The sequence below is a fragment of the Stegastes partitus genome, unplaced genomic scaffold, assembly GCF_000690725.1.
Source record: "Stegastes partitus isolate 25-593 unplaced genomic scaffold, Stegastes_partitus-1.0.2 Scaffold578, whole genome shotgun sequence".
In the NCBI taxonomy this organism is placed as follows: Eukaryota; Metazoa; Chordata; class Actinopteri; family Pomacentridae; genus Stegastes; species Stegastes partitus.
Genome location: NW_007578309.1, coordinates 108,826 through 159,901, shown reverse-complemented (window position 1 = coordinate 159,901; position 51,076 = coordinate 108,826). Strand labels below are relative to the sequence as shown.

The following is a 51,076-nucleotide window of genomic DNA, read 5'->3' as shown; positions in this document are numbered from 1 at the left end:
ACTTTTGAAGGCTCTCTGCAGCTCAAACATCGCTCATTCCTCACCAGCTTGGTCTCATTCTGTCCGGACACAACCAGCGAACATAATCCCGTAAAATAATTCGGTCCGTAAAACGTATTAGATCCTCAAAGGCACAAACTCTGCAGTAATGTCTTCCCAGCTTGAGATCAGCTCCGGCTGTTTTATCCATTTCTTCTGGCATCAGCCTGAACCTATTTCAGATCGCGCTGAAAGCGCTACAGTCAGCTAGACGGACGTCTCAGCTTTTGATTGACACCTAGTTTGGCCAATAGGAGGGCTTTGGGGGTGAGTGACAGCCTGAAGGGCCAATGGAGTGTCTCAGACAGTCAACCCGGTCTGCACAAGTCCCACCCTTGTAGATTCGACCAGTCGGGTTGCAGACACTCTCTGACGCGATACACTTGTAGCCAATGAGCAGACGAACACGTGGGTATGTTGGAAGGCAGGACTGTGTGTGTGTGTGTGTGGTGGTATCGGATCGGCCAGTTACCACTGTGAAAGAAATCATCCGATACCGGAATTTCGTCCAGTATCGGACCGATACCGATACCCAGTATCGGATCTGCGCATCTCTAGTTTTGAGGTCTAACCGACATCTCAGTTCCTTCTGAAGCTTAACACTCAACTGACACGTCAAGTCTGACTTCTTTATCAGTGAGCAGCACAAAAATATCAATTCTACTCTTCATCAAAGACCAACAAATTCTACCGTTCATACACATATTTATGTATACAATACCAATATATTCACTATGTGCTTACACCTCACTATCCCTGAGTTCATACACTGAAAGTTCATCCAGGGCTTTCACTTCAACTTCATGCATTAGTTTGAGACGTCAAGTGACACTGATCAGCTCCAACACTAAGACCACCTGCCTAATGTCTTCTAGGTCCCTCTTATGCAACCAAAGCGGTTCTTACCTGTCGGCCTGAACTCCATAGACCTCTGATCGTGTCCCGTGGTATCAGGCATCGAGATGTAAGCAGCAGATTCTTTTAGTTCTGTAAGCTGTGATCAGATTTGATGTGCAGCAAATCCACAGATGGTTGATCAGATTAAAAGTCAAGTCAACTATTTGAGCTCTTTGTCGCGTTCCTCAAGCACTTCCTGAACTCCTTCTGAGGGTTATCCTGCTGAAAGAGACCACTGCCATTGGGGAATACCGCCATGAAGGAGTCTACATGGTCTGCTGCTATGTTTAGGGAGGTGTAACATGTCAAAGTAACATCCATATGAATGTAGGACCCAAGATTTCCAGCAGAACATTGTCCACTCTGCCTCTGCTGGTCGGCCTTCTTTCCATCTGGCTGCCATCCTTTCCCCAGGTAAGCCACACACACATACCGGCATCAATATGATGTTAAAGAAAGCATGATTCATCAGACCAGACCTCCTTCTCCCATTGTTCCATGGTCCAGTTCTGACACGCATGTACACACTGTAGGTGTTTTCAATGGTGGAAGAGGCTAGCATGGGCACTTTAACTGGTCTGCAGCCATGAAGGCACCAACAAGACAAGAAGCAACACTCTTTCTTTTTTGTCACCTTTCTATCATGGCAGTATTAAGGTTCACAGGTATCATGGTGCAGTAGCTCTTCTGTAATTTCCTACCACACAGGCCAGACTTCACTCCACATAAACCTCACTGAACTCGCTCTTGGAAGGTACCAACCACTGCACACCAGGAACACCCCAAAACACCTGTCGTTTTGGTCTGACCCAGTCCCCTAAACACAACAATACAGGTGTTGTTATACTTATTAAGATCCAACCTCAACATCAAGAACTGATTGTTCATTTGCTGCCTAATATACAGCAGGTGCCCTTGTAACAAGATAATCAGTGTTATTCACGTCACCTGTCAGTGGTTTTAATGTTGTGGCTCACTGTCTCATCCACTACAGCAATTATATTTTGACCATCATTGAATTGTCTTTCAGTATTTCAGCTACTGCAAGTTTCCATTGCAAATTTTTCAAAGAAGATGCAGCACGTTCTAGTTTTGGTTGATGTTGTCTTTTGGTCCATTACTAACATATAATTATGTCTACAGTCTCTTCTATGGGAAGTGTTGTAGTTTTAAAGCCCAACTGACATCTCTTCTCCATTCAGTTCCTAAACTTCAACTTAAGACCTTCTCTCAGGTCTTTAACTTAACATTTACCAACCAAATGCAGCTCATCTAAAGCCACCAGTGTCCAAACAACTAGCTAACTGCCTTGTCAGCTTGTTTCTGAAGCTGTTTTATCAACTGTTTTGGAAAATTTTGCCGTTTCTAGCTTTTATTGTGTTTTATTATGCTGCGTTACAGACGTGTAATTATATCTTCTTATGTGGAGGTTGTTTTGGTTTTTCCTCACCAAGGTTTCTGAAAATAATTCACTGCAGCCTTTTCTTGGCACGAACAAACCAAGATGCCTACAGATGGACCTCTGGGTGGAATGTGTGTGGAGAGTGTCAGTGCCAAAATTTTCATTTCATTCAGATTAGAATTTGAGTAATTTTACTCCAGTTCTGGTTAATTCTAAAAAAAAAAAAAAAAAAAGTTAATTCTAAAAAAAAAAAAGCCTGCATATGTCAGGATAAATCAGAGGTACATCCAGTGGAGCATCTCCATCTATAGGCCAGTGGCTGCCATTAAAGTCCACAGCATGTGTGTGTGTGTGTTTTGGCCCGTGTTTCCATGTAAAGACAGCTATTTTACGCCACTGGAACGGCTTCAGCAGACTGTGCATCCACAGCGTCCAGCCCTCTCGCCCCCTCATGTTGAGAGATAATCGACATATTTTCACTATCTGCTGCTCATTATGGCCGGTACGCGCTGATTACAGGCTGGATTTATGGAGCTCTGAGGCCACACTCCCCCTCTGCTTTGGCCGGACCTCTGCTGGAACTGAGTGGAAGTCCAGGGAGAGGATGACGAGGAGGAGGAGGAGGAGGACGACGACTGGAAAGAAGGATGAAGGGGAAGAAGGGAGGGAGGAGGAGGAGGAGGAGAGCTGAGAAACAAAATAAATATACAGAGAATAAAGGACGATGGGAGGAGCAAATAGTAACACAGTGAGGCGAAGCTGATGCTGAAAAATGATTCATTTGTTTATTCTGACTGCTGCTGAAGCACATTTGATTAGTCTGAGATAAGTTTGAACTGGTTTGCATGTTCTCCCTGTGCAGTGTGGGTTCTCTCCAGGTTCTCCGGCTTCCTCCCACACAGTCCAAAAACATGTTGAGGTTAATTGGTGATTCTAAATTGTCTATAGGTGTGAATGTGAGTGTGCTTGGTCGTCTGTCTCTAAGTGTAGCCCTGTGATACACTGGTGACCTGTCCAGGGTGTCCCCTGCCTTTGCCCTAAGTCGGCTGGGATAGACTCCAGCCCCCCACGACCCTAGTGAGGACTAAGCGGTGTATAGATAATGGATGGATATTACTATTATTATTGTTATTTTTATTATGCACAGCCTTACCTGTATAATGAGGTCTGAGCACAAACTCAGGACAAGTCCAGACACCTTCAGGGCCTCTGTTAAATATTGGTGTCAAACAGTCCATGTGATATCTGGAAAGTTCGACCACAGTTGTGGGATGAAATACCTTCAACTTGGATACATGACCAGCAACCAGCAGCTATAACGCGTACTGAACATGGTACGTACAGACAATGAAAGAGCTTCAGAGGGAAAACATCTGCTCAGACAACAACAACCACGACATTCAACATTTGCTGCACTGTAAACTCATACCCTGAATCACAGCACATGCACACCAGCATCTGAGTCCTCCGGTCGCTGCGTCCACTTTCCTCACAGAAAACAGTAAGGGTCTCTTCCTCTTTGTTACAGGTTAGATTACGCCCTAAGTCGGCTGGGATGGGCTCCAGCCCCCCCGTGACCCTAATGAGGATTGAGCGGTGTATAGATAATGGATGGAATGGAAAAGTGAACTAGTGATATTTTCTGAACAATATCTAGTTGCTTGTCACAATAATAGAAAACATATACTTTATACTATTATATACTTGATCACAAAAATGGAAAAAAAGTTATTTTCATTGAACTTTTGTAACTAATTGAGCAGTATATTGCCAGAAAATCCAAAATGGTTCTCCGAATATAACAAAAAATCTTTTTTAAAATATGCACATTTCCTTTTCTTTTTTCCATATTTCAGCTCAACAATAACTGGAGATTGTTTTTAACTATGTGTCCAATACTGCATATTCTGAATTAATGACAATTTGAAAAATACCTGCAAAAATGTCAGGCTTTTATCTTTAATAGTTTGAGACACTGTTCAAAAAAAAAAAAAAAAAAAAAAAAAAAAAAAAAAAAAAAGTGCTTAAAGTGGGTTGATGGGCAATTTAAAAAAATAAAATCTCAAACTATTTCATATAGCAGGTTAAAATTTTACAGAAATCTTTATATATATATATTCATATTTTATGCTATAAAAAGTTCAGGCAAATCAGAGATAGTTCATCAGAAATAGTTGATTTCAGATGCAGTGACCCAAACAGTCTTAACGAGGAGGAATCTAAACAAATCCTCCACTAGGTGGCACCAACACACAGATGACAGTTTCCATTTCTTCCCGCAACAACAGAACAGTAAACATCTTTATTTTCCGTGATCATTTTTAATCTTGTCTCAATTCAAGTACATCAAACTTAGAAATCTAATATTCATACATCCAAACAGTGAAACGTGACAACAGATTCGAACGTAGTCAGCTTTGCCTTCCGCTCAATTAAAGGAGCATGCACCGGTATCAGCATCACACTCCATCATCAGCATCCGGCGTTTACATCCGTAGACTTTATTTATTCATTCAGAAATGTGGGTTTGGTCCAGTTCTGGACAGATGTTTGAGCTCATATTGCAACACGGCAATATCCCGGAATAAATATGAAAAGTACGTCAGGATCAAGAGGAGTTAAAAAACAAAAAAACAAAAAAAACATTATCACAAAATGAAGGCACAGCCAAAGCAGAGGAGTCATCTTGACTTCAGTGCTTATGGGTTTTGTTTTGCTTTTTTGGAATGCATATTAGGTAGAATTCTTGTAGATGGGACAACAAACATAATAAATATTGTTTAAAACAATATTTATTGTTGCTGGAAATTACTAAGTGCCATGCTGGGTCACCAATTCACTATAAAAAGGCCACTGATCAGCAGAGTGAGCACTGATTACACCTGTTGAGACATTTTACCATGAAAATGAACTCAAATAGAGGATCTAAGCTGCTTTAACCCCCTGATGGCTTCAGTCAGATTCTTTCAATACAGAACTACTGAATACTGACCTTATTGTGCTTTATTCTGTGTTAGTGTTCATTATGATCACAGTGCTCCACCCAGTCTGGGATTCTAAAGGACACATTTAACAGCCGTAACGTTAGCAGTCGTGTGTCAGCTCTTGAATTATGTTCCCTAAACGTAGTGAAGAGGGTTTAATCTGCGTATCATCAACATTACAGGCACACACTTCAAGTAATTTCAGGTATGAAGGAGAAGGATTCAATGCTGTGTAATCATAAATAAAGTACACATCGACACATGTAATTAAAAAAGTAGCTCAACAACTTAAGGAACCATTAAAGGATTTTGAATACGTGGGAATTTGACAGAATTTGGGATGTAGCACTAGAAAAAAGAAAAAAAAGACGAGCTGTGACTGACAAACATTTGTTTGAAATGCCATCAACAGCAAAATGTGTTAGTGTTATGACAAAATAAATAATAATCAAAGCATTAACTGTATGTTCTAGTTGTTTCCATGAGCTGCTACATTTCCAATTCTGCCTCATGTTCCACATTCACTCAACTTTTCATGGTTCTTGCATATAGAAAGACACATTTCACTTCCTGAAATGTGTACAGGCTTTGTGTGAAATTACAAAAATATACAAATATGACCTCAAATATACGTTTCTATTGGATTTAAAAAAAAAAGAAAAAAAAAAAGCAAAAGATAATATGAAATAGATTCATATTCTATATGCTTTGGATAAAAATCGAGGTATTCGAGTGTCGGGGCGATGGTACGAGCATGCTGGTTCTGTAACGGACTGCGCTTCGTTCCGTCAAACAGAGGACACAGTGGTCTGGAGAGTCTGTCATCTGAAATGTGCTGCTTCTTTTCTGCTGAGCCTTGATCGTCTGGCCTCGACGCAAAATAGAACTCTAGCAAACAAACTCAAAAATCCATTGTAAGGCAACCGAGACGTGAAGTTATCGGCATGTGTCGACTACAGACTATGGAAGTAAACATCTGTGTGCCTCATCTTGACTCTCCATAAACCGCCGCGAACTCTTTGGAAACGTGACGGACTGGTTTGGTCGTTACAGGCTGAGCAAACGTAGTAAGTCACATGACAAAACATGGACACGGGGTCCATTAGCAAGAGCACAGACGGCACCAAACACTAGACACACCACGGCATCGAACACGATGAATGGATGAACTGTTTTTTTAAAAAAATGGTGATGAATCAAGAATTCTGTGATTCCAAAAGTCATGACGACGATGTTCAGAATATTCAGACCACACACTGTTAATCACATACTGGCACTGACAACAACCTGAATTCAATTTTTAAAAAAAGAAAAAGATGGGCACTTAAAAGAAGATTAAAACTACCAGAGATGACTGAATTATCTTTTTATCAAGTAACTGCCTTGTGGAGTTAAAGTAGGTCCTTCTCAAAGGTTCAAGATGGCTTCTGGATGCAATTCAGAGCTGTGTTGTGTTCAGATGGTAGCAGAGATAATGTCTCGTCGATCTCAGGGACTCATTTGTGCTTAACCCATGTGAAGCTGATGAAAAACTGCCGTACGGAGCGATGGTGTGCTGCAAACACATTCCATGTTAATACAAACTCCACAAATGAACATTCGGTCAGTGAGGCACTTTTAAACTTTCATGGATTCTCGTGTGACCAACATATCCAGACAGATTTAACGGCTTTGGGTACGTTCACAGAGACGGAACATAAAGGACGACTACGCAAAGTGTATTTCTGAATAAAATATAACACAAACACTGTATACTCCATGGATGACATGGGCGTCCTAGTTAATGTATCGAGCAGCTTGTTGTACTCTGTTGATCAATTAAGCTAGAAGTCGGGCGCTGCTACAGCTCACCTGGTTGAGCTGGCCTCCCATGTACAGGGCTACAGTCCTGATGTGGAGGTCATGAGTTCGAATCCCGCTCATGGCCCTTTCCCCCCGTTCTTCTCCCCTACTTTCCTGTCTCTCTCTCACTGCACTATCCAATAAAGAAAAGAAAAAAAGTCAGCGAGCTCGAATTCCCGACTCATAGAGCCAATCTGCTTGTTCCAATTCACCTTTTAAAAGATCGTTAGCTTCATCAAAAAGGTAACTAATCGATTCTAATCTGTCTTAAAACAACACTCACATGCCTGCATGCACGTTTTCACAGTTTTTCGGTTTAATACCGGCAGAGAAGAAACGCCTTCCCAACATGACTACAGCCATGCTGAGGAACCGCTGGTATGATTCCTTCACCGCATCTCATCAAACACAAAAGGATTTGTGTTCTGAAACACAGGAACTTGGAAGACGCTTGGTTCGACCGATTATTGAACTGGCACATTATTAGATGTGATTCATCATTTATCCGATTTTTTTTTTTCTTAGACCAATTTTTGATCAAATAAATTCATTTAAAAATGTGCTAATTTGGCTCTGATGGTGCAGATTTCCTTCATCTGTAACCACCACTCGAGTAATGTCCCGCTTCTTTAATTGGTTACATGTAATGGTAGTAATAGATACTGATGGGTTTATGTTGGAAAGTTCTCTTTAAAATGAACATGTAAAACTCAAATAAAGGCATTTCAATGAAGTTTTGAGTTTGTATTATTCTAAATTTTAACACCATTATTTGCATTTTGGCAAATGTATAAGCGGCAAGTATCGATCATCAGGCTCTTTGATTACTAATAAATAAGTATTGGCCTTGAAAAGCCCATAATAGGTCGACCCCCTAGAAGACACCTATGTATTCTATCCAACTCATAACCCTCGTTATCTTCACCTGAAGTTTAGAAGCCTGGAAACTGGAATTTGTTCACCATTATTGATGAGAATAATCGCTTTAGTATTAAATCAATTTTTGTCTTAGCAAAGACAAAAAAACGTGAATCTATCCTTTTATATATTACTTGGAAGACAAGTACAATAGAGTTATTAGTTGCTGTAATCTTAATCTTTAGAGAAGAGAAACTGAGCTATTGGTTTGATATTTCTGACATAAGCATCTCACTGGTATTTGGTTTCTTTGCTTACTTTACAGTGCAGCAGCACTTCATTTATACGTCCAATTGGAAATATGTAGATTAATCCTTGAAAGTTTCTGATCGACAGAATAAAGCCCACAGACTAGCTTAAGGGAAAACATTCACCTTTTGGTTACACTGACGGGTAGTTTTCTCTTCATGTTGTTTGTAGCAACAACGTAGTGGCAGATGAGGATTTACTGCCACCACGAGACGCCATCTCTGCCCTCATCCGAACACACAGCTTTGCTTTAGTGGACTCATACTTATACGTTTATGTAAGCAGCTAGAAGGCGACGATTAGTGTTGAACCAAGGCCATGTAAAGACACTACACTATCACAGTAGCACATGCCCTCCGTTAAAGTCTCTTCGTACATTTCTACTCTTTTTCTATAGTATGTTCTCTTCATATTCTGGGATTTGGTGGTTCCATCTTCTCTACAAAAATAACACATTTTACATTTTGCATCTATTAACTACCTGATTCTTTTGTTTCTGTCAAACAGAGCAGCTCACTGTGCACGAGAGCTGTCTGAACGTCTGACTGCACACATCTGGACAGATGCAAAAAGCCTGCGCGTGCACCCCAAGTGTAGTCAGCGTCGCTAACAGCAACTGACTAATTTCTTCTCGCTGCTGCCATTAGGGCTTCAAATGCACAGTTCCAGCCTGGCAGAAGTTGATTTCCAGTTGCTGTTTTTTGTTTTTTTTTTTTGATTGAGAAGAAACAAATGATCAGGTACCGATTAAACACCTTTCCCCCGCACAGACTCTGCAGTCCATGAGTCTGCTCTGTAATCCGATTAAACTGGTGCTGTAGCAACACCCACACTCTGCTGCAGATCTTCAGGAACCTTTACTTAGCGATGAACTTCATATCTTGTCTCCTGTTGCACTTCCCACCCAGGGACCGGGTGGTGCTGCAGCTGGGGCGAAAGTGTATGTGTGCATCTTGTGCGTTTTCGAAGCAGAAGCAAGAAGAATCACAAGGCCGTCTCCTGAACCGTGTGAGCCGCCAGCTGGCACGAGGGCAGACTGACCCTCGTTTCCAAGTCTTCATCTTCCGTTTGTGCTTTGTCGCTTTCTGCCTCCTTGTCCTCTGTGACTGTGTCCTCTTTGCAATAAGCTGCTCCGTTGCTGTCTTTCTTGGCCATTTGATAAGGCTGTGAGTTGGCTTCTTTGGGCTGGTCGACAAAGGTAGAGAGACTGTTCAAAGCACGTGTTATGATAGCCAATGGTGGAGAAAACAGAGTGGAAATACGAGGTTACCTTCTGACCAAGAGGAGTGATGCAGCAGAGCTTCTCTCTGTAGCGCTCAGGCAGGAAGAAGAGCAGCGTGCCGAGGACGGGGAAGACTGTGCCCGGTGTCAACTCCTTCTCCTTCATAGGACCTAACGTGTGAACGAGACACATGGACAGAACGGTGGTTTATGAGCTCAGTAGGAAATACGGGAGAAATGAATGAAATGAAATGAATGAAAAATACTTTATTCATCCCAGAAGGGAAATTCAATATATAGAGGCTACATAAATAGATTATTTATAAAAAAAAAAGAAAAGCTTCTCCAATAAACTGCTTTAAAATAAGAGTTTACAGACAAGGTGGTAGGTCTCAGAGGGTGTACTTGAGTTAACATGTAAACAATAATAATTCTAACCTGTTGATGTTTAACTGGTGTGACGTTTGCTGTATTCCTGACATTAGCTTAGCATATTAGCTTGCTGCCATTTGCTAAACAGCACCAAACCAAAACTGCTAAAAATCTCCAAGAACCTCAGTCACAAGTAGAAGCATTTAAGTTCAATTGTATCACATAACTTGATGATCTGGCCTTAGCGTTTCACAGAACTGTACATAATCCACGTAGTCAAAGTAAATGTTTCATTCAAAGACTCTTAATGTGACTACAGAGACACTACATGGTGAAGGACATGAAAGTAAACCGTTTCAAACTCCATGTGTTTACCTGTCAGCAGGCTGACTATCAGTCCCACCACCACCACGGTGGTTGAGTTGTGAGCGCTGTACCACATGTAGGACAGTGAGTAAAGCGCCTCCACACCCGTTGGCCTGAGAGAGAGAGGAGAGAGCAAAGATAAGCCCATATAAACATATTAGTTTTACTATATTTTAGTATTTGCACTTTTTTACACTGTTGCCGATCCTGTGAAAGCACTGACACCAGGATCGCTGCTTAATTTCGTTCTACGCTGTGCAGTGGCAATTAAGCAATTCTGTTCTTTTCAATATCAGTAGAATAAATGAGATTATCCGACTGCTCATGATTGTCAGAGAAACGTATTTCTTGACATGTCGTGTTACCTCGGCTTGGCTGTGGTGGCGCTGAGCAGTGTGGTCATGACAGTGGTAGTCATGTTATCGAACAGCGGCAGGTCAGTGGTGTTGAGTGGAGGGACTGGCGTGGGACCAGACATGCGCATCACAAAGCTGCCGATGCCGATCCAGAAGGCCATGGCGAGGCCCACTACCAGCCCAACCACCGCACCCTGAGAGGAGGGAGGTGGGAAAAACAGAGGAAAAGCAAAACTGATTGTGCTACCTTCTTCCTTATTCTCAGATTACAATGTATCAGTGAGTACAATAAGAAGAAAAAACAGGAGCCGGTAAACACTGAATGAATTCCTTTAGCTGAAGCAGCACTCACAATGGGGTTTGCCCAGGGGAAGAACATTCCCAGGCAGAAGAGTCCCAGCAGGGGACCACCCACCATCCCGAAGATACTGAAGGCCGCCTGAGGGAGCAAGAACACACAGCAGAGCGATGTAATTAGAAACTCTGTCTTTGAGCTGCTGATGTTTATTGTTCAGATGCAAACTAACACAAAAATAAGGTTAGGATTTTTTTTTTCGTCTTGAATCTATGAATTTAATTACACATGAGCAGAGATGTTTCTTTTCATAAGATGTTTTAAAGCGCTTTTCTTTCTGATACAAATGTTTACTGGTCAAGAATTCTGCACACAATAGGAGCACATCTGCATCATTTCTCTGTGTGTCATGAAACTATCACCACAAATCACAGCAACTACTACTAACGCAGTCTCTGACTAACTCTATATCCCTGTGCTGTTGCTGTTGGTAATCAGTTGATTATGCCTCAAGTTGTTGTTCTAAAGTGTCCGTGTGAATATTAAGTTACCTGCAGCACAGATCCCATGATGGAGGCGATGTAGGCCATAGCCAGACACACCAGCCCATAGGCCAAAGCTGTGGAGCACATAACCATAAAAGACATCGTGGTCAAATCTGCTGCTTTACTGCCAATAAACAGAGCAGGAACACAAACGCAATGCAAAGTACAAATCGCACAGTCAACTTCATCGCATCTGTAAATGCTAGAAAAGTCAAAAAAGCATACTGGTATGAATGTAAACTATTGCTTAACTTTACAACCACACCGAAAACAAATACACAAACTAGTCGTGTACAATAGTGCCATTTCCTTTTGTGTTGTTAATGTAATGACCCTGTAGGACTTTATATTGTAGTTAGAAATGAGCCCACAGTAGGTTAAAATGCTTAAAAAAATAAAAAATAACTGCTTGGTGCTCACTAAAAAAAGCCAAAAAACAAAATCTGACATCATCATTACACTCTCTAACACACCAGACATCCATATGTTACGGAAAAACACCCACAGCATGCGTCAGGAAAACAAGTAGAATTAAACCACTTGTCTTACCGAGTCCTTTGGACAGTAGCGTGGCCCTGGCTTCAGTCATATTTGGAAAATGAGGTTTAATCAGGTCCTCCATAGTTACAGTTGCTAAGGAGTTAAAAGCTGATGAGATGGTGCTGGAGGGAGAAAAACAGGGATTGAGCTAATAACAGGGATTTTTAACCACATGACATGGCAGCCTGAACAACACGTCTTCATGACAATGCACAGATGTGGCAGTTATGAAGAATTTTTCAAAGGCGATAACTGGCATTATTTTATGCTCAGCTGACAGGACAGAGTGATTTAGTTTTAAATGTTAATGAGGAGAGTAAAGACAAACTTACTAATCAACGTACAAATAATTCACATCTTAAATATCACTGGCAATGTCTACGTGCATGTAAGTGATTTAAAAAAAAAAAAAAAAGCCGACATTTAGTGCAAGACAAACACTGTCAAATTAATGATTCACAGAATGACGGGAATGATTTGGCAGACTGTTCCGATTTTGTGCTAAAATGGACTTTCAAAGAATAAAAAAAAAACACAGTATGTAAAATTAATGGATAACAGCTGCTTGATTTTTTAAAAATACTCTGCACATAAAATAATGTAGCCTTGGCCAGTCAGGTCTGTTATCGCCAGGGTTCATAATTAAAAGATTCTTGGGTTTATGCCAGGGATTATAAATAATGCAGATCAGCTAAACAACATGCTGCGATATTCGGGTGGAAGTTCAACAACTGTAGTTTCAACCTGGGCAGCAAACAAGCTTTTATTATCCTTTACTTCCAACTCTGAAGCCTTGGTTCATACCTGAGTGCTCCACTGAAGAGACAGGCCACAAACAGGCCTGGGAGCCCCGGCAGGTCCCTGAACACATCCATCACAAAGTACAGCACCATCTGCACAAAGAAACTCAACATTATGATATAGACAAAAACACAAATGAGGAAGAAAATCCACAATGTAAGATCGTCAGATCACCCTCTCCAAAATAATATGCAAACATTAAGACAAATGAGTGTTCACCTGGTCGTTAGTTTTGACGTAGCCCTTGTCCAGCGGGCTGTCCTCTCCATAGCGAGCAAACATGACCAGACCCATCAAACAGCCCATGCACAGGACAATCTGCTGGCAGGGGAAAACTACATAGCAGGACCTGGAAGGACACAATGGGTGAGTGTTTTTTTTTATAGTATAGTATGTCATTTTTTAACAGCAGGGGTTAGACAAACCCGTTCTGAGAAATTGGTGACACTTACATTACAGCTTCTTTCTCTGTGCGGGAACTGAGGTATCTCTGGACCTGGGCCTGGTTGACTCCGTACAGAGCCAACATGAGGAAGACTCCCCCGACACCCAGCGTCCAGAAGGTGTGGCGCTCCAGAGGGTCTGGGTTCAGGCTGCACAGACAGAGAGCAAGTACAATATAAAGACTGTAGTCTTTATTCCAGAGAGGAAACCGTCTCTCCTTCTAGTTGTATGCACTACAACAAGTAAAAGAAACGAGTAGCAGTTAATTCAATTGTGCTCAACTCACTCTAGTCCAGCGATGCGACTGCCATTGGTGGCCTTCCTCCAGACCTCTGCTATGCCTCCTGCCTGACCGGCCCCCACCACAATGACGGCCAGTTGGCCTGCAAACATCACCACTGTCTGGAATACATCGGTCCAGATCACTGCCTTTAGGCCTCCCTGGGAGACAGAAACATGTTAACTCGTAGTTACGTTCACTCATCAGTACAAGTTATCAGCAAAAGTGTGCAGCAAACAAGTAACATCAGAGCTCCTGGAAAAAATAACTGAAGAATTTTCAGTCACGTACAGGATGGATTATAGTTAACTCCTAAAGAAACTCACAACATTTAGATTTAATTTATTGTTAGTAAATATATACACGACCATCTTTTCAAAAAGGTATTACTGTTTAGCTTTTGTTAAAAAAATAATCAAGAAATATATTTGACACATTAATCACTGATGAAATCAGCATTAGTGCAGTGACTTACCAGAGCAGTATACAAAGTGCAGACCAAGCCCATGGCCAACACTGCTCCCCACAGGTCAAACCCCGTCACTACAAGTGAACACAGTGAAACTATCACCAAAGTTATTCAACCATTTAAGTGAACATTTTTGTCCTAGAAAGCGACACAATGTGCTTTATCCACCAAATGTTGGCTCTCCTGGGTATGAAAATATCAGATTAATGAAGTGTGACATACGTTGTAAAGAAATAAATTGTGATTACCTGCATTCAGTGCCAGTGCTGGAGCGTACAGGACGACCCCCATATAAATGACCTGCAGAGGCAGAAAACAACACTGCAGGACTGAAGATTCACCAAAACAGAGCAAAGTTCTGAGATCATTTTTGAAGCTAACGGACTCACATGAAAATGCACTTAAATGTTAAAAAAAAACAAAAAAAACCCCCATCAAAACTAAACAAAAAGCATTTGACTTTAAAGAGATGATAAACACCTATTTAAATGAGTAAGCCACTACCTGGCTGAGCTGACATTTGCTTTTGAGGAGGACCTGGAGTAGTCTAATAACTTAAGTGTTCATTATTTTCTGAACAAAATACAAAGCAGTCCTTGAGCAACCCACTACTAATCAATATTTATACCCATTTCACAATTAGGTTTAAGCAATTATCTGTTCATTACCTTTAGGAATAACAATTAACAACGTGTCTGGAAAAGTGCAAGACACAACTGAACCCTGTTCATGATCTAACTGACGAAGACGCTGTTAACGTCGTAAAAAGAGGATTCAAACCATAACAGAAGCTTTACAACAGTCAGGGTGACATTTCCAAGGCCAAACTTTCCGCCTGACTGATAAATAAACTACCCGTGAGGGCATTCTTTGGTCTGTTATTTCTTTATAATCAACGGTTGTTTGACACATATCCATTATAGTACACACACATTTCTTATCCAGATACCTAATCATTCCTCCAATCAAAAAGTTAATATGGATAAAGGTCAAGTTAACAAAGGCTAAACTTTATTTAAATAATCAAGCATAAAGTTTTATTGTTATTTAGATGGTAAATGTCTTTCTTAATGACTTTCTGTCTCTACTGAAGAACAATTTGCAATAAACAAGTATTACATTACTATCCGTCTCAGCAGATTTAAGTATAAACTATGTAGCTGTGAAGGTAAAATCACTTTGACACAACAAAGACTCTACATCAATATGCACATAAAATATGAAGCAGACAAGATACCATCTGAAAGATGAAGGTCACAGTCCCACATATGCGAACCGTCTTGTTAAAACGCAGCTCCAGATACTGTTAAGGAAATAATGTAAAAAAACAAACAAACAAAAAAAAGAGCAAAAATCAAAAGTCTGATTACATATCATCTCAGAGACATCCTGTAATATATATAGTCAGCATGGTAGATGATTAATCTCAGGATCAGAACCGTCAGTTTAGGTTCTGATCATCAAAGTCAGATGTTTTTTGGTTCACGTGATGTTACTGCAGCAGTTCTCGAGAGAATGACTGATCAGTGTCCTTGAGATTCACGTGACGAACAATAAGTCTGACTAAAGATAAAGACCCCTGACAGATGTTTAGTCTTGAGACAAGGGCACCACTTGCTCCTCTTGGACGTAAACACGTCAAGGCTAAGACAGATAAGAAGATAGATAAGAATGTTAAGCTCTGAGATCATACTTGAGAAAGCCAAAGACAGGAGAAGCAGGAGAAAAGTGTGTAGAGTGTAATAAAAAAAAATAAATGTTGACAGAGAAAAGAGTACATTACAATTAAAAATTACTTAAAGAAACACACAACAGGTCATAAATCCACCGGTGGTACAGTCGAGTTGAACTATCCGTGCTTGTTGTGCATTAACCCTCTGAACCCACTCAAAAATATATTAAAAATAATCGAAGTTACTCAATTTGTCACAGCCAGAAACTGTAAAGACAGAAAAAATCTTTGACTGGTCAACTGCCTAGCAAGCCGCAAACTAATCATGTGTGACTTTTGGTTTCGTCAAGAAAAACAACCAAATCCAAACAAAAATTTGGGATATTTAATTAACTTTATCCTACTGGCACCAACAGTTGTGACAAAAATTCAGGTAATCCTCAGCTGAACTGCAGGCGGTGTAAGGAGACAGAAGGGAAACACATTCAAATTACAAGTAGAAAAATCTGAATTGTATGTAGAGCCGTCATTTCTACAGTATTGGTTACATGTGTGGGCTCTTGGAAAATAGTTGTCAATGTTGATTGCAGGTATTTTACATTTTTGTACTCAATTTAACTTCTAGTATTTTTTTAAAAAATAATTCACGGCATTGTAACATTAGTTGTAGACATGGTTGTGCTGTTTCCATAGACGTGCAGGACTTTATATTGCAATGAAAAATGAGACTACAGGGGGTAAAAACAAACTAAATCTCGTTGGGGTTCAGATGGTTAATCCTCTCCTTTTTTGTGCATGCAAGAAAAGTGCTGAACAAAAAGATACATATGAGACATGACAAAGTCAAAACAATAACCACAGAGAATACAGACGGGCTTAAGTTGCTGACCAAAGTAAAACATTTGAATTTTGTTTATGTAGTATGCATGCAAGTTAATGTCTATAGAGATAAAGGGGGACAAAAAAAAAAGAGTTGTGTGTTAACTCTGTGAATACCTCATAGGCGCTGGAAAGCCGCAGCCTGTAGAAGACTGGTATGAATACATGAGCTGGGATGAGCAGCCCCAAGAAATAGGAGCAGCCCAGGAACCAGTACTGCGTCCCAAACGTGTACACCTCAGACGGAGCGCCCAGGATGGCCACCGCTGACTGGAAAGTGGCCAGCAGAGACAGAGACACAGGCAGGCAGCTCATGGAGCGGTCGGCCATCAGGAACTCCTGTCACAAACAAAATGTTGGCTTCAGACATCATGGCTACGAACACGGCTGAAGTTGACCCAGCACTCTTCAATCTTTATTTCCGTGTAGCACCAAAGTCTACCTGTGTCGTGCGCTGACGCCCACCAGAGAAGGCATAAAAGAGGCCAATGCCAGCTGAGGCCACCAGCAGCAAAACGAAGATGACGTAGTCCACCGTGGTGAAGTGCATCTGGACCACCTCCCCCATGTTGATGTTGGATGTGGAGGGAGGATCTCGGGACTGAAGGCCTTTTAAATCACGACCTCTGGGGCTGATTACAATGTCAATGAATGCACTTCACCCATAGGGAGACTTGCTGATAGCTGGAGAGAAAGATAAACAAGAGAAAGTAAGTTAAGAGGTCACATTTCTTTCACTAAAACCTGGAGGAAGAGGAGGACCCAAAAACAGACCCTGGATGTAGCAGGAAATAATTGAAAGGATTACTTTTGTCAGTTCTGTAACAAAGAGTGAGAGAACACCATTTTCAGGATGCTTTTGACATCATCTGGCCAGAGACTACAGATGAAAATTAGTCCATGGCTTGTGTAGATTTACAGAAATGTTTTATTAATGTACACTGTCCCCGTTTAAAATAAATAGACAAGACCTTAGTGTATATAGATTTTATCATTATCATCAAACCTATTTGAAGACCATAGTTTCACTTAGAGGTTGCACAGTGATGATACACTGTTCACAATCTCTTGCCTTTAGAGTTTGGAAATCAACTACGAGATGAGTCACATGTCACAAGTCTCACACTGCATTCCAGGACACTCAAAACGTGAACATTTTGAATACTTTCTGTGATAGAACAACTGCTCTGACGTCTCAGCACGGCAGCATCCACATGATAAGTTTGGGCTCCTGGGCTTTATCAGCAAAGAAAATGATACAGGCTACCACATAACATTCGTGGTACATGGTAAGGCATTTGGTGGAATATTCTGACTAACTGATGTACAACACAACGTGTGACAGCTTCTTTTATCTACTGTTTCTTCTTTGGTTCTGATGATGCATGAAGCTAAGCTCTGCTGTTGTTGCAAACATTCATGTGCTGCCTGCTATTAGGAGACAAATTGCTTGTGAGCAGCCATTTTGACCTTGGAAATCTAAATTCTCGACAAGAAAGGAGAGCAGAATGTAAATAGAAACAGGAGGACAGAGTACATATAAAGCGGTAAGGACAAGCTGACTTAAAAAAAATAATTATTTACCAATCGATATTGCTACTATTACACAATTATTACTATTCAGCAGAAGCTGTAAGTGTTAATCATTTCATCACTTTAACCTCTTATTTTGCTGCTTGGCTTACTTACAAACTGGTTTTCTTTCACTCTCCATCATAACAGATGGTGTTCAGGTGAAGGTATATTTCTAAATGTAATTACTGCACAATACATGAAATCAAGGATGAGTATGGTCAACCTTAATATGAGCCACAGAAAAATCTGAGAAAATGTCAGACAAGTTAGATTGTGACTTCTTTTTTTTTTTTTTACCCTCTGTTCTACTCTCAACCCAGCAGGTTGAGGCAGATGCCCACCCTCCCTAAACCTGGTTCTGCCAGAGGTTTATTTGTGTTAAAAGTGAGCTTTTTTTCCTTCCACAATGTTGCTCAAAGGGAATTAATAGATGTGTTGGGTTTCTATCTGGAATATCACATAGTGAGGTCTTGTCGTGAGATGACTTATGATGCGATTTGGATAAAAAGCTGTAATGAACTGAAAGAGAGAGTGAGAGCATTCAAAGGGGACAGAGATTAGACACCATGTGAATATGTAACAGAATGGTTGCACAAAAGGAATCAAGAATGTGAGGAATTTAAGACTAACTTAAAAACGTATGTCTGGTCTAAAACAAGACTTTGATGGTACTATAACAAAAGAAGCACGAGAATTTGACAAAAAAATGTTTTACAAATACTATTTTTTCTTCATTTTCTGTTAAAGCAGCTACATCACGTTTAATGCATAACTTCGTTTTTTCAAGAAAAACAGAAGCTTAACAGGTTTAGAAGCACCTTTCCTTCTGTTTTATTACACCCTGTCATGTGTGCATTTTCACTAAACACACTTTACCGCCCCATCTCGTCAATAACAATTAGGACAGCATTAGGTTTGCATCTGAATTACAGCTGGACAAATCATCACCATGTTACTAAATGCATAACCAAAGTTGGAAAACAATTGCAATCGTCTAGATATGACAGAAAAAGCTACAAAGAAAAACAGTGAAGGACTTACTGAGACGGAGCTGCTGCTGCTGGCTGACGCACACTGGCCGCTCAGACTTAAGGCTTAACGGAGGGGAGAGTCCTACCAGGTCACAACCTCCCAACATGAGCACTGTGGAGACAAGAGGTAGAAATTCAGCAAAACAACAACACACCTACGAAGCACATGAGAAAAATGACCTGTCACAATGTTGTTAAAAACTATTCAATACATACACAATCTTTTCCAAACATGGCACCCTTATTCTTTTAGATACTGATCCTTTGAAGCAAACAAAAGCCAATCTCTTGTTATGTTTTAACAAAAGACATACAACCGTATTCTTTTACAGTTTTTTGGACAACATGCTGTGCTCAGCTGAAAACAACTCCAATATACCGGTACACATTAAACCATCCTCTCTTTCACAACCTGCTTTTTCACAGTGTGTTGTGGAGTATCCCGCACACTTTATTACAAGGAAGAGCCAAAGGGCAGCCGACTGCAGAGAGGTGAGGGTACAATGTCAGACCAAAGAGTGGCGAGAAGGGAGGTGGAGGAGTAGATACAGTCATGTGTATTGCCACAACAACAACGTATGTGTAAAGTATCAAAACACTGGTTCAAGAAAAAAATTACTGTGCCACATTTCTAGCTAAACATTTTTATTCGTCACAACATTCCTTGCTGGAATGCCAATGTAAAGAAGTCTGGGCAGGATCATGCTCTGCTCTCACACAAGCATTGCTTTCACATGGACAACTGTTGAGCTACTCTTCAGAGAGGCCACTTGAGCCATCCTCATATGCTGGCAACTTTAAATGGCAACTGAAGGGCAACTGCTTCAAATGACAAGAAGCACAAGATCTAGGCACTGACTTTGTTTTTTATAGCTGGAGCCCTTGGTTGTTGCCATTTTGGCAACTTATACCAGTTAGAAAACTTTGTCTCTGTGGTGACCAAAGAAAAACACTGCAAAGATTTGCATGTGTGTGATGGTGAGCGTGAGATTACGTTTGTGTTCGTCAAACATCAGCGGTGTTTTGTACCGACGGGCCTGTCCGTGTGATACTCTGTGTGGGGTTTGATCAAACGCGAGCCATTTGGACATATGACCCTGTTAAATCCCACTTTTATCACGAAGGCTCATTGCTTCTAATCTATGCGACCATGACAGGTTGAGAACAGAAGCAACTGCCAGTGAAAATGGTTCCATTCAAAAGCACTGATCACACAGGTCCTACAACAGCTGTGATGAAGCTCTTTAATGGTAAAGTCGGTACACAGAATGCCTTCAGTGGCAATGTCTTTCATGATATACATCCACTGTTAGCTCATCTTTCTTCTGCAGATACACTGCAGCTCATGACATGCTACAAAAAAAACATTTTGCACTGTTTAAGACAACTAAACATTTGCTACAGTTCATGTTAATTTAGCCTTTCAGAAGTGAGCATGTTGGTCTGCTGCCTCATGGAAGTCTTTGTTCCTGTTGAGAGTTACATGATTGGACCTGTCAGCCCTTTGCTGCACTGCTGGGCTGAGCTAATAAAACCCTTTTTGGTAACATACCATGCAAAAAGTATTATTGGGGGGAAAAAATAGACCAACAAGTTACAAAGGGCACTTGATTGAAACCAAAAGCCTGGCAGCTTTGTGGTTTGGGGCCTGTGGAAATCAGTCAAATAAAGCTTCTTAAAATGACAAATTCAAGATGTGCCAGAATGCTTTCCATTTTAGGACAGTTTGAGCAATTACAGAACACCTTGAGTAGGCAGCAGCAATCTGAAAACGTAAAGCCAAATTTACTGATAGTGTAAAATGAGTATGTAGTATGAATACACTATGAAACAAATCAACTGCAAATACAAAAATTTTGAATAAAATAAAAGTTTTCCAGAAAATGACAACAACACCTTCCTTAACTGCCATCTCTGCTTGTTCCTCAATGACTCAGTTGAGTGTATTTTACAGAATACATGTGATTGTTTCACTGTTCCTGCACTGGCTGGTTTGGGCAGTTAGGTACTTTTGTAGGTTTTTTTTGTTTTTTTAATCTATCTCCCAGCTTGCAAAGCTGACAGAGCCGTTAGAATTTCAGGAAATGCAATTTTCCCTCACAAGCATGGACAGTCTTTCTCACAGACCTCACAGCAACTCAACAAAAGCAAAGTGACCTTTTCAGCACAGACACTAAAATGGTGCAGATTTACAACACACACTAATCCTCCAGTCTGCTAAAGGACAGGCTATTCCCATACTACAGTAGTAGTAGTACAGCTTGGATCTGTCCGTTATGATACTGCGTGGGCCTCAGAGCATTCACTTTATGTTGCCTGTAACAGGATACTTAACATCAACCCCACAGGCTACTCCAAGCTGAGTCGTGTACAGTTAATGGCTTGCTGCAATAGGCAATACTTTGGAATGTTCATTATAAAGGAACATGGCTCACAGCAAGCAATTTGCTTCTGCACTAGTTGGCAGAAGCCTGTTTCACTAGAGGTGCTGTTTCTTTCAACGACACAACACAGACACAATACAGGGTGGTCTTGGCACATATATGGTTAAGTTGAAATATCACTAATTACTGCAGGTCATAACTCTCTATCCACTTATGCTGATTACTCATTAGGGATTGACTGATTATCAGCCTGGCTGATTGTCGGGGCCAAAATCGTCATTTTTATTTTTATTAGAAGATTACTGATAAAAAATAATTTAATGTACTACTTTGGCTCTGATGAAGCTTGCTTTTTTTCTCTCTGTAATCACTCAGTTTAAAATCAGCGCCATCTGATTGGTTGCACGCCACAAGTACGAGTCAATCAACACCGAAAGCTACTGTTTACAGACAGGGACAGAATAGCACATTTGCAAAGGAGCAGCTCCAGCAAATTTATGGAGCAATGTTTCAAAGAAGAGGCAGCAAATGTTGCTGAAGCTGTAATAAACACTTCAATCTTTCACAAGCATGTTCAGTTTCCCCCCTTACACTGAATATAACGTCTTGCTGACAGTACTAGGCTAAAGCTACCACTAAGAGGCTTGCAGCCAAGACTATCTGGAGTACCTGTAGCATCTTTCCAAATTAAGATAACTTTAACGCTCTGCTCTAACTGACAGACTCGTCTGTCTAGCAGAGAAATGCTGCAAAAACTCAGAAGCATAGCCATTTTCACAAATCAGGACACTAGCTACTTTCACAGAGGCTAAGGTTACCTTAATGGCTAGCGGCTAAGTTAGAAGGAAGCCGCGAATTACCTTGAAACAGTGTCTGAAAAACAAAACAAAATAATGCTTAAAGATTAGGGCCTTCAGGAACAAAAGTGATTAAATAGAGAAAGACATAAGTGTAGAAGACTTCAATTTGACTGTTCATATTTAGTTAAAATATTAATTAATAATGAAGTAATCTTGTTATGAATGACAGGTTTTGTGCTATCACATTCTGTTAATATCATTTAATGTACATCGGTTGCAACTTTTAGTTATCCGTTGTACCATTGATTGGTATCGGTATGAGCTCCAAAAAAAAAAAAAAAAAAAAAGCTGTATTGGTTGATCCCCATTACTTATTTTGATTGATAACTAATCTTCCTGATTTCTTTCTCAAACTTTTCAACTTCCACTTAACTACATCTCTCTGAAATAAACAACAACAAACACACAATTAATTACAAAGTGCAGCACTATGTGTGTACAAAGTCAACTGTATTGTCAATCCTACCATAATCATACAACAGACAGAGGATCAAAGTGCAGTTTCTCCCAGATGTCGGTGTACAAATATACAAGTATTTTAAACAAAAACGCACAAAAAAGTTAACACTGCTTGTATTTTATATTTAGCTACGCTCTGTTTATGTGTATGTGTGCTTTAGGCGGCAGCGGTGTCATCACGAGCATCACAAAACATCACACAAGGAGGTCAGGGAGGCCGTGGTTGCCTGGCAACACAGGGACAATGACTGCACATGACATGACGTAGTCTGAGCTTTGCTGGTTTCATCGGTGCCGTTATCCCCACACCCCCGTCTTATGTGTAAATGGTGGGGAGGGGGGAAGCAAACATGCTGCTACATGGTGAACCTGGGAAGGTTTGCAGCTGCACAGGATGGACTCCTGAATGAGGCTGTTAAAAATAGCATCAAGGTAGTTCAAAGCAATGCACACATTTCCCCATCGGACAATCAGAGGCCAGCACCCAGGACAAACACTGCAGTTAATGCACTCAGTGTGTGGGCACTCAAACTGAATATTAACCGGAATCAAAAAAGGGACAAACCAGGGAAATACAAGCAATGTCTGCTTGTAGTCCTTGACAGCTAAATGAGGGATTTCCACAGAGATACGAGAAGCCAGCCAGAGCCAGAGGAGGGTTTGGAGTTATCTAGCCTATGTGGTGATTTTAAATTGAACCATTTATAAAATAAACCTATACTACAAATAACTAAATGAACAAAAGATGTAAATCATCTGACTCATATCATGTGAATCTGCTTAATCAACTCAACTCCTAGTCATTGTTTATTGTAAAAAGTGCAGTTTCAGTAATACTTTGTGAAGCCCATAGTTGTCTGTGTGACATATATGGCAACGGCAGTGTTAACTTATAGATATTTAGCAGACATAGTGTTGACCACGCTCAACAATATGTCTTGAAAAAAAGTAAGTTAGCAAAAATGAGTACTACACGCTTTCAAAATGTAGTCATGCACCAGAGTAATGGACAAACTGAAATTTGGACTTTGTGATGGCGGCAGAGGAAAACACCAGGGAACATCAAAGTAATTCTAATTTATCTATCACTTATTTCATCCTGAGGAGGACAAGAGTAAGTGTATCATATTTTATAACAATCCATTGTGACAATCAGTCAGTAGATGTTAAAATAGACTAAAATGGTGGTAAAAAAAATTATAATAAATACTTACTTGAACAAGTAACACAAAGGTGATGCTTGTACTTTAAACAATACTTTTTAGTTTCATAAGAGAAAATGGGATGAAGACTAACTGGTTGTTTTGGTACAGCTTCCCTTAGCTTTTCTACTGAACCAGGTCTTTGTCTAATCCATATGGTGGAACACACAGCCATGAGGGGGAACAGTAGGGGGTTGAAATTGCCTTGAATATCACTTTGATTGAGGAGGTTATTACAGAATGCAAAAATGTGCCCTGACATGATCTCTCTATTTTATGGAATGAAAGGCATCATTTTACATGCCAGTGAAACAAACAATAGTTCAAGATAACCGCAACACGCAGTAGCCTGTGGGGTGTGCCTCATGCATGCTACAGAGTAAATAAAACACGTGTATATTAGCTGCACGCTCACACGCTTGTGCAGCTGGTCGACTGTCATCGTCTTTGGAATTTGTGCGACCAAAGGCTCAGTATCTCAGCCGCTCTAAAAAGGCCAATAATTTGAGTAATCATTAAGCCTTCAGCTGAAACCTGGCCTGTTTAGTAAACCAGTTACCGTCAGCATAGACAGTAAGGCAATAGGTACAACAAAAACTGGAGGCATCACAGTTTGTTTTTGTACGCAACAAAAGATAAAGAGCTACTCGTACATAATAGAAAACTATCATCACTGATTAACGTGCTGTCGTAGCTTTGAAAAAGACTTAAACAAGTGTTGTTGCATTAATGACCCATAAAATTGTACAAAACATGACCCGAGCGTTGTGTTCGTCTTCTGTGATAAATGGTAACATATCAGACAATGCTGGATGAGAATGTCATTTGGTTGAAACTTTCTGTTTAATGATTAGTCGGTAGAATATACGATCATTACTATTGAGAGCTTGCCTCACTTTAAACAATAAAAGGAAGATTTATAAACTTTAGAGTGGGAAGATTGAAATGTGTTTACCAGGGTCAGCCAGATAAACTGCATTTACATCTATTCAAAATCTATAAGCCACAAATGGGATCACATACCCTGAAATTGATTTCCTGTGTACAATACTATATATCTCGATTCATGATGGGGAAAAGCAGTCACTGATGTCCGAGGGTTTTTTTTTTGTGTGCGACACTGATCAGAGTGCAATAAAATCAAATGTCATCCAACTTTCAAGTCAACACAGCCTTTACAATGAGGCGCTGTGAGAGACTTTGAGCCGAGCCTTCTGTTTGCTCAATGTTTTACCCCATCCAAAGCAATGAATACAAATGTCTTCACTTTTCCATCTATTTATGTTAATCCCTAAACAGACAGGAAGCCAGTAAATAGCAAACATGCTTCAGACATCACCACATATATTAGAGGTACAACGGTAAAGGAAAATCTTTCAAACTGGCCAAATTTCCATCATCTAATGAAATCTCTCGCAATCACCGAGGCATACTTTGAATACTAGTGCTCTTTATGCTGCAGCAACATGATATGACAAGGCTTAATTATACAATTTTAGTTCAATTAGAACTAACTTTCATACAAATAAAATGAAACACAGTGCTTTACAGAACAAAAGAAAATATAATTTTTAAAAATCCCTCCATTCCCCCCAAAAACATGAGGTTTTAAATGAAGGACTCATAAAAACAGAGGAACTGAGGAAAGACCTTTATAAATAAATGCAATGAGGAAACACTCGAGGCAGGACACGTTACAAAATCCAAAATTAGGAAATAACAGAAAACGCAAGTGCTTAGGAGATAGAAGAAATTAACCAATATGTACAATAGATAAATGCATAATAAGTTAAATAAATAAAACCAACTTAAACGGTACATCTTGAATTTGCTTATAAAAATATCAGTATTCTTTGCTGCCCTCGGTGTATATTAAGGCTGTGAGTTGGACAATTTACACTTATAAGCAGCAGCAATGCAAATATTTTATACTCAAATTAGAACAATTTTATTTGAATAATAAAAGACTGCTTTAATAGACACCCAGCCAGCGTTTAGTCCATATAGTTGTCAGTCAGGCTCGTCCTAACGGTTAAGTGCAGTCTGACAGTTTGAAAAAGAGGTAAATATTGGCTTTAGCGTAACAGGATAAGAATGTAATGCTTGTAGTTAACGCTTTGAAATGTATGTTTTAGCTAAAATGTCACGTGATTTCCCCTCTAATTACGGTCACTACCATTAATTTATGCATAGATGTAGATTTCAAGGAGGATGCAGGGGACATATTTCCCTCAATATCAGGAACAACTGCATTTTTCCCCCTGTACTGTGTTTTTTTTTCTATCTGCTGCTGTAACACTGAAAACTTCCCCGTTGTGGGATCAATAAAGGTTTAATCTAATCTAATCCCCTGAGCAGCACTGTACATGCTGAAAATTTTGGTGAAGGGTTTGAATAGTGCAGTAAGGCTGCCCTGTTAGGTGTCCTTGGTGAATTAGTCATTTTAATAACAGTTCCCACCTCCCTGCAAGCGAATGTTCCACTGAAACAATTCCCCACATCCCTATTTTGAGCAACCACTGCCACAGCATCCTGTTCCTAGCAACTCCAGGACGATTATGATTGGCTTAAGGATATTAATGATTTGTTAGTCACTTAATTGCAGTTCATAACCTAATTAAAAATACACTAACATACTGCACATTAGCTATAGCACCTTGTTATTACTAACTAAATTGTAATACCAACGCACCAGAGGCTTCCCCCCCATACTGCAGAATACTAATGAGGTGCAGTCCGATCATTCTACACAGCGCCCGAGAAAGGTCGGACTATCTGAGACCACTGTCATAAAGGAGGAAAATCGCCTTGAAAATGTTGACATTTAAGTAGCCGAAATCAAATAATTTTTCCTTTTTTTTCGATTATAAAAATACACAAACTGATTAGGTGATTATTAAAAAGTTGGCGCTTGACTTGGAAGTTGACAATAAATGAATTAATTGTTGCAGCACTACTATCAAAGAAAGACCCCCAACTTAATGGGGTCAATGTTGAAATGAGATCTATGCCCTTGACTTTGTGACTCATGAGTTTTTTTTAAAAGAACTCCGATATATTTAGCTAATTTTCAACACTAATTCTGGTGTATGAGCTAACTAAACCAGCTTACCTTTGCTAACTTGGTGCAATACATGGCAAAGCTGTTCCATTATCAGTTTGACTATTAGTTATGGAAAATTGTTTGATATCTGCATGCCTAATTAAACTTGAAATATGAAATACATGCCAGAGCCTTTCCTCACCTTATCATAATAAACGGTGGTGCAGTCAGACCATTCTATACACCACTACATGTCAGGTTCTATGAGAATACTGTTATAGTGGAGAAAAAACAGAAAATATTCACATTTAAGACACAGTTATCAGAGAATTTAGACTTTTTTCCTTCAAAATTAGTTGACAAGTAATTTCACAGCTGACAATTGATAATTTGCTACAACACCATCATAAACTGATGCAGAAATGGCAAAAAAAAAAAAATGTACCTGAATGCAGGAAATAAATTTCCACTACAGAAACCCCCAGCTTAAGCAGCTTCAGTAATTTCCCAGACTGGTATAAATAAAGTATTTTTCTATTCTATTCTATTAATGAGAGGGTCAGTCTTCAAACAAAATGTATGCCCCTGATTATTTGACAGTTTAGTTTTGCTTAAAAACAATGTGATTGCTGACTTATCTGGCTAATTACCCAGGCGCTGTCATTCATTGCTGTGTATTAGCTGGCCAATCAGGCTTACATCTGCCAACTTGTTGTTAGTTCAACAAGACGAGACAGCGCAGAGCTGTTCTGGTATAAGTTTGACTACCACTTCCGAAAACTGTTGAAAACGTGCATGCCTAATTTAAAAATAATAATAATCAGAGGATCCGAGAATTTAGACTTTTTTCCCTCCAAAATTAGTTGGGAAGTAATTTCACAGCTGACAACTAATCGATTATATGCTGCAGCACCACCATAGACTGATGCAGGAATGCCAAAAAAAATGCACCTGAATGCACAAAATGTAGAGTTTGACGGCCCCAGCTTAATATGAAGATCAATATTGAAGAGAAATGTATGCCTCTGATTATGTGACAGTTTAGTTTTGCCAAAAACTAATGATTGCTGCCATATCTGGCTAATTGCCCACGCGCTGTCATTCATTTCGGCGCGTGAGCTAGCCAAACCGGCTTACCTTTGCTAACTTGGTGTTAGCGTAACAAGACGCGACATTGCCCAGTTGCTCTCTTGCCAACACAGCCGTAATAAATGTTGCCACAACCTCAAGGAACAGCAACTAGACAGACCACACGCACTCCGACTAATGTGATATTGAACTCTTCGTCCACATGGTCCCGTTGCCCAATCATACCAACTTTCTGCTGCCGCCGCGTGCACCAACTAATCTGATACCCGGCAACCTCCAAGCCCGCCGCGGCGACGGAACATTTTCAGCCTTTGGTTTTTTTTTCTTTCTTTCTCGTAGCAATACAGTTTTTATTCAGTCACTGGCACCACATGCCTACCTTTAACTGCTGCTCTTCGCTGCCAAAAACACCGCCGCTCCGGTGGATAACTCGCATCTGTTTGTAGCTTCAGTCGTTACGGACCGCCCATTCTCCTTGACACCAGATGCCTTCAGGTGCAGCTCGTAAATTACACATTCACTCCAATCACCGGTGAATACGTAACGTATTCTACTGCGTTCAGGTGCTATAAAATCACCATAACGATGCGTTTGCTTTGTCGTGTTGGTAGAAAGCACTTAGATAGCCCTTTAAATTTGATTTATTTAATTGAAAGATCGTTAGGAGAAGTAGATTTGATTAGATTTAGGTAGAAAAGACAAGTCGCATTAATTCAAAACGCTAATCACTGCATAGTAGCTTTTAGTGGTAATTCCAGCGTGAAAGGTTTGCTTTTATGTGACACTTGCTTCTAAGCGCAATGTCATTCATTCGTTACCCTTCCCCAAGCTTTATCACAAGTGCAATCATCCCGACATCCCTGAAGGCAACACACCACGTGCTTTGGCGGCCTGAAATAAATTTAATAGGTTTATTGATTTGTGATCGCAGGATTTCCATTGGGAACGACTGAATTTTAAAGTGACACGGAAGCTGTATACGTGTCAACATCATTTCAGTTGTTATTATTATTGTATGTATGTATATATATATGTATATTGTGTGTGTTTTGTACAACACCCGGTTCAGTGTGTATCATGACGCAAGGCTGCAGGAAAAATCGTCATCGTGGTAATTAATCACCATGGCAATGCCCGCTGATTGATTTTTATCATCTATTTTGACAGATGTGGAGACATTAAACCTCGCTCACCCCCGCATGCACAACAACTGTCTGCATCTTACCTGTTCGTCTCTACGTCGACAGCAGGTGTGTGAGTACATGTTGTCTCCTCCGCTGCATCCATCGGCCCAATGACACACATTTACCTCCAGTTTGGAGAAAAAAAAACAAAAACCCATCAGTGGTGTTCATGCAGCGGTCACGACACCATCCTCCATTTCTCCCAGTGCGCATTGGTGAGAGCGCAGCTGCACATCCAGCCACATCTCTTTCCCCCTCCTCCGGCTGGTGACTCATGTGTCTTGTTGAATTAATAGTGGCACCAGTGTAACACCACAGGGATGGGAAGAGGCAGGAGGAAACACGTACTACATACAGTATCATTCCTGCAGACCTATTTAATCCCATGGCATCAAATTTTAAAAATAATCTTTAAACTAGTAACTGGGGCTGCTTCTGTGCAACCTGCTAGAAATAGAGCAAGAACAAAATCTAACACTTCAGAGGCAAGTTCTTTCTAAAGAACAAAACAAAACAAATACTGGCCAATATTGTAATCCTAAGTGCTTCTTTTGAAGGCAACCGCACTTCTCATTTTGTTCTTGAAAAGGCGTCATCTCTCAACTAGAAAGTTTTTTCAATTCTAAATGACTGATGGGGAATCCAGGGTATTTATTCTCACCCCCACATCACTTGGCTCATTACTGGTTACGGGCAAAAGTTTCATATTCCTCAAATGGTGGTAAAACTGACAGGTGAGGGACATCAAGACTTCATTCAAAGTACCCGACACGTGGTTAGAGACGGCTTCCTTTACTCCTTTCTCAAACCATCTGTGTTCTATGTTCAGAATCTGTGCATTGCGGGATTGCCAATATTGTTGTGTAAACTGAAACTATTCAACCAGTTTAGAGTTAAATTATCAACACCAGGGCAGAGTTTTTGGCACCCCGCAAAGAGGTTTTACATTCCCTCCAAAGGGATTTTAACCAGTGCCAAAGGAAAATCACCGGCAACAAAACGATAAAAACCAAGAATGAAAGTACACTGCACTTCAGCATCATGATCTCTAAATCATTGTTTGAGTGACTTTTTCTATTTTTCAGTTTAAGAATGTTCTTGTCTTGTTATTGCTCAGCCTTGAGTCACATGTGACAAATAGAAACTCTTGAACCTTGAATGTTGTCAATTGAAGTTTCATTTACCAAAGCCTAAAATACAATTTTGTTCATACGGTGACAAGAATGACCAGGAAAATACACAGATTCATGTCACATGAGGTAACAGACTACTGTCTTTACCGCACACAGATCTGTCACTGTCATGGGCAGTCATCCCCCTCAAATGCCAACGCAGAACCAGGAAAAACCCTGAATGTGTCCAGTGGAATGACATCTTCAGCACAGTGCCTTCATCCTCTGCAGGTTCTATCAACAGACAGGCTCTCATTGTCATTATGATAGTTTTTTTTTTAATTGTAAAACAAACTGTATAAACAGTGAATCATTAATCAGTGTGGAGCACATTTCACAGACTTCACACCTTTTCACACTGAAAACTACCAAATGCAGTAAATAAAAATATTGTAGGCGGGCTGCCCTCTATATTTAATTACTGTCCTAGCAAGTATTAATTCCTCTGACAATCTGAGGAATGTTGCCGTATGTGTAGTAAGTACAATATTTTACATTTCATAAAAATTTTATTACATTTCCACCGAAGAGCACCGCTGCTTCAATCCATCCGTGTTCAGGGGCACTATGTGATGTTATTCATACATGAGTGTAGAACTCAAACATGGCGAAGGCAAGAGCCTCCATCTGTGTCGTCTCCCAGCGAGGTGCAAGTGTAACCAAAAAACGGGTGTATAGATAAATGTAATATAATCACAACTGGGTGAAACCGATGAGCTTCTCTGCCCAAAAGAAAATTGGCATTTGCACCTCAACAAATACAGCATCCTTGAAGCTGGTGCCGAGTGTCCATCTTGTACGGGTTTCCCCTCAGTTCAGTTTTCTGATGATAGAGTTAATGTCTGTACCGCGGAAGCCGGGGTTTCCCAGGTCCTTCAGGAGCCCAGCTTTGTCCCTGGCAGCGTGACGAGCCACCGACAGCTTGAAAGGCAGCAGGAAGTTGTTGGCGGCCCGGAAGTTCTTACCAACCGAGTAGATCTCGTGGATCAAGTCCTCCAAACAGATGATGCCGTGTTTACCTGAGGAACAAGAGGAGGGAGGTGAGTGATGGGAAGGAGGCAGACAGCATAGAAAGATTTTGTGCACGACAATAGATGGTAGAAAATTTGAAGAAAAGGAGCAACACAGGAGAAATAAGCTGTAAATGTACATCTTTAGGTGTTAATGAAGATGTGGCTACGAAGAGGCTAAGTTGACTCCAGGAGAATCTGGACTCATATTTATGCTAAATGCACAGACAGCCCACTCATTTTCATTTACAAAAGTAAGAACTATTTGCTCATGCTCTACTGTGCTGGGGAAACTTTGATACTGTTTTAGGGGATGTGTCAAAATGACATTCGTCATTTTTCAGCATTTTCACCTGCATCAGTCTTGAATAAAACAGAACCTGTTTTTTTTTTGTTTTTTTTTAAAGTCAGTCATGGCTATTTAATATATTTTCCCACTTTGCAGTCTCTATAAAGATAAAAGTCACGATGCAGTAAACTGTGTATTAATCACTAAGGCCCAAATTGAATAAATTTGCATTCACAGTTCATTTTTAGATTTATATAAATCTATAGCAGGGGAGAGGTTTCGGGCACTGATCCCATCACTATGCTACTATCTGTCTTCAAAATGTCTAAAAAACAGACTGAAGGTGTTGAAGTTCAAACTATCCAGAGCTACAAATGTAAGCTGTTAAAGCCAAGTTTCACAAATGTTAAAGTGAGAGAACACTTTGCATCATCTTTATTATGTATGCCATCTCCACTCAGTGGGTGTCACAGCTGAACACAAGCAACATTTATTTCATTCATTGCCAAAGTGTGTTTAACCTCAATTTACTTGCTAGTTTACATGCCTTAAGTGAAAAGAGGGAACTGACTGTAAGCTGAAAAGTCGGAAATACAGATCCCCATAATGACAATCTTTTTAATTAACAACCCCAAATATATTCTTAACAAGGACAGGATGATGTTCTTGCCTTAAATAAACCTTCATCTGTCATGATTAATACCACTGAAGGGACCTTTGTCAACACTTAAGCCTGACACTAGTGCTGGTGGTTTGTCCTGCTATCATTCCGTGCTGGTTGAACCAACAGTGGACGTGACTTACCCATGTGCTGCTCAATGAAGGTGTTGTCTGTCAGAGGAACACCTCTCTTCCCTACCCTGGCCTGGCCTCTCTTCAGGATGAGCTCACGTACAGACTTCAAGTTGGGAAAGCTGTTGAGAAGATTACCAAGCGTTTTAATATGCAACACCAAAAATGAAAACCAAGATTAAGTTTTACAGCAAAACAGTCCGGATGACTCACCCCCAGGCCACGTAGGGCTCCACCATCTTCATCATGGCGGTCGAGGTCTTGTTAATCTTGACAAAGGAGCCGCTGAAGATCTTCCTCAGTCTAAACATCTGGATTACCTTCATCACCTTAAGGCTGACACCTTTAATCCTAACAGGAGAGGAATGTTGAATTTTAACAAAGTAGAATGGTATTCATCTACCAACAGTGTACTTAGAGCCAAAACACAAAGCCAAACAGGGTGGGCAGCTCAGTCTTTAATGATCTGCCAACATTTGAGTCAGCGCAGAGAGACTGAAAATGTGAAGAGGGAAACAGGTATGATGTGTAACAAGGGCCTCGTCTGTCTCATGCGTGCCTGATAGAATAGATACACTCTTATTTCAATCAGCCCTCTTGTCTACAAAGGCAGCAATAGTCTGTGTAATACACCTGTAAATGTGAGTGTAGTCTAATACATCTGTTTTTCTAAGTGTTCAACTACAGTGATTGTTCTGACCGCGTCTAAACACAGGGGACCTACAGCTCACTGGGCACCTTCTCTGTAGACAGTAGCTATGTTTTTGTATCACTGTCAAGCAAATCTAAAACTAACTTATGAAAAGCCACCAAAAAACAAAACAAAACAAAGAAGTAAATTAGTCTTGTTTTTATTAACTACATTGGAGTGAATAACATGGCTGTTGTCAGACACAGTAGACGGAGCCAAAAACCAAAACCAGTTGTTTGAAAAAGAAACAAACACAACTTCAGTCATCTTTAACAGAAAAGTAAATAGAAGTCTTCAGGAATTTTCTGAAAAAGGTTCCAATTGTTCTTTAGTGTTTCACTCTGTTCAGAGATAAAAACAACAAAAGAAACTAAAAACCGCTGATCACTTATGTGAGTTCAATTTTCGCTATGTCAGAACTTTAAACGGCCGTTTCCACCACCCATGAAGCGCCATGAGTGTTCTTTGAAAAAGACGAAAACCCCTTCAAGCAAGCGTAAAACCTTGTTTGTAATATAGAGGAAGTTCCCATTATTTTTTCCTATGCAGCATTCATGATGCATACAAAAAAATACATCATGAAAACATGGCTGGTGGTGTAAGACACCAAGAGGATAGAGTGGGCTTGTGACTTATGACAGATTGCTTTTCACAAGTCACTATTAAACATGCTTCACTTTCAAGTATCTAAGCTAATATTCAGGATTCGTACATTCAACTACTAAAAAAAACATACAACAGTACTCACTCCCTGATGCGGACGACGAAGGCCAGTCTGTGCTTTTCAGGAGGCATGGGGGCAGGGGGTCTGAGATCAGCTCTGCGGATGCGAATATCATCACGATGCTTCCTGTGACTGTCTTTCAAAAAATCTTCCAAGCGCTTGAATTGTATTGGTTTGCCTTTTGATACCTGCAATAATACAGAGATATACATGTAAATAAAGAGCAGTACAAAAAAATATCGATAGTGTATTAACTTCTCATCAAGTCTACATCTAAGGTTAAGCTTAAGGTTAATTCCAGATGGATGCACTGTGGAGCAAGTTGAACGTAGTCAGGCTGTCTGCGTGTTCACTAAAACTTAAATGAGAGATAAAATAAGTGTCACAATGGTGTTATCAGCTTTTTTGTTAAACAAGTTTTTCCCCATAAGGCTCTTTGTGCACTTCTGTGTGACGGAAAATTCTACTCTTCTTATGTTATTTATTTATTTTATTTCATTTGTTTATTTGGACGGGACAGTGTGTATTAATGAACGTACAATCTCAGGTTGCAGTAAATACGCCGGATTTAGCACAAGGCTAATGTCTATCCGGTATTCTTCCACACAAAGTAAACTAATGGTGCTCTGCCTACTTCTGTCAAGAGGAACAAGTTGTAACAAAAGAGGGCTATGAAGAATTTTAAAAAATGCATTATGGTAAAAATCGCTGCTACTGCAAATTAAGAAAGAAAGGAATGCTGGAAGAAGACTGTTAGTTTACTGACTGAATATTTGTATTTTACCACACAATGCAGCTGCTTATTTCTGCACATTAACGCTCTTAAACTTTATGTTTCATACATTGAAATATGATACTCAAGAAGTGCCGCAAAGTCAAAAGAGACATTGTGCACTTTGTAATGCAGATTAGGATCAAGCAGAAAAACATATCTATGCATTTCTTGCATCACAAACTAAATGCATGTAGATTCTCAAGACAATGCACACACAGTTTGCCCACTATAACTGCATGGCCTCTTTCATTGGAATTACTAATGTACCGCTCCACAGGTTAGCAGATGTATTGTGTTCACACAGAGGAAATTCTGCTGACAGAGAATAAAGTACACAAATTGGTAAAGAACTGGTGAAAGGGAGACATTTCTAACAGCCTATTTGAAAGTCAAACTCTGACCAGAACCACCTCCAGAGCAGGTTAGCTGTGCAGTGTTAGTTACCGTGGCGATCTACCAGGTTAATAGAGAGCCACTAATCTTGCTTTGTAGTACAGCCCTCTGGGCAGAGCTGATGCTTTCTCCTGTATCTGACTAATCACGCTGCTAAATAAACCCATGCAAAAACCACCATTACTTACTTTTCTCTTCTCAAGCAGTGCAAGCTTGGCTTGTGTAGCCTTAATAGCCTGGTACTGTTTCCTCTTTTTCAGGAGATACTCTGGAACTAACTTGATCACCTTCTTCGATCTGGGAATAGAAGCATACAGAAACAAAGTCAGTGAGGTCAACTTTCGATAAACTGTTTACCAAGTTCATCTATAAGCTGTCGGAGCGAGGTCTGCACATTTTCATGTATATACTCAGCCAAAGAAATGAAAACAGCGTGTAACAGTTTCGTATATAACATCCATCCATTTTCATTAAAGGGGAATATATATGTATTGCTCCACGATACAGCATCTCTCCAACAGAATGGACGCCCAGTCAGAACCTGTCCTCCAGTCATTTTGGATGGCAGGTTTAAGTTGTTTGACACGTCCATCCAGAGCTGTCTTAAACAATTTCTAAGGCGACAAATGGTGGGAGTTGTGGGAATTCTGTGGCACCGTGTAATTTCAAAAAAGATACACATTATGATGGCCTTTTAAGTAACTGTTCAAAGCGATGTCTGCTCACAATATTTGAACATTGTCAATCACACCTGACTACAATGTGGATTAACTCAGTGGTTGAGAACTTGTCTGCAGTTGAACTGGTGAAAAATTTCTTGTGGGCAGTTGACTAACATCTATTTACCGATAAAAATAGGGGGAAAAAAACAAAAAACAGAAACATTCCCATGCAGGAGTTTAAATTGTCGTTCAGGCGTGTTAAAGATAACCTGTCATGTGTTTCCAAAGAGAACAAATCAGCTACACAACATCAGGTTGGCAACTTTGCTGTTAACAGGTCAAATTAGCAGACAGTAGAAATGTAACCCAAACAGAACTTAAAAAACACACAGCTGAGGTGCTGTCAGCTGCATAAAAACATTTCATTTTACAATAACTAGAGTCAAATACCGATATTTTATTACGTTAGCTATTTGCTGTTGGTCACTCGGCTCCATGTGAAATTATACCGCCTACAAGATGCTTTTAAATCCATCGACCCTCTAAATATCAGCCTTCACCGAGTTCGTACAGCGTGTATTTTTCGGAAAGACTCAATGTGATTAAATTATACGAGGAGGGACCTCGGATGGACTTAGATATGATTAAAAAAAACAATACTTACTCCGATTCAGCCATGTTGAAATCTGTGGCGTCGACCGTCGCACATGGATGACGTCGTACTCCACGTGTTCGACCAAGTGGACGGTGCAGCGCCGCACACTGCCACCCACCGGCCACACACACGTACGTGTTATTTATGTCAAGTAATAATTATTTTCTTCTGTGGCGTGGTTTGATATGATTGTTGGCATTTGCATATGGAAGACAAAGTGTTTTTTCCCCTGGTGTTGGAAAGCGGGCAAAATTGATTCCACTTTATAACCTATGTTTCAGATATGAGTATGAGCATGAGCATGTGGTTTCCACACACTGAACAGCATATGAAATATCCACTCAGTGAGTACTCAACAGCTGGTGAAAAGACGAACTCTCCCTATCAGGTAATCAAATGCTGGTCTCCTGCGTGACAGGTGGAGATACTGTCCACTATACTGACGAAGACTGCTGAAAAGGCATTGTTATCATGTCAGTAGTCTGTTTTGACGAGTAATTGATGGAGTTATACTGAAATTTAATATGTTTTGTGGATTGATGGTTTGGTTACCTTTGATTGGCATCATGGAGTATTGGGTTATGACAGCATCATAGAATCATGACCTATGGCAACATTGAAGCATGACCTACGGTAACACTGTAGAATCTTGACCTACGACGTTATTGAAGAATCTTGACCTATGACATCATTGTAGAATTTTGAACTACGACATCATTCCAGAATCTTGACTTACGACATTATTATAGAATCTTGACCTACAACATTGTTGTAGAATATTGGTTGTAAAACTACCAGCTGAGTGATGACTCAAGGCGTTAATGGCGGTGAGACTGTTTGGGGAGTGAGCTCAACAATGCGCCTTAAGCGTCGCACAAGTCACGTGGCGACTCTGACATGTAAAAAACAGCTGTCCATGTAGTCCTCGTTAGTATAGTGGACAGTATCTCCGCCTGTCACGCGGAAGACCGGGGTTCGATTCCCCGACGGGGAGGGTTCACTTTTCTATCAGCTGCTGTGTGTTCACCAAGAGAGATAAAAGCAAAACGCCACCACAATTGTGACGCTTTGGTCCGATGTCCCTGCTGATGCTGGCCCCTCCTCCTGTCACTGTTTCCTTGTGTCCACTGAGTGAGTTTGTCATAGGCGTTTGATGTTCCTATTCAGCGTCAGCATCATTATGGACGAATAAAGATGTTTCCGCCCGGTTTCGAACCGGGGACCTTTCGCGTGTGAGGCGAACGTGATAACCACTACACTACGGAAACCACGTCGGATGGCTTTCCTGGCCATTGATTGGCACGGGCGCACATCGTCCCACCGTCTTTACCTCCAGGCATACATAAGGGAAGTAGGTGTCGTTATTATGATTTCGAATAGTCAGTGGGTGTCACACATTTACTTTTTGATCATTTGTTCATTTCTGGTCGTTCGTACCTGTGCCTGACGAGTTGCAGGCAGTTTCCGTAGTGTAGTGGTCATCACGTTCGCCTAACACGCGAAAGGTCCCCGGTTCGAAACCGGGCGGAAACACACTGGGTTGTTTGTGTTTTCTCCGAGTAACAGCATCAAAGTATTCTGCGGCCGAAGCTGGGTGAGTTTGTTGCCGCGGACGCCGGTGTTGCGCGCCGAGCTGAAGTCCGCAAACAGGACCCCTGCACATGTCCGGGTGCTGCAGGATGTCACGCAGTCCCCCGTTGGCTGCGTCATCTGCTGACCTGCTCCAGCAGAAGAAGGTAAGTGGGCCTCCCTTGTTGGTCAAAGAAAACTTTTCACATCTCACCCGAGCAGCTTCTTTGGGTCTGCCTGTCTTTGAGGACGGAGAGTCCCAGCAATTTGTTCTCAGCCCACAAAACACACAGCTGGTGGCCCATAAACACGGAGGGACTCGCATGCCTCCAGGTGTGAACGGTTGTGAAGCTGCCAGCTGTGGGATGAATGGCGGTGAAACTGTTTGGGGAGTGAGCTCAACAAAGCGCCTTAAGCATCACACAAGTCACGTGGCCGGGTCAGCCGGTGCATGACATGACAAAAAGAGAGGTCCATGCAGTCCTCGTTAGTATAGTGGACAGTATCTCCGCCTGTCACGCGGAAGACCGGGGTTCGATTCCCCGACGGGGAGTGTTGACTTTTCTATCAGCTGCTGTGTGTTCGCCAAGAAGGATAAAAGCAAAACGGCACCACAATTGTGACGTTTTGGGCCTCGGTCCCTGCTGATGCTGGATCCTCCTCCTGTCACTGTTTCCTTGTGCCCACTGAGTGAGTTTGTCATAGGTGTTTGATGTTCCTATTCAGCGGCATCATTGTGGATGAATAAAGATGTTTCCGCCCGGTTTCGAACCGGGGACCTTTCGCGTGTGAGGCGAACGTGATAACCACTACACTACGGGAACCACGTCGGATGGTTTTCCTGGCCATCGATTGGCACGGGGGCACATCGTCCCACTGTCCCACCGTCCCACCGTTTTTACCTCCAGGCATACATAAGGGAAGTAGGTCGTCAAGAGAGATGAAAGCAAAATACGCGCCGCCATCTCTAATGCTTGAATCTTTTTTACTTGTCCTGCCTCCAACAGTCCACTCATTTCCACCATAAACTCTCCCCCAGCAGAAGATCATATTTACCGAAACAAAACTAATCGCTCTGATCAGGAAACATCAGTGTTTTGAGACACACAGACTGAGGCCATTGCTGACAGACACGCACACAAAGACCACACACCCACCGACTTTCTGTCGTTGAATGCTCACCCTCAACTGCTGGTGTGCTCACAGTCACTGAGTGTTTCTCTTTTTATTCCAGCACAGCAGGTTCATGCAGCTGCCGGGTCAGTCTCACTCTTTTACATCAGACTTTCCTTGTTTACCTTTATTCACCTCCACTGTCAAACCAAACTGGAGACTTTTCATTCACTAGTTTACTGATGTGTTATGAGCTTCACAAACTTGTCTGCTGATTTTTTCTTTGAAGCATTTTATTAACCTTAAAACACAGAAAGTCCTTACTGAGCTCCATGGATGTGGCAGCTTGTGCTGAACAGAATGCAGGGCGCTGCTGAGAAGTCACCCAGACAACATAGCTATGAGCCACTCCGACAATGTTTTACTGCAAAACGTTTAAAACACGTACAGCAATAACTGCTATAAGATCCTGATAAGAGACAGCCACAGTACAGATTCCATCTTGTGGGAAGTGCAGATTGAAAAATGTTAAATGAGTGGATTTTAGCCTCCATCCACACTGAACCAGCATTTCCACCCAAAACAGCCTCCTCCAGAGGGACTTATGGTGTTGAAAAAGAAGGCACCAGTGAAGGAGTAACGGTGGAGGTTTCATCTCGGAACCATCAAACTCCAAATGAAATGAAAGGAAAGACATGATCCGATCCATGAGCGTACTTACTGTCCAGCAGCTTTCCTGGTCAGGAACTGGGCTGTACGGTACGTGGTCATGGACAGACTTTGGAAAGCTGACCACAGCGGTGTAAAACAGTGTTTGTCAGATGCGTCCGCCTCCCTGCTATGAATTGGGCCGTGGTCTCTGGTGTCACTCTGTCCTGGGCCCTGAGCTCGGAGCCTCCTGCTGCCTGCTCGTGTCCACCCATGTCCTGCAGCAGGATCAAGTTGGACAATCTCCACTTCCTGTACCTTCCTGTTCCTTTATTTCTATCGGCTTACAAACAGGACCTGAGTACCTCATTTTGTGCCATCTCATGTGGATCTGTGTGTATGTGTGTGTGTGTGTGTGTTAGCCCCTGATGATGGGATGCAGTTCTATCCGGTCCACGGTGTGTCTTCCTGAGTTTTTTCTCGTTCTATCTACAGTTGAAATAAGAAGATTACACACATACTCCATTAGAAGACATATAACCTTCTTTTTTTTTCTCTCAATATTTGATATGTAGACTAAACTTTTCCTCTTTTACATCTGTTAGGATTACTAAAGTGATTTTCTTTGGTAAATACCAGAATAATGAGGCAGAGAATTTTTTGCTGCTTTATTCAAAACCAGAAGTTTACATACACAAAGATTACTGTGCCTTCAAACTATTTGGGAAAGCCCAGATGGTGATGTCATGGCTTTGGAAGCTTCTGATTGGTTAACTGACCACATTTGAGTTAATTGGAGGCAAACCTGTGTTGAGTTACCTGTTGACCTACAATGCCGTTGTAGAATCTTGACCTACGACATCATTGAAGACTATTGACTTACGACATCATTGTAGAATTTTGACTTACGACAAAGTATTCTGTAGAATAAGTTGGGTGAGTCTGTAGCGTCGGCCTTCAGGGATGATGTGTTGAATGCTGAGCTGAAGTCCACAAACAAACTGCATCATCCACTTACCTATTTGTCCGGCAGGCAAACTGTAGGGGTGGCACTCCAGGACTCACATGCTTCGAGCTGGGAACGGTTGTGAAACTGCCAGCTGGGGGATGACCCAAGCGATAATGGTGGTGAAACTGTTTGGGTAGTGTTGATTTTTCTGTCTGCCGCTGTGTGTTAACCAAAAAGACAGAAAGCAACACTTTGCCAATGTAAATATTTGCTGTCCTCCTCCTCCTCGTGTTTGTGTTCAATTGTTTCCATTCACTCACTGAGTGATTGCTGGAGGAGTTCTTCTTCAGGGTTTTTATGGACAGCTAAACATGATCCCACCTGGTTTCAAACCTGTCATGTGAGAGGTAAACGTGATAACTACTGCAGTATAAACAACATTCTACAATCTTGACAAACGACTTCTTTGTAGAATGTTGACCTACGACATCATTGTAGAATCTTGACCTACGACATCATTCTAGAATCTTGACCTACGACATCATTGTACAACCTTGGCCTATGACATCATTGTGGAATCTTGACATATGACAACAACCTTGAATAATGCAAAGTGTAGCAACGACTCTCTTAGCTGAACTCGTAGGATTAAGAAAGCAGTTGGGAAGAATTCTGAGGAGTTGTTTTTACATGGAGCACAGGATGAACTAACCTCTGGCATAAATCACACATGCTCTGAACATGACAAGTAAATGGAACAGTTTGAGGCGGGCATACTAAGAGATTGGAATCATACCACATTACTTTCTGAGGACCGGGGGAGCTGCACTGGCTAAACTGTCAATTTGTTGCCACGGCAACACACTTACTGTACCATTCAAGACCCTGATGAGCTGAACACACACACACACACACACATGCACACACATGCACGCACGCACGCACGCACACACACACACACACACACACACACACTTGTCTTTATTGCACAAACCCTGAGACTTTGTTTTTGAATTAATAAAGCCAAATTATTCCACAAAGGTCAGCGCAGGTCTCATTATGCAGCACAATAGCCACTTTGATCAGACATCAAAGAGGAGCTGTGCTTCCGCTGCTGCTTCCGAGTTTGCATATGACTGTGTTTGTAGTTTATCACAACATTTAGGTTAAGGTCTGTGAATATATTGAGAGAGACAGAGAGAGATAGATGGGCGTTGGCGCTGGTTATGACAAGGCTAATTGATTTTAAAGTCCCTTTGAAGTCAGGAGTGTGTGAAGCATAAAATAGCTTGATGATGGATTTTTTTTTGTACTCACACACTACACACACTAGCTCACTCTATTTCTCATTCAGCCCAGTACATCCGAGGTTCTTCTCTTTCTTTGAGTTTACTTTGCACATTCTTCCTATATTTTACCAAAATGTGACTTTCTTTATCTCCTAGCCAAAGTTATTATTATTTTATTTTTTTTATCAAGGTCATAGAGAGGGTAATGTGTTTTTCAGAGAGCCCAGAGGAAAGCACTGAGCTCTCAGTCAGTTAATTACTGGACAGATACTGTATGTTCAGTCTGAGCAGTTATCACTGGTTTATGGAGTCCTGCTCATTAACTGATCTCATAACTGCAGGAAGAAAAAAAATCATTCACATTTCTTACTACTTCAGATTTAAATGGACCAGAACAAGTGATGCTTTGTTATTTCAACTGGCCTCTTCTACACCAGACATAGTTACTTGCTGTAATATAAAAAGCACAGGTGTATCTGATAACATTAAAAACCACTGTGTTCTATTGTGAATGATTTCCAGGTTGCTGGTGTTATACAGTCTGGTCATGGTTATCTGGATCATTAGTGAGTCACATTTCACCACTCTTATAGTAAAAGTACCTGAAAAACTTCTTATCTCATAATTTATCTTGTGTGCAACATTTACGCAGGATGAATTCAAAACCTATGCAGAATTTCTTGCAAAAAATAAAAATAAAAAAATCATTAAATGTCCGTCTTTTTAAAGAACAATTCAGAGATGCTTGAGTTGAATAGCACTTTAGCAGTTTTAGAAAATAACTTTATAACATCTTTAGGGTTATCCAAGTTTAGTTTGGAGATTTTTAGCCATGCTTGCAGTGTGCCGCTCTGGCTGGCAGAGTTGGTTTGTTAGTGGAACACCTGGAAATCTGTCAGAAACGGTTGACTTAATGGAAAACATTAATGATGTGGAAAGAATGAATCTCACTGACTTAGATGACCCAAACTCTGTGGTTCAGAGTCAATCCATTATCTATACACCTCTTAATCCTCACGAGGGTCGCAGGGGGGCTGGAGCCTATCCCAGCTGATTTAGGGTGAAAGCAGAGGACACCCTGGACAGGTCACCAGTCTATCACAGGGCTACACTTAGAGATCTGATGTGGGACTTCGGCTTGACTTGGTGTTGATTTGGTAATATGAAGGGTTTACAGATCCAGCCTTAAAACTTCAAAACTATTTGATTCATTGGGACTGACCTAATTAATATTAACATGTTTGATATTCATGAGTTAAAATCAGGCCTGTTCTGGTATCACAGAAGCAGTGGCAGATGCTTCTCCCAATCAATGCTAAACATATTAAGTACAGAATAAGAGACAAACCGTGTTGACTGCATCTTACCAAACATTTTCTCATCCACACTTGTTTCACCCTCTCCTTTTCGCTTTTTTATTTTGTCCCTCACTGCAAAATATTATTAGCAAGTTGCTGCACCACAGTCTCTGTCGATTCTATCTGCATCCCAGTGACATCATGTGAGGAGGTGTTCCGCTCCCTGACTGCTCCCTCTGGCACAGTAATCTCAGTAATATCCTGTAGCACGTGATGCACCATTATTTCCCAGTCTTGTAGTGTGAGCATGTCTGAGATTAGAGAGAAGACTGTCTGGAGTGTGATGTGTGATGCAACCCAATTTCAAGGCCTTTTAGGATTTTAAAGCTCCTGTAGTGTGATCTCAGTCAGTTTGTACAATTAAAGGCTGTGAATTAATTAAAAAACTCCAGTCCCCTTTTGTCCTCTGAAAAGTCGCTGTCCTTGAGCGAAGAAGAATTTGATTTGATTGCATTTTGCTGGAGTTTGTGATTAGAAGCATGTTTACTGGCTCATCATAGATGAGAGATACTGAAGTGCTCCATAATATAAAGTCTTTCTCCTCAAAAATGTTCCCTTATTCAGTGAATTATCTCAATTTGTGTTTGATGGAGGTATGAAATTTGGCGATGTTTCCCTTAAGGGTCACTGTGATGTTGAAAATGTCGTCTTTTTATTGAAATATTTTAACAGTTTTGGATAGATCACTGGCTGGATGGATTAAATAGTGCTGTCATCAGGTGCAATTTTCTTTGATTGACAAAAGACTTGCAAAAATAAAAACATTCCTAACCCGAAGGAGTTAGAGTAGAGATTAGTGGCAGGAACAGCAAGGTGTAGAGGCTGGAACACAGTTACCGACAAAGTAAAAAGAAACTGAACCAGTATAAGTAGTGGTAAGGCTAAATATAGAACAGGTGTGTTAGATGAAGCAGGGATTTGAAGAGGAGGCTTCAGAGGGAGGAAACACAGGTGTGGCATATGCAGAAGGCTTTTGTCAAGTGGAGGAAATGCTGCACTTTTTTTTTTTTTGCACACTTCTGTATATGCAACGTGTACATTAGTAGATTATTTGTCTATGATATTATAAGTAAGTCACGTCATTTAAGACTGACAGTATAGCATGAAGGATTTCTTATTTGGGAGCTTTGGCTCTACTGCCTACATGTCTCTTCCTCACAACTCTCCTTTTTTCATCCTCACTGGGAAAAGCTAAGATGCTGAAGGAGGCATTAGGAAGCAAGGAGATACGGTAGCATGAGGAAAAGCACTCTGTCCACACTCAGGCGGGCAATTTTCTAAATGTCTTTTTCACTTTGATTTCCATTCAGATTAGAATTTCCTTTATCCATCCATCCATCAGCTAAACGCGCTTTATCCTGTAGTGGGTTGCAGTTAGCTGGAGCCTATCCTGGATAGCTTTGGGCAAGAGATGGGATACGCCCTGGACATGTCACTACTGAAGAACTGAAAGAAAAAAACATGCATGCTCACACAGCCAGTTTAGAGTCACCAATTCTGCCACTGTGCTTGGATATGAACTGTTGGAGGAAGCCCACAAGAAAAACATACAATCTCCTCAACTGAGCAGCAGGTTCAAACCCAGAACCTTCTTGCTGCAAGGTGACAATGCTGCCTAGATTGGCATTTATCTCTGCTGTGTGAATCTGAAAATGCCAGCTTGGTGTTGTCCAGGCAGTAATGTTTTAATAAAAATGCCTCAGTTGGATTTTGAGACTAAGAACTAAAAGTTAGCATCAAATTCAATTTTTTTGTTTAAACTGTTAGGTTGTCCCCTAAAGTCTATTAAAGTGCTGTATGGAGTAGCTCAAATCTCCCCTGAATGTTAAAGGAAAAAGTGTTTTTGGTTGGCTCTTGTGAACGTTTGGGGGATAACCTCCCTGGTAAACACAAATCAAGGGCAATCAGCTCATCAGCATCTGTGCACTAAATGAAAAAAGATGATCTTTTACATTTGTTTATCTCTGAGATGAGTCAGGACCCAGAAGGAATCCAGCTCAGCATTCAGCTCGTGGAAGTGCGGCTGCTGGAGACGACACAATGACAGCTTAGACAGGATGCAAAAACACCCTTCCCTGGTTTTAATCACACACACAGGTTCAGTGCACTGTGCACAATCACACACACACACCAGGCTCACCTCACTTCATGCACACGCAGCAGATGCTACACTCCGTCTGCTTGTGCCTTTTGACGATGCGAGGTGTCAGCACGCTGGATCGTGCTGAATAATTTCACAGGAATGATTTGAACTATAATGAGGTGTTTAATGGACACGTTTGTTATGTAAGATGCAGCGTGGCCTGATTTTCCTGTTTTCTTATGCAGGGATCTGACTTAACAGCTGTGTAAGCAAGAAGCAGCCACCAGCTCTCTAACCTGTAGAGACGAAAAAGATCAATAAATAATCATAATATTTACTGACGGTAGCTGCGATGCTTCTTTCTTCATTTTCACAGAAGACAAAGATCAGCTGGAGCTAGAAGATGTTCTGTGTCCTCATTGCAAATTAGCACGGGGCTGCATCCAACATTACCCCTGAAGGATGCTGCGCTGCTGCAAGCCTGATTATATGGAATACAGTCTGCGGCTAGAAGGACAATTCTGGCATTAATACCAAGTCCTGCTGATGTGAAATCACTAAAACCTTAAGAATTTACATCCATACAGCACTAAGGCTAGATTAGGGAAATGATCCAAATAATAATCTTTTCTCCTTTTCCTGGGGGCACAGGGATTTTTAACAGGAATTTTTAACCCTATTCAGGACTTTTGGGATTTTTGGACCCCAGGCCATTTGGTTTAGGTAACAGGTATTGTTTTTTGTTCTTTGTTTTTGAATATATATATATATTCTTTGTTTTTGATATATATATATTATTACATTTGGAACCAAAAATATGTCAACTTATCAGAAAATTTATTTAACATAGTATATAATGTCTATAATTAACGATAAAGTCTATAATGAAAACCAACAAATATTTTGCACATATTCTTTCTTGGGATCTAATGGACCCTGAAAGACCTTTTACTTAAGGCAACATGAAAGTCCTGCATAGGGTTAATAGTAGTTTCGTTTTACACTCTTAGGTGGCTTTTTACATTGTCTTCTGGTGCTTTTAAATATGTTATAAATGCCTTTTATGTGAAGCAGTACAACAATTTGCAACATTAAAACCACTATACACCATTGATCATCTCATTACAATGATGCCTTATAGGATATATTAGGCGAACAAGTGAACAGTCAGTTCTTGAAGTTGATATGTGAGGTCTGAAAAATGGACAAGTGAAAGGACCTGAACAAGCAAATGGGTCAGAGCATCTCCAAAACAGCAGGTGTTGGTATGCAGTGATTAGTACCTACCGAAAGTGGCCCGAGGAAAGCCAACTGATGAACTGGTGCCAGCATCATGGGTGCGTAAGACTCGATGATGTGAGTGCTGTGCAAATACTGACCCGTGTGGTCTGATCTGGCTGAGGAGCAACTGTAGCACAAACTGCTACAACCCAGAGAGGTGTCACAACACACGATGTATCGCAGTTTGGGGATGGCAACTGACTCGTGTTCACCGCTGGGAAGTCAGAAGTAGAGCAAGGAGCAGTGGAAGAAGGTGGCCTGGTCAAATGAATCATGTTTTCTTTCTTATCATGTGTACACACAGGGGTGCATGCTTGGGCAAGACATATTATTGGCAGGATGCACTATGGGAGGCAGTGTGATGCTCTGAAGAATGTTCTGCTGGAAAAACTTGGGTCCTGGCATTCATGTGCATGTGCAACCTGCCTAAACATTGTTCCAGACCATGTACACTCCATCATAGCGGTATTCCCTGATGGCGGTGGCCTCTTCATCAGGGTAACACTTCCTGCTTTATTGCAAACATTGTTCTAAAATGGTTTGAGGAACATGACAAAGAGTTTAAGGTGCTGACATGGCCTCCAAATTCTACAGGTTTCAATCTGATGGATTGTCTGTAGGATGTTCTTGAAAACAAATCTGATCCACGAAGGCTCCACCTAGCACTTACTGGACTTATGAAAGTATTTGCTGCTAATGCTTTGGTCCCTTATTATATAAAATTGCCTAAAATGAAACAGCAGTAATGACAACTGTTAATTTGTTCACAAAATGTATGCACTCGTCACCAGTGGGAGCATGACAGATTTCATTAGTCCTGAAGATAATGATGCCAATAAAAAAGTTTAATCCATTGCACAAGTTTTACTGAGCAAATAATAACTAAAATGCCTTAGATTGCAGGCAGCATCATTCAGCACATGAAGGGGTTCCAGGGTAGTCCCAGGCTCTCATCTGTTCAAGTCCCGTCTAAACACAATGAGAAGCAGTACAGAGCATCTGCCAGCAGGTGATGCTGGAGAGCTGTGTTAACCACAGCGCTTCCCATCACCATAGTGATGATGTGGGCTCATTATGGTCCCCTGCAGACTCAGTGTTCCCATCGTTAACCCAGGAGGAGACAGAGCTAGGGGTCTAAAGTGGCATGAGCCAGTCGCCTGCAGGGAGCAATCAAAGTTGTCATTTAAATATACGATGGCTGACTTGACCTCCCCTATTGAGGAGGTGCACGAGGAATACGGTGCTTGGACTGGCCAATGCTTCCCGGAGCGTCGTTACGGTCCACATCTGCCTGATAGAAACCAGCCCAGAAGAATTGTTTTCAGCACCTAAATCATCTCATCTCAGTGGCTCTGAAACGTTGAAAGCTTTCAATCACAGGTGCCTTTGGAAGACATAATGCTGTTTAGGAAGTGAGAGCACAATGTTAAGATTTTCCCTTTATTACTAATAATTTATTCCGTTTATTGTTCACATTTCCTATATGCCATTGCAGCACTGTGATGTAGTGTTTTTATATTCTTAATCATTCAAATGACTGTGTGACATGAAGTGACAAACCCACAGGCAGGTATTACCCAGTGCTTTAAGAATGCTATCATGTTTTGTAGTCTTTCCTACCTCCTTATTTTGAATTTTAACACAACCTTATTATTAGTTTGATTTAATATTTAGTTTCCATCTAATGTAGCAAAAAATCTAAAACAGAATATCAAGGAAATTTGGAAAAGAAAGTACACTTTTTGTTTATCTAGTGGGACTTATATTCCAATTCTAAATTGTCCGTAGGTGTGAATGTGAGTGTGCTTGGTTGTCTGTCTCTAAGTGCAGCCCTGTGATAGACTGGTGACCTGTCCAGGGTGTACCCTGCCTTCGCCCTAAGTCGGCTGGGATAGGCTCCAGCCCCCCCGCGGCCCTAATGAGGATTAAGATGTATGGATAATGGATGGATGGATGGATGGACTTATATTCCATTGCAGAAGATACACATAAGTAAAATAGCAGCTGTGAAACCTTAAATACTGAAAACAGAGAACATAATGAAAAAATATAACATTCATGTATGATTTGAAGAAACGCCTCCTCACCACTTGTGTCATCAGGAAATGTTTAAGCCTCGTGCCTAGACTGCATTTTGTTACCTGTTCTTCAAATCAATACACCAACTTTTCCACTTGAACCAAGTAACAAGATTTTCCGTTTTCCGATATTTCATTCTGGGTATTTTGGCACAAACTGGACACACAACATAAAAAACGGTCAACATTATGGTTTTTCCTGCCGAGTCATCAGTGAGTCATCTCCATCCCCTGAGTGGCATTCTCAGTTGAGACAGAAGCTGTTGCTGTAGTCGCCTGGAGGCATCGACATTAAAGAATTCAGAAAACATTTGAATTTATTTTAAACTTAAAGTCATGTCTGTATGTTGATTAACAACAAGCCTTTCTTCAGTTTCTAACTCATACAAGATATTCCATCTCATCTCAGACAAAAACGTTTTGAGGAAAAACAATTACACGTTCAACTTCTGTGCCATATGTTAAAACAGGATGTGATGAAAACAGTGAGCTGGTTTATGTACATTCTGAAAAAAGCTGATCAAGGATGATGACAAAGCGAATGGGGGTTAATTCATTTATGCACATATTCTTCCAGCTGCCACCAGGTTTCAGTGAGACTCAATAAATCAATATGATGATCAGCTATCAGATCATTAACCAACATATAGTTAGATGAGAGAGACCTAACATTTAGGAATCTATATCTAATCATACTGTTTTTTAGTTCTGTCAAAGTTGTAGTATTATTTGAATTAGGTTCTTATGAACAGCTCCCCTTGTGTTGATTTTTGATGCATATTATCTTTATGGGGGGCAAACAGTCGCTATGGGGTGTCAGCTGCAGCTGAAGCAGCAGAGAAGTGTGTAAGATTGCAACGCTGCCCTCAGGCCTCAACATTGCACTGTCCTGGTTTTAAAATAACCTCAAGTTACATACAGAGTCAACATTAATTTCAGGGGCCTCTGATTGCCATTTTCAGTGATGTGCCAGGGTGAAAATCTACATTGCTCAAGGAATAAATTTAACTGTGGTTACTGTAATGTGTGGCCGGATTTAATTTCTGGTAGGGGGATGGCCAGCAGGGGCTACACACGTGGACAAAATAGTTGGTACCCCTCGGTTAATGAAAGAAAAACCCACAACAGTCACAGAAATAACTTGAATCTGACAAAAGTAATAAATAAAAATTCTATGAAAATTAACCAATGAAAATCAGACATTGCTTTTGAACCGTGGTTTAACAGAATTATTAACAAAAATAAACTCATGAAACAGGCCTGGACAAAAATGATGGTGCCTCTAGAAAAGACTGAAAATAATGTGACCATAGGGACATGTCCAATCAAGGTGTGTCCTCTAATTAGCATCACAGGTATCTACAAACTTGTAGTCAGTCAGTCGGCCTATTTATAGGGTTACAAGTAGTCACTGTGCTGTTTGGTGACATGGTGTTTACCACACTAAACATGGACCAGAGGAAGCCAAGGAGAGAGCTGTCTCAGGAGATTAGAAAGAAAATTACAGACAAGCATGTTCAAGGTAAAGGCTGTAAGACCATCTCCAAGCAGCTTGGTGTTCCTGTGACAACAGTTGCACACATTATTCAAAAATTTAAGATCCATGGACTGTAGACAACCTCCCTGGACGTGGCCACAGGAGGAACATTGATGACCAATGGAAGAGACGGATAATACGAATGGTAACAAAAGAGCCCAGAACAACCTGTAAAGACATTAAAGGTGAACTCCAAGGTCAAGGTACATCAGTGTCAGATCGCACCATCTGTTGTTGTTTGAGCCAAAGTGGACTTCATGGGAGACGACCAAGGAGGACACCACTGTTGAAAACAAATACAAAACCAGACTGGAATTTACCAAACTGAATGCTGACAAGCCACAAAGCTTCTGGGAGAATGTCCTCTGGACAGACAAGACAAAACTGGAACTTTCTGGCGAGGCACATCAGCTCTATCTTCACGGACGCAAACATGAAGCATATCAAGAACAGAACACTGTCCCTACTGTGGAACATGGAGGAGGCTCTGTTATGTTCTGGGGCTGCTTTGCTGCATCTGGCACAGGGTGTCTTGAATCTAGGCAGGGTCCAATGAAATCTCAAGACTATCAAGATAGAGAAATGTGCTGCCCAGTGTCAGAAAGTTTGG

The 51,076-nt window shown here is 40.9% G+C and overlaps 2 protein-coding genes and 5 non-coding genes across 7 annotated transcripts; 3 read left to right on the top strand and 4 right to left on the bottom strand.

Annotated features, from left to right (window-relative positions):
* Nucleotides 1–9,307: 9,307 nt before the first annotated feature.
* Nucleotides 9,308–17,139, bottom strand: slc5a6a (solute carrier family 5 member 6a). Its single transcript, XM_008288863.1, has 16 exons — nucleotides 17,014–17,139; nucleotides 16,689–16,910; nucleotides 15,258–15,323; nucleotides 14,269–14,320; nucleotides 14,027–14,094; nucleotides 13,558–13,712; nucleotides 13,280–13,420; nucleotides 13,047–13,176; nucleotides 12,831–12,919; nucleotides 12,036–12,148; nucleotides 11,493–11,560; nucleotides 10,999–11,085; nucleotides 10,656–10,840; nucleotides 10,300–10,403; nucleotides 9,602–9,723; nucleotides 9,308–9,516 (listed from the first exon to the last, which is right to left on the bottom strand). Exons 1-16 carry the CDS (start codon nucleotides 17,137–17,139, stop codon nucleotides 9,316–9,318), a joined length of 1,929 nt encoding a protein of 642 aa, XP_008287085.1. The 3' UTR covers nucleotides 9,308–9,315.
* Nucleotides 17,140–30,825: 13,686 nt separating this feature from the next.
* On the bottom strand, nucleotides 30,826–36,624 carry rpl7l1 (ribosomal protein L7-like 1). Its single transcript, XM_008288861.1, has 6 exons — nucleotides 36,571–36,624; nucleotides 35,433–35,541; nucleotides 34,101–34,264; nucleotides 32,875–33,012; nucleotides 32,674–32,783; nucleotides 30,826–31,589 (listed from the first exon to the last, which is right to left on the bottom strand). The coding sequence occupies exons 1-6, from the start codon at nucleotides 36,582–36,584 to the stop codon at nucleotides 31,381–31,383; spliced, it is 744 nt and encodes a 247-aa protein (XP_008287083.1). The 5' UTR covers nucleotides 36,585–36,624; the 3' UTR covers nucleotides 30,826–31,380.
* An 859-nt stretch (nucleotides 36,625–37,483) lies between these two features.
* trnad-guc (transfer RNA aspartic acid (anticodon GUC)) lies at nucleotides 37,484–37,555 on the top strand. The gene has a single exon. It is a non-coding gene; the product is annotated as a tRNA-Asp (tRNA).
* A 201-nt stretch (nucleotides 37,556–37,756) lies between these two features.
* On the bottom strand, nucleotides 37,757–37,829 carry trnav-cac (transfer RNA valine (anticodon CAC)). The gene has a single exon. It is a non-coding gene; the product is annotated as a tRNA-Val (tRNA).
* Nucleotides 37,830–38,021: 192 nt separating this feature from the next.
* On the top strand, nucleotides 38,022–38,094 carry trnav-aac (transfer RNA valine (anticodon AAC)). The gene has a single exon. It is a non-coding gene; the product is annotated as a tRNA-Val (tRNA).
* Nucleotides 38,095–38,611: 517 nt separating this feature from the next.
* trnad-guc (transfer RNA aspartic acid (anticodon GUC)) lies at nucleotides 38,612–38,683 on the top strand. Its single transcript has one exon. It is a non-coding gene; the product is annotated as a tRNA-Asp (tRNA).
* A 198-nt stretch (nucleotides 38,684–38,881) lies between these two features.
* On the bottom strand, nucleotides 38,882–38,954 carry trnav-cac (transfer RNA valine (anticodon CAC)). Its single transcript has one exon. It is a non-coding gene; the product is annotated as a tRNA-Val (tRNA).
* Nucleotides 38,955–51,076: the final 12,122 nt, after the last annotated feature.

What these genes read in the sequence shown, in the direction of transcription:
- slc5a6a (XM_008288863.1), bottom strand. Translation starts at nt 17,139, where the DNA reads ATGGGGGAGGTGGTCCAGATGCACTTCACCACGGTGGACTACGTCATC. An exon ending in AGCACTGGCACTGAATGCAG is followed by an intron (nt 14,095 to 14,268) that starts GTAATCACAATT and finishes GTTCACTTGTAG; the next exon opens with TGACGGGGTTTGACCTGTGG. An exon ending in GCCACCACAGCCAAGCCGAG is followed by an intron (nt 10,404 to 10,655) that starts GTAACACGACAT and finishes TCTCTCTCTCAG; the next exon opens with GCCAACGGGTGTGGAGGCGC.
- rpl7l1 (XM_008288861.1), bottom strand. An exon ending in TTCGTCGTCCGCATCAGGGA is followed by an intron (nt 33,013 to 34,100) that starts GTGAGTACTGTT and finishes CTCTCCTGTTAG; the next exon opens with GATTAAAGGTGTCAGCCTTA. An exon ending in GAGCCCTACGTGGCCTGGGG is followed by an intron (nt 32,784 to 32,874) that starts GTGAGTCATCCG and finishes TCTTCTCAACAG; the next exon opens with CTTTCCCAACTTGAAGTCTG.